The following is a 72,089-nucleotide window of genomic DNA, read 5'->3' as shown; positions in this document are numbered from 1 at the left end:
ATCTGTATACAAGCTCACGGATGTCACGTCTTTGATAATATCCATACACGGGGTATCTGTCGCTGACGACTTTCTCCCAGCATACACTAGGGCTGCATGGGCACGCTGATATTCTAAGCTTAACTTACCCTACTAACGCAACGCCTAAGATTTCGACAGGGCGTGTTGAGGAAGCTACAGACGCAAGGCGGAGCCCCAGGTGCAGCACTGGATTCAACGGTATCACGGAAATCTTTGACGTAGATCCATATACTACACTCCAGTAATCGAAGCGCAACCACTCTAGAGAGTTAAAAAGGCACAGCCGCTGCTTTATCTTGACAACAAGGTGGGCGGGGTAAGGCATTCCGGTTGTTCATTTTTTTGCATTTCATTGAGAGTTCTTTAGTGTGGGGAATAAGTATGAGCTTTGCATCAACCGGAACACTCAACATTTTACCCCCGTTTTTAGGGAGAAAGGGGGGGGGGGGATGCAGACTCTGGATAAATGCCACGCATTTTGGAGAATACAATACCAGCGTTGTTTCAAGGATTTTCCGTAAAACCATTCCTGCTTGTACACTTTGGAAGTTTTCAAATTCATAATTGTATTCGCCATTCACAGACAAATAGGTTATAGGATTTAAAATTGATGGGTACGTTGTATACGTAGTTTGAGTGGAAACATTGCGAGTGGCAGTGCCTTTTCTATCATATTAACAATCAAATGTGTGCAGTTGAATACGCCATTCTAGGCTTCACCCGTTTCGGGTGTATATATGTTGGATAGTGCTTCCCCGACTTTTTTTTTACCAGGACAGTCTCTCTGAAATAGAAATTCTATGCCCTGGGGGCGCGTTCAGAAAACAACATTTCATTAAACCGAACGAGAAAGGTGTTCAAGTCGTCTGCATGTAGGTGCTGAATAATGGTGCATGTTATTGTGTTCAAGAGAGTGAATTGCTGGGCTAGTTGGTTCATAATGTTCAGAAAAGGGGAAACCAGCGAGCAGAACGCAGGACAGCGGTGTTGTGTGTGTGCCTCCTCTCCTTGTCCTGCGTTCTGCTCGCTGGTTTCCCCTTTTCTAAATGTTACTGTGTCTGCACCTTGTGCTCAAGTATCACATATGCACAAGGGAAAATAGTTCAGAACTTGTAGGAGTGATTCAAGGGTATCTTGTAACGTATCGACTTTTGCGTATAGCGCTTTCTACACTGCTTGAATGCTAATAATCTGCGTAGTGGTCAGAGTTACACAGTTCAGTGTTGTGCAACGCGATTGTCTCGTTCTCCAGGCTGTCGTCAGTGGTGGTATGAAGAAAAACGCTACCACCTGGTCCATTGAATTTCAGTATTCTATTACACACATCATGGGTTTCAGTGTGTGAACTTATGGACGACACAAAAGATCTCCAAAGTTACACTTTACCCTACTGCAAACGCTTCATTCGATTGCAGCAGCCTGTCTGAGAGCAATGTGGTTGTCTGCAGTTGGGTACCTCAAAAGAGCACTCCAGGTCTTGTTTCAGGAATCTCGTGCATTTCTAGATTCTTCATTCCAATAGCATGTAACGTTAGGCGTCGCACCAGAGGTCAGGGAATAGACCTTTTCGCAGCGTCAATAATAGGAGCACAAATATTTCTACAAGCTTCATCAATATCTAAACGAGTATTTATAGTTCAAAGAGCTTTCCTTTTCATTTGAACTTCATTGGATCAGCGTACGCTTCTATGGACCTAATGTGAGAAATGGGATCCATAAGGCAGTTATCTGAACAATTTGAAACAGCTTAAAAGTGACCTGTTGCGCATGGTTTTCGCGCCAACCCTCGAATGAAAGGACAAAGAAAAGCAGAACCAACCGCCAAATATGTGTGTGAATAGGTGTCGTGTTCGATATTGCAGGGTGCTGGCTGCTTTTTGGTAAATAGGGCTGCTACGGACAAAGGTTGATTACGCGAGTTCAAAAACCGAATTGTGTTGCTCAGTCGTCATATGCAGGATTACCTTAGTAATAAAACTAGTTTATGTGAACCGAAGGTGCCAAAACTGCGTAAAAAAGAATGAGTTTTGATGAACAATATGCAGCCTATTATCAAAGTTAACTAGCTCACCAACGTGTTCCATCCAAGATTCCGCGTCTGGTAGAGCGATGATGGTGTATAGGGCACCTCTGAAGAGATCCCGGTCCTCTACGCTGCTCGCGTACAGCAGCACATTGAACGCGTCTGCAGGCATGACTACAAAAAAGGAAGGAAGGCAAAAGTACACCAGCTCTTCATACAAAGCCTAGAACAGCCTGAGGTGGGTAAAACATAGCTAAAGATGCCCTTAACTTTAGTTTCACGGGCTGGATATCGGCGGGAACCTAGCTCTTTAAGTTCGGGAAAGTTGTGTGCTACCAAAAAAAAAGACGCAGCCTCGGTAAACTTTCTGACAAAAAAATCGGGATCATTGGGTGAAGTCTGCGCCATAACTGGGTAAAAGCGCGGGTGAATAACAACAACAACAACAACAACAACAACAACAACAAAGAAATGCTGGAAGATACCTGCACAACCATAAAGGCACATGCACGTTCGGGCACTGTTTAGGTTCTGATATTCTTCGGCCTCTTCGTGCAGAAAATACTGACTGCTTCGTGCTTAAGACCCTGATGACAATACGCATTGAATGTGCTTTAACTTCTGTGAATTCAATTCTGGAGCTGGTGGTGGTAGTTACGTGTGGGGAGGACGTCTGCGTAAGTTTTGCTAATTTTTATTGCTCTCGGTGGGAAAGCGCTTGCCTCACCATTTGCCCAAAGGTGGTGAATCAGCTTGCTGGAGAGGTCTACACCGGCTTGGTATTTGCCATCTTGATCTATGTCCGCCGTTTTTAAGTCCAGAAACAGGAAAGATAATTTTTCCGTGAACTTCGCTCCATCTTTGGTGAGTTTTATTTGAAAAAGAAAGAAGAATGCATTCACCCCAACAAAATAACACTGTAGTAATATAAATGAATGAAAAATGTATAGTCTTTTTGCGGCTAGTGGTAAGGCTACAAATATATTTTGACGCTGGTTCAAACTTGTGCCTAGCGGTGAAACTAAGTCTAGAAGCGCTAACAAGACTTGAGGTGATTTTGTCGACAGCGAGCATGGGCGTAGTTTAAATGCATCTAGGTTAAGCAACGTTATATGGCTAGGGTAACGGCATTCATACTCTCATGCCTGTAGCGATGATGCAAGCCGCAGGAACACGGACGCCCATCACGTATAGATGAAGCGCAAGTAACCCGGTCATGCAGTTTTAGTTACCGTGTTATAGAAGCTAATAATACAAGGAAGTGTTGTTTCGATAACAAAACGGCATTGGGTTATTTGTAGAATTTTAATATTGGAGCCGTTGCTACAGAGAAACCTGTGTCACAAGAAGTGACGGTGCATTTGTTAAGCATTCAAAGAAGCAGCAACAGACTCACTTGTGTGATTTAAACAGTTCACGCATGCAGATCGTGGCTTTGCTCATGCACTTAGTCCTGTTTTAACAATGACACTGTGGCCGCATTGTTTTCTCCGTTATCAGTTACGTATGTTTGCGGACACAAAAGCATGGACAAAATGGGGTGAAGTATTTACAAGAAAAAGGTGCATTGCGGCGCTTCCACGCCTTTTAGTATGTAATAAAGTGCCAGCTAACAAAAGCGCATGCAAGGCAACTTGCGTGAAAGCGAGTACCAGTTGTATTGCGGAGGCGGTGGCACTAATACGACTGCTCGAAGTTGTGCCACTGACGCTTGATCGATTTAAACGGAGCGGTGGTGGCGGGAAGATGGGGCTGCAAAAATTAGATACCGCTGGTGCACCGCAGTTACGGTGGAGAAAGCTGATCATGGCCGAGCACGTGGTCAGTGAAATTGGCGTCGTGGTGCCTGAAGACCACCATGCCTGCATAGCGCCTTGAATGGGTTCGGTATTAAGAAAAGACTTGCACTGCAGAGAATGGGAAAGGAGACCTATCTTTGCTTCTCGCACTCTGTTTTTTGGAACGTGGCTGAACTCGCCCAGTGAGTTAGCTTGTGGTGAGGACATACATTCGGGACGGCCCTTGCCTAGGAGTCTTGAAACCTTGAAACACCTCGGTAGTTGAATTCAAAGTGCACGTCAGATAGAGCTGTTAGAATATAAAGTGATATTGTAAAAAATGTCAAAGGTGCACTTCGGACTGAACACTTATGGGACACTTTATTTCAAGTTTTGCGATGCTATATGTTTATTTTCTAGTGTGGGGATTGTCATTTTCTGCTCCGACAATATCTTATACCAATATACCAATATGCGACAATATCTTATAACAATATACCAGAAGATGTTATGTTTGGAGTGTAAGCTTCCCGGGGTAATGGTTGCGGCGGAGTCGACTGGCAGCAGTTTTATGTAATTTAATTCATGTAATTTTTGTTCTCCCTTTTGTCTTCTTCTGAGCCGTACTTCTATAAGCAACCCTGCGTCACAGCTCCCGCTGAGAGGAAGAGAACAACTTTACTGTGCTAAGGACTTAGGTCCAGGTCCTAGTTACGGCCTTCAGCCCACAACGTCCACGTACTGTTGAAGTATGTTTGTGCGGATCTGCTGCACGTGTTCACACAAAGATTCCTGACAGCCTGCAAGTTCACTGCCCGAGAGGGAGAGAGGCAGAGCTCACAGGAATATGTTACCCAGGTGAGTGATTAGGCACGAGAGGGTGGTGCGAATTCCCAATAAGAATGAGGCATAGACTGGTAGAAAAAACAGGTGGGCCAGGAGGGACAGCCAGGGCGCCGATAGATGCGGTGAAGATTGCGATGTGAGGGGAGTGAAGAGGTTTGAGCCTGCCGAACGAGTCACGCAGCCTCACGAGTGAGACGGGAACTGGGGTGTTGGTTCAGAGTGCGTGTTAGGCGCTGGCTTGGCATGAGAGGGCGGCGGCAAGCGAGGTGCTGAGTTCTAATCGGCAGTGTGTCGTATATTGGCGAGGACATGGGTGGACCCGGTAAATAACTGGGGCTTGCACACTTGCTCAGGAATGGCCGCCCATGACAGCGTGGCCAGAAACCAATACCCGTTTGAAATGTGGAACAGGATTAGGAGCTATGGAAGTAACGAAGCCAGTAGAGTGTAAGTGGGCCTCATGATGAGCCAAGTTACGAAGAGATGTTCAGCGGTCGAAGAAAAGGTACACTGGCGTAGTGGTAGGGACATTAAGAGAAGTGTGCTCTGTTGCGAGGGCAATGACGTATTCTTCGAGTGAGGTCTAATCTGGCGGGGAAATGAAGAAAACCATTGAAGAGAGGAGTCCAGAAAACGAAAGGCGCCTGTTGAGTTTGAGGTGATGCTGCTGGCTTCAGTAAAGTAAACGACTGAACCGCGAGAAAGTAGAAAATCAACTCGTTTTGAAAGTGTCTGAACACGCAGGGCGCAGCGAACAGGATATCGAACAGGGTTCGTATTGTGCGGCGGATACGTAACCTACCAATTAGAGAAAGTGGTTTAGGGTGGCAGTTCAGGTGGTATGGGGGGCAGTGCCTCAATGGGGCAGTTAAGTGTAATGGGAACACCTCGACCTTGAGAGTTGAGCCTGGCGATGACACGTGATGTACTCTTCGAGGGTGTTATAGATTCTGAGTTCCAGGAGGGTAGCGCTGTCTGCTCGGGAATCGGCTTCCAGATATAAATTGCTAGATGGATTAATGAAGGGAGGCCATCTGACACCGAACCTTGCCCTCCCAAGCACGCGTAACATGTACCGATGACCTTGATTTTCACCGTTCAAGAATTGACACCTTTGTGACGTAGAGTACGGAATATCGTCCTTGGAGAACCATCACAGTCTCAAAACTGCAAGTCAGCAACTAACGCTGTAGGTCGTGCATCCCTGTAGAGGTCATATGTGCATTCCTTTGCCTACGCTTTTGAAGGATGTTTGGGAAAACGCGCTAGATGCTATACATTGATTGTATGGTTGAGGTATTACATAATCATTATAACCTTGGACAACCTTTCGAAGCTGTCCGCTCCGTACTATGCACCGCACGCCGGTGGCAGAAATAAGGTGATTTGTTTTATTTTTACACACTTTTCATGAACCGAATCTGATGCGCACATTCCTTTCACTTTAACAGTGAAGTACCTTGGGCAAGTGAAGTACCTTGGCAATTTCGGAGGGTGCCTAAAACTTTCTAAGAATGTGAAAGCGAAATCCTAGTTGAGCCGTTTGTTGACCTACTGCCGAATTTTGTGTTACGCTTTGCGGCCACGCCTATCAACACATGCTCAGTCCCTTGGTCAGCACGCTCCGAAGTTCGTTTAACTTGCCAGCCATCGCCATTTCCCGACGAGCTTTGCGTCGCTCTTTTAGAGCCCTCCTCCTACCCTTCTCACGCTCTGCTCTTTCCCTTTCCTGGCATGCAATCCTCGGCTCAGGTTCCCTGTCTCTGCTTAAATTATTTTTGAACTGAATATTTTCTAAACCTCGCAATGCACATGCTTAAAACAGAAATATAAGGCATTCTTTTAAACGTGGAAAAACTCTTTTATTCGGTTTATTAGTTAACGCTTCTCTATCACGGCAAATGTTCAGATATTTTATTGGCACCCTTGCACAGCTTCTAGAGGACAAGCCACGGTTCCTTGATGAAGGTCTGTGGTCACTAGTAGAGCATCATGAACATCAAGAGCACTTGCAATTCGAGGTTTTCGGGATCGAATTCATTGCGATCCTTGCGGCTATTCAAGCAGGCATCCTTGGTAATATCTCTGCTGCTTCTGCTGCCTGGTATCGCATAAAACGGGAAAAAGACGACTAAAAACGTAATATTGCGACTTGTGATGAATCTGGCCCAGATCCGGTTCGGATGGAGGCAGCGCTATACGGGTCTGCAGCCCGCATACCGGGTGCATAGAGGTCCCGGACCTAGCCGATAACACGGCGCAAGAGGATGTTGGTCAAGGCTCGTACTATTGAAAATGAAAGCGCTATCAGGTCAACCACCGATCAACACGGAGTTTTCAGCGAAAGCAAGCCGCATTACTGGCACAGTCGCGACTATCAGAGGTCGACATGACATGCGGCCTGCGCACTCCCGCGTTATTGCTAACAAATCGGCGCTCTGGGCTCGTGCACCTACCAGTGCTGGTCACACTCCGCAAGTATTCCAGGTATTCCGTGAATTCCGTCTCACGTAAACAATCCCGGAAACAGTCGCATGGGAAGCCGTGGTGTACACGTGTCACCGTCCCATTTTTGGTGAAACGAACGTCCGTTTCCAGAACATTGGCACCTTTCTCCACAAAGCTGTCCACTTCATCCAGGGAGTTCACCATGTGGCCGATTAGGAATAAAGGCCGCTGTTCCGCAGTCACTGTCTGTTAAATCATGGAGGGGCATTGGGTTATCTAGAGGTTTGAACACAGTCTTTGCAGCTGCTTAGGAAAATGCGTTTGTTTTTAACTATGATGTATTTTATGATAGCGCCGTAAACGGCAACAGCAATTACCGTAGCAGAAGCCCTATAAATTACCACTTGCTTATTGTTTGATTCGTACATTTATCTGCGACGCTCAATGTCGGCTTTAATGCATAATAAAAATATAATGAAATGGAAGCTTAGAAACAGTGACGAAACACCTAAAGCATAAAAACTAATAACGAGGTGCAAACTACACTGACATCATACAAAAAGTACGGCTGCTTTAGTTAGGCGTCGATTATAGGAACTGTTAGTAGAACGTGAGATACCGTTGAAACCGCAGTGATGTTTGAGGACAGAATAACATAAACAATAAGCAGCGAACAAGCAAAGAATTACAGTGACCGACCTAATGCCCATGGTCGTGCGGCAGAAGAAAAAGGAAGAGACAGATGTGGCGACACCCGAACCTGTTCAGCATTTGTGCATTTTTGCCGAAAATAATATATAACCGTATAATTTAGTTGTATCCTTACACTTTAGAACGATGGCTTGGCGGGGATACATAGGTCTGCTCGATTTAGTGCGTTTCCGTTCAAGCACCTTTGCAAAAATTCAAATATTTAGAGATAGGCGTACCGATATATCATTGTGTTGTCGCAGCAAGCCAACCTATTTTGTCAGGAAAAACAGCGGATGTGTGACTAAAGTCGTGAATTCGTTTTAGTTCTTCAATACGTGCATTAGTGTAACTACTGCCAGCTGTGGCATACATCGAAATGCAACAGAGGTTTCGCTTTTTTCTGCTTTATTTACGGCATATCCGTTTTCTTTATTTAAAATTACGTCTGGGACAAGAAATGCACAGCTGGCCTCGCAACATCTGAGACTTCTGTGGACATTTCGTAACAGAATCCTTAATAAAGCAACACCTATGCTTTCGCATGTGGCTGAAACCAGGGAGCTTCTAACTACTAGAAAATATTAAGCACTAAATGTTTCCTTTTGTTAGTCGTATGAACCAAGTTTCATTTGAAATGCATGTATTAGGTGCGACACTAGAATAAGATATTGAATAGCCGAGATTGCAGAAATTTTATATCGCCTACAGAAAATAAGGCATGCAGACCACGTGCACATTCCCGTGAGCATAAAGGCTGCAGCTCGAGATCAAAGGCTGTAGAGACGCGCAGACCTCGAGCGTTTCACGTGAGTCCTACAAAAAAGAATTGTTCACGTTTCCAAAGCGTTGATGCTGGAACGCACCCTTAAATCAATGTGCAAAAGAGAGAGAAATAAACGTTTATTTATCTTAAATGGAACGGAGTAAGAGTGGAAGCGGTCAGCCTCCCACTATTTACTAAAGAATAATGAGAAAAGGCCGCAAAAACCCAGGTTTCAATCCTGGTCACGGCAGATTCTTTTTTTCACACGAAAGTGTTTTATGCCGGAGTGCACCAAGACCCCACCGGCGTCATATCCGTCACGGCAATGACATCGCCAGAAAATGCTACCGCTACTTTGGAGCTCCCGATTCTATTTTTAGCGCTGTACCATCCTGTGGGGCAGCCGTGATCGTATAGTGGTTAGTACCATGCGTTGTGGCCGCAAAAACCCAGGTTGAAATCCTGGCCACGGCTGGTTCTTTTTTTAACACGAAAGTGTTTTATGCCGTAGTACACCAAGACCTTACCGGCGTCATATTTGTCGCGGAAATGACATCGCCAGAAAAAGGGTCGACTGGCGCAGCCGCGCTAGGAATCGAGCCCACGATCTCTCTCGCCGCAACGGGAGGTGAGAAACGCTCTGCCAACCAGCTGTCGGCGCTCATTAGCGTCATGATCCACTACTTTGCTTCACCTCACCTTTACGGCAGCACCATTTGGATGGAGACGGTTATAGGGAATGATATATGGCGCCTTCGTACAGCTATTTACGCTTGAGTTCATAGCCCAGCAAATAGAAGAGGTGAAGCGAAGTGCATCATGACACTAATGAGCGCGGACAGCTGGCGCCTAGACAGGACAGCGTATAGCAGCGTAAGCTGCGGCGTTTCTCCGCCCCCTACTGCTGCGAGTGTGGTGGCCTCATGTAAGAAAATTGTAACATCAAGCGCGGCAGAAAGGCAGCGACGCCGACTGGCGATTGTGGCTCTTGTGACTGCTTTGGTGCACCTAGAGACACGCCAGCGGGAAGCGGAACGCGTTCACGCATTCGCGGTCCAAGGTACGAACTCTGCTTCTCGCGTTCCACAAGCTGAGCTCGTCGCAACGCAACCGTCTGCTGTACACGGCACGCCACGGAACAGGACCGAAGCTGCCGCATCTGTGCCGAACCGACCATCTAGCAGGGCGTCGCTCGCCAAGCACACCCACAAAGCTGATGACCCGCAAGTCATGCTCCTTCCGGTGTAGCGGACCGTGTGTTCACCAAGCGATTCCCTGACAATCCCTTCGTATGGTTTGCGAGCGCTAGTGGTTTCAATCGGATTTACGCAGTGCTACGGTGCGTGTAATCTAGTGTCTAATGTTGATGCGTCTAACTTTGCCATACCGACGAAATATAAATAGCGATGTGCAAGTTCATATCGATGCACAACTGACATTCAAACGCTCTTGTAAAGGCACATTTCATTTTCGTGTTTTACCGATTCCCATGAAAAAGGAATCAACCACATTTTTTACGTAATATTGTACCCCTCTGTTATCACTGTTTTATATGGGTTATGTGTTCTCACATTTTTGTGCTTCTTGTTTTTTTGTCTGTTTTTTATTGCCTTCCAGTTAGGTTGAATCTGCGGCGTGTTTTTCTTTGTTTGGGCAAGATATAGCACTCGCTATCTTTGGGTTTTGCGTTTGTCTAGTTATGTATTTACGGCCAGTTTCTTATCTTATTTTGTCTTGGATTGTGTACCTTGTTCATGCCCTTTTTAAATCTTGCTAATTTGCGCTTTTCATATGTAACCCCGCTTAGACAATGCCCTGCCAGGGCATGTAAGGTACTTCAAACAAACAAACAAACAAACAAACAAACAAACAAACAAACAAACAAACAAACAAACAAACAAACAAACAAACAAACAAACAAACAAACAAACAAACAAACAAACAAACAAACAAACAAACAAACAAACAAACAAACAAACAAACAAACAAGTAAATAAATAAATAAATAAATAAATAAATAAATAAATAAATAAATAAATAAATAAATAAATAAATAAATAAATAAATAAATAAATAAATAAATAAATAAATAAACAAATAAATAAATAAATAAATAAATAATGCTGGTTTCAGTGAAAGCAGCCATTATGAATTTGGTTTTGGATAGAATGCCGAAGACTGTTGATCGCCTCGAGTAAACTTACGCTGTTGGCTTCAAGGCGTAGAACAGTAGTGAAAATTAAGTTGTGTTGTTTTCTTCTTGAGATAAGAAAGCAGCTTCGAGATAAGAAAACAGCAGTGTGGGTTACGGAAAAAACTCGCGAATGAGAGATTGAGCGAAGGAGTGGGCTTGGTGAGGACATGTCTTGCGTATAAGGGACACCAATAGAACATCGCTTAAAAGAGTGCGACCCAACGGACCGTAAATGAAATTGGGGCAGACGAAACACCCTCAACCCTTAACTGTACCTCGTCCCACCACCGCCACCTCAAACTTTAACGAGCGACGGAGGATGTTGCTGTCCAGCCCCACCCTGGAGGATCAGCTGCGGCTGATCTCCGGGAGGCGTGAACAGCATATAGATTCCGGTGAAGACAGAACCACCTCCGCCAAGTGTGGAGTCCACAATTAAGAAAACAAGAATAAAGTATACTCTATCTCTCTCTCACTCTCACCTCAGACTAAATTCAGGGTGGCGGGGTGAAAAATTCAAATTCGGGGAGGAGCGGGGAGAATGGTCTCGGCTTGCTTACGATAGACTTGGATAGAGATCGTTCAGAGAGGTCTTCGTCCTACAGTGGAGACGGGAAGGCTGGTGATGATAGTGATGAATGGAATCAGGGGATAGGGAGGGCTAAGAGTGCAGCAAAAGAAGGAACAGAAGGAGGGAGAAAGTGATGGAAACGGGAAGAGAGCAGTGAGAAGAAGTTGCAAAGCGCAGAAGGAGGGAAATTGGGTCGAGGGGGTGGGGAAACGATGATGTCGGCGAGACGGAGAAGGAACGAGTCAATGAAAAATATAAAGAGGAGGGGAGGGAGAGTGGCAGCGGTGAACAGAATTACGGATGGAAAGGGATATAAACAGGCTAGAGATGCGAGGAGGATTAAGAGAAGGGAGATAGGCGGATGGCGTAGGTGGGGTGGTGAAGGAGGCTTTGCAATAGATGAGGCCGTAGAGTGAAGTAGATCACGAGGGGAAACCCAAAAGGAAAAGAAAGGCCTTGGGGGAGAAAGATGAAAAAGCCAGATGATATGAGGGAAGGATATATAGGGGCAGGGTGAACATAGAAGTGCGATAGGATTGGAAACAGGGGAGAACCCAGAGGGGAGGGGAATACGAGCTATCAGAGGGGAAATGTAGGGGCGCGTCAAGGGCAGGGGCTTTGGATGGATGTGGGTATGGAGAGGGGGAGAGTAGGCGGAGGAAGATGGGAGATGAAAGAATGAGAAGAAACCGGAAAAGTAGGACTGAGTCGGTGGTGCTAAAGGGAGATAAAGAGGGTTGAGAAGGAAGAACAATTGTGGAGGCATGGGGAACCGAAAGCACGGGGACGCGGAGGAGCGTCACGCCGCAGGAGGGGGGGAGGGGCAAAGCGCTATCACCGTTTAGCGCTCATTGCAGCAAAGCAAGCAGGTTAATGGTCAATTTTACCGCGATTCGGCCGAAGACACCAATTTCGCCTGCCTATCTATATTAGGGCAAATTAAATCAATACGAAGAAAGCAGTTATAACGTAGAACAGCGAGTATAGAGCTAAAAAGAACCTGGTGAAGTTCTGTGCTGTTTCGGAGACATCTAAACATCGCTACGCGAATACGCTCCATGAGAGTGGCCCCACACTTCCGCGTTACTTCACAGCCATTATAGAGTACAGTTCTCAAGCGAGCAATGCATTGAACGTGCGTTTTGCCACCCCACTCACCCCTGCAACATGAGAGGTGACTCCGTGGAGCACCGGGTACTCCGATCAGGTGCTTGCCCCATCCCGGGCTTTGAGGTCGCAGAAGCTCCCTGGGCAACGCCATCACCTGAGAGAACCTGGCTTCTTTCCGAAATAAAGGTACTCCCCCTCCTTCTCCACCTGACGATTGATGGCCGGCCAGGTATCTGGCAGTTGCACGAAAAGCGACTAAGCACGACTGCCTGTTTCCCGCTATTCCATCGTCAAGGAGATGCTGTTTCGGCGCCCACGCATCTCTTTTCTTAAATACGACAAACACAGGAACATCAGCCTCGACGGCTGGTCCAGAAGCCTAGGATTGGTTTTCGCTATTAAAAGTATAGTTTAGTTTTACGTGTTTATTTAGAGTTTAGCGCCAGAGTGGGATTTTGCCTCTTGGCAATTCTTGGTTGTTTGGTGCTCCTGCTTTATGCAAGCCCCCACTAACAGCAGTACACATTACACATGACGAAAGTCTCCCAACGCGCCGACTATGCTCTTGCACACGGCGCGCTTCTCCCCATGCCCGCGCGCCGGCGATCTGCCGCTGACGCATGTGTATGCTCTCCCGCTGCGCAGGCGCGCTACAGAGGCTTCAGGCTTCGGGAGGGGAAGGCTTGGCCGATCGAAACCTCCTGTGCTTAGCCACAAGAAAATGCACGCAGAAGCGGCCGTGGTAGTACTTTTAGTTGCGGGAAGAGAAAACCATGCTTCTGCTATACGGGTGGGCGAATAGGAAAGGGGAATAAGTATAAAAATAGACAAAAAGGTATAGGCAAGGAAGTAAAAGTAGGCAAAAACTAAGTGCCTGCACGGTAACTGCGAGGAGGTCTTTTTTTAGTTATGGCTCCTTGTCAAAAGTAACGAATGATGAGATGTACACCCAGCATTTACAGTAATTGTGCTAGTTTGCTTTCAACCGAATAAATGGCTATTATACGAAGTCTGCCGGTATACAGTTGGGGGCCTATGTATGAAGGGACAGAGTGTTCATTAGAGAGAGGGGTACTTTTGAAAAAGGGCAAATCTAGCACGAGTCCGGGTGAGAGAGTGGAGAGTGGCAGGTGTAGAGGTATGACAGGCTGAGCGACGCGGAGGGAGATTGGGTGCAAGCCGTCTGCGAAGGGTTTCTGGTCTGTGGGAGGCTGCGTTGGAGTATAATATACTGATGGATATTTTACCGGACTGAGGAATTGGAGGTGGGGCCGCGAGGTGTTTTGGGGGGTATACTGCGTTCAGGCCAGTTTTATCGTTCTTTTTGTAATTCCAATGTTACACAATTGGGATAATGCGAACGTGGGGGACATCATGGCTACATAATTCAGCGGAGGGAGCAATTTGGCACTTCCCTGGGCGATCGTGTGGGCCGCCTGATTTACTACGTAGGGAGGGTTTCTTAACGTAGAACTCAGCCAACTCGGACGTGGGTGCCGTTGCGTTTGAGGATATCTATACGTGGAAAAGTATTTCAGCAGTCAATAGGTCCGTGGAAGCCTTGGCTCGCAGCTTGCCGTGATATTTCCGCTCTCTCTTGATACCATGCGCTACACAATAACCATCTCACCCCCCGTGATGCCAAACTCCCCGCCATCCTCCACGCTCACAACTCCTTAGGCCGCTACAATTACAAATTCATGCCGGATCACATTCGCATCCTTCCTAGCTCACTTAAAGTTACGTAAAAGCAACGCGCATAATATGAAGTGAAGCTCACCATTACAACGGCCGTTTGTAGTATAGCCAGACGTGTTAAATTATTCAAGAGACGTTTTTTCCTCGATGACATGTCAGCCATCTCTGCAAGAAGTTTTTGCGGTGAATACAGTGCTGAAAGAGCCAAGTGCTTGCAGTGTATATGCCACACAGGCCGCGTGAAAATGTTTCCCACCAGGAACACCTGTGAAGTGGACGAAAAGTAATATATCCATGACAAAAAAGTCACAGAACGGCTCCGCTTTCATGTTATCGTCGGTATTAAGGCAAGCACAACGTCCGAAATCATCCGTCTGTTTCTTTATTTCTTTCTTCTATGCACGCAGGGTCGTTTACGCCTACCCTTGACACAAAACTGCTAGCGAATTTGAGTCGAATGCGCGCCGGTTTCTTTTGAACACACACACACACACACACACACACACACACACACACACACACACACACACACACACACACACACACACACACACACGCACGCACGCACGCACGCACGCACGCACGCACGCACGCACGCACGCACGCATGCACGCACACACACACACACACACACACACACACACACACACACACACACACGCACACGCACACGCACACGCACGCACGCACGCACACACACACACACACACACACACACACACACACACACACACACACACACACACACACACACACACACACACACACACGCGCGCGCGCGCACGCACGCACGCACGCACGAAAGAAAGGACGAGAATTAACAAAATACAACCTTTCCGCGGTCGCAGTGCCAGTTTGTAGCTCTTGCCCAGAATTAAGTTGGGTGTTTTAACAAATGCAACTATTAATTTATTAGGGGTAGTACATGGCCACTAATGTATTTCTACGCAGGAAAATGATCTCGCAAAATATAATTACCAAATCTAACTAACTACAGAAAAAACATATTTTATGAAAGCGGAAACTATTATGGGCCAAGCCAGTCGTACGATCCATTTTAGCGCTAACCATATGGAGCGATTTTGCAAGCGATTTGGGGAGCGACGAGACTAGCGACGAACTACTTTTTGCGGCGGACCAAGTCGATCATTGAATCGCTCGATTCTGGTTCGCTAGAACAAGTCGCTCACCTCCCGGAAGTGGCCTCAGTGACTAGCCAATAGGGGAGGGGTAAGAGGGGCAACTTCTGGCTTAGAGAGAGAACGAGGGGAACTACGCAAAAACCTTCTCGTGCCTGTACGTCTTTGCTTTCTCTATGTATGTCGGTATTGTTCCTGTATTACTGTCTGTATTCTTCTAATGTGTGTACAATTATTTTGCCCCCCCCCCTTATGTAATACCTCGCAAGGCGCCTTTAAGGGTACAAATAATGATGATTATGATGATGATGAAGGGGCGAGCGGCGGCACAGTGCATCCTAGAAATGTACGATCCTCTGCTGACTAAAATACGTTTATTTCCAGTTTTTGTGACAAATACACACACAAAAAAACTTTGCGGCCGTGTGTACTTCGATAATTGCATTGGGCGCTGTGCAGCAATATTGGGACCGCTGGTCGCATCGCTCGCACGGTCGCTTTCATGTGGCTGCCTCAGTGAGCGATTGGAACGAGCGATTGCGCATCCCTGTCGCATCGCTCGTCACAGCGCTCGCAAAAATCGCTGCATGTGGTTACTGCTTTGATGTGTGGCTAACGGTCACTTTATATGCAAATGTCTGTAAAAAAATGGCCATTGAAGTCTAAAGCTGAAATTTTTGCTTGGAGGAAACGGTTCGCGCACATTTTTCACCCAGGCGTTAAGAACGCGTACCCCAAGCTGTATTTTCTGCGTGTACTTTTTACAGATCATACATAGGCGGGCACGCAGTACGTGGAAAAGCAAAACCAAACAATTAAATAGTTATCCGTTTATAATAAAGACCTTTAGCATATCGTTACCGTGTTTGCGTCACCATTTACCGGGTTACCTGGAGCAGGAGTTTCCGCTTGCGCTGCAAAAGGTGTGTTTTGCGTAATCCCGCCGCTGCGGCGCAAGTAGCGGCATCTGATGAATTAGTCTCAAAACAAATCACGCATAATTTTGTTGCTCATATCCATTTGCTTTCGTTTAAAGTAGCTTGAATATTTCACTTTTCGGGTGAAGTGATCACAATAACTGTAGTTCTTTTAAGAATACGGTAGCCATTACATGTGGATCCCAAAAAAGAAAACATGTGGTGGCGCCATCTACCGAGTAGAGTTAGAGTCAAAATAAAATTGAATTTGCCCCTGCGCTAATTATTTAGGCAAGAAATTAGTAAAATATGTTGTAGCAATTACTCAGTAACAGCTACCTTGCCCAACACAATTCTGGAGGCTCAAAGCGCACTGCGATCTCAGAAACGTATCTGAACTATTTGAGGCGGGCGTTTTGGGAGCGGGTTGAAATGAGAAGGGCGTTTCGGGAATGGGTTCAAGCGGGGCGGGTATAAACGGGAATGGGTTGTTTCGGGCTACACCCACGACGCAAATGGTTGCCCAGGCTTTCGTGGACGCCGGGGCATACGACTGCATCGTCACCACGGCCTTGACGTGTCCGTCTTACCCTGCCTTGAACCAAAGCTGCGCGTACGAGACCCCCCGTGCTCTACCTAGCCTGCTAGCAGTACTTACTGCCTTTCGGGATGGTCTGCAGGCGCTTGCATCGACAGTGACTAGTGGGGTGAAGCTATTTTGAGACTCAACGGCAGCGATTCGGGATTGTCGTCGCGTTGCGCGGTGTCCAAGCCTGGCTGCATGCATTCACGAGATTATGGACACCTACTCATACCCTGTCCGTGTGTTGTGTATTCGCCGGGACATGCTTCCTGCCCATGCTGCCGCAGATCACGCCTGCCACCGAAGAGACCTTCACGGCCACTACCACTTCTTCCAGTATCTACCCTAGAAGAACTGTTGGTGGAAAAAGAGAACCTCCGCCGCGCCACGCGTGCTTTACTTCCACCGCGTAGAACTGACCTCCCTAGTGGGCTCGCTCGCTGGGAGGAGGTCTTGCTGCGGAGGCTTCGAGTTGGGTTGGCGTTGTCCCCAGCAGTTACTCACGCTTGGGCTGCCTCATATCACGCCCCGTTTGCAGACACCTGCCCTTCTGTGTGACTCCGGCGCCAGAAGATTACGTTGAACACCCGTTGTGGACTTGCTCAGGTACCAGAAACGCCCGAATTCAATACCTTCGAGGTACAGGGCTCCATCTTGGGAGACCCCCAGATATTAAGCGTTCGATATGGTGACCCCAGTACCGGCCTCTTCGATATTTGCGTGAAGCTGGTACAATGTTGTACCTTTAAAGCTTCCTAGCTGTTATGCCGTAGGACAAGCTACCCTCGTCTCCAGGGCCCAACAGGTCGCGGAGACCCTCTTGGCCCCCGCCACCTCCTCCCCCTGACCCAGCCGTAAAATAAAGTCTCTCTCTCTCTCTCTCTCTCTCTCTCTCTCTCTCTCTCTCTCTCTCTCTCTCTCAATAAAAAAAAAAAAGATGTAAATGGGACGTCGGGGTCTGTCAACATCGCGGGACGTTCACGCTCTTGGAGCAGCGAGTCTGCATTACCAGGGAGGACTTCGACTGCGGTACTAGACCCTTTTCTTTCATTTTGAAAAAAAAAAAAAAAGAATCCTTTGAGAACGTAAGTGCTCGTATAGACGGGCTAGGTTTCTTCATGATGTGGGAAGCTTCTATAGTCTGTCCAGACTTGATTTATGAGGTACACTGGGTTGAATGTTATTAGTCGATTCACGGTTTAAAAAATAATGGTCAAAATTTAATGCTGCTTAGCGGTTCAAACTGCAATACACTAACTTTTGAACATCTGTCCCCCTGCCTACTCCTCCCCCCCCACCCCCTAAAAGAAAAACAAAGACTCCTTTGCCACGTTTTAAGAATCGAACTCGCTACGTTGCGATTGACTGCAGAACACTATAAACACTATGGCAAGATGAGAAATAAGCGTTCCAGAAGGGTGATGTGCGGTGGAGGGCGAGCCAAACAAGACGGAGCTCGCTTATATTAATTACGTATAAATGGCTGAATGGTTGGATCACAGCGTAAACCTCTAAAACATACAAGTGTAAGACAGAGGGGACAAGGCCATCGCACGTTCCCCTTGAATATTGTTCTTTATGTCTCATACAGGGAGGTTTCAGTTGCTGCTTCGTGATGATTTGGGCGCCTCTCTTTTCTGCCTCAGTGTGCGCGTGTGTACGCGGTAAAGGGAGGTGTGGTTGCAAATGGAAACACAAAGTATGCTTTCAGCGACACGACTGTGAGCTTCACGCTCAGCGAACGTGTTTTGCCATCAAGCTTTAGAGTCCAGTGACTGTGCGCACCATCGCGCTGGTTCGACTGTTTTTTTTTGTTTTAATTGCTCTTTCTAAGTACTTTTCCGGTGAAATTTGGGAACGCAGCTGTGAGCATAGGCAGCTTACCGTCAGTTTTCTCAGTCGACGCCCTTTGATGTACAGGCGTTTATGGCCGGATGCGGGGTTGAGTGATATAGCCGCCTATGATAGGCCCCATCCTGTGTAAACAAGCTGCAACCTTGCATTCGTCGGACCCGCAGAATCGACATTAAGCCTTCGCAAGCTCGATCCAGAGTGCAAGTTCTGGGTCAGTCATGCACCTCGTCTTCGCCGAAGTCAAGAGACATTGCTACACAGGCTGCGTCTTGGAGTAGCACTAACTCGCAAGTATCTTCACACAATCGGACGAGAGGACAGCCCAGACTGCCTTCTGTGCGGTTGTCTTGAGACTATCGAACATTTGCTTAGCGCTTGTCCAAAGTACTCTAGTGAGCGAAAGAACCTTGAGACAGCTTTACTACACTTGGACACTCGCCCTCTGTCCAAACGAAAGATTTTGGGCACGTGGGCTGACAACAGGAAACAAAACCTAGACGGTAAAGCCCTGCTTACATTTCTTGGTGACTCCTCTCTGGATTTTCGGCTCTAGGTTGCGACAAAATGGAACAGACTGCGAAATAATGTCTGAGTAGTTTTTTTTTTCATGGACAGTAGTCATGTGCTGAAAAGTGAACTGTAGTCATCTGATTCAGCGCCCCATTGAATGTGAGATGTTTATTGGTTTTGCTGCGTGTACATAGTTCATTTGTCGCTTTCATTGTCATTTCCCATACCTCCCATATTCATCGCTTTCTCTTTCTGTCCCCAGTACCCTCCCCCCAGAAGGAAGTAGCAGGCCCAAGATCAATTTCTCAGGCCGACCTCCTCTACTTTTCAATAAACGTTTACTCTCCTTTCTCCCTCTGTCAGCTAGGAAAGGGTTAGTAAACAATCTTCCAGTAATATCTTCCAAAAGAATTATTTCCAGGAAATGCTCAGACGAAAAGCACTTGCAAAAAATTTAATTGTATTACTAATTGCTTGCCTTCGAATAGCTAAAACTATTTAATTATACTACGAGCTACTGTCCTCTTAACATGTTTGCATTGCAATAATAGTTACATTCGAAAAGCAATGGCATTTTGTGGGCTCCAGATCCAGGAAATACATATCCAGATTACCGGACATGAGTTCTTCGAGGGAAACAGGCAGCAGACGCCGGTGCCCGCGTTCTTGTCCACAGGGCCGTAAATAAAGGGAAAACATCCGCAGGCCTCTTGCTCACTCAAACTGATTCTTACAGCATTCAAGGGTGCCCCAGCCCAATACCGCCACAAAGGATGATGGTTACCGCCACCGTACTTCCACGTTTATAAAGCCAAGGCAACCACCTATCGCCGGTTTCAGACAAACTCCTATTCCCACGGCACTCCCCTGCATGCCATGCACCCAACCTTTTACTACTCTATTCCTAATTTCTGTCCCCAATGAGGCCCCCGGCACCATATGGCATGGGAGGGCCAGAAAACCCCATCCCTTACTCCACTCCTCTCCCCACGCACGACCAGTGGGCGGGCCCAGCGTAGCTCGGTGGAGAGGGCCTGGGCAGCCAACGCGGACCAGTGCTTCCCGGACCAGAGGAGGTCTCTTACCGGAAGGCCACCCAACCATCAGCGTCGGAAGCTCGTCCAAATAAAGTTTGGTCATTCGCTCACTTTCAATTTCTCTCCCGTTATACAAGAAAAAAAATACGGGGTTCAATTTGGGCTTTCTAAGAATGTGAAGGCGAAAACCTAATTGGTCGTGGTCTGCTAATGAACTTTCCATTTAACTTCCACGTCGCTTTCGTCAGGTCGCTGGCGCAGCTTTAACCACAGCCCTCGGCGCCGGTTACGATGAGTGACATTTCGAGCTGCTCAGGCCTCTTCCGCCATGGCGTACTTTCTCAGTCTTGCCCGACCCATAGCGCTGTCGAATGGAGCTCTGAGCGCACGGCGGTGAATGCAAGGTGAGTTTATAATAGAACGTTCTATAATCCGTTGGGACTGTTTAGAAGAATCCTCTGGCGGTGATCTTTCTGTTTCCCGGCGCGCGCTTCGTCGCCATTTCTAAGGACCCTTCCTTACCGCAGCTGTTTTCTTTTACTGGCGCACTTACCACTGGCGCTCCAATGTTCTGTACCACTCTTTCTTGTGCTCTTTTCTGTACGTCGCAGCATGTTCTATAAAATACAAAAATGCTTTTACCCTGAAGTCAACCACGCTCTTTTCAGAGTCTGTGACGCACGCGTATTTTATTATTGCGAAGCAGAAACTGTGCTTATTGTTTGGTCTCGAAAACCACCACTCGCCACAAATCTGAGGCATTCCACTCTGTGGAGTTGGATGACCAGGGAAGCTGAAATGACACAAAATATAGAAGAAATTTAAGAACTCTTGACAGTGGTTGTGCTGAGAGGAGCCGTTTAATATCGGCAGGTGGTCTGGAATCACTCGGTAGGGGGTAAGTTATCGGGGGATACCCGTTTGCGGGAGGAATCGAGGCACGGCACCTTTGAACATTCTTTAAACGTCGCGCCCGCCGGAGGCAGTTAAAACGTACAAGAAATGAAGAAATTTTAAGCAGGCTATGGCTTAGTGTGCTATTCCAAGGGTGGGAAAAGGAAAAAAAATGGGAGAAAAAGCAGAAAGCAGAAAACGGAAGGGTAATGTAGGGTAGAATGGCTCTAGTCTGTGCGAGTTGGTACATAACCGGATGGGAATGAGGTTGAATTTAAACAAACGCTAGAAACACAGGGAGTACACCTAGAAAGACAGAATTCTCTCTAAATGCGGGGAAAGAGTTTATGCAGCTGTGACCAGTGGTTGGACACTAGACGCTAGATTTGAGTGAGTGTACCTAGAGTCTTTTATTCTGCAGTTTTTTGTGCAAGTCTGTCGCCAACAGGAATGGCGTGAGCGCTCTATCGTCTTATACATTCATTACAGAGACGGTGGGTAACCCGGGATTTTCCCCCCAGAGAACGGCCGCCGAGAGTGTCGCTTCCACACAGCAAGAAGAGCCTCGTTTTTGTCCGAAGAAAAACGAGAACACTCGCATAAAACATGCATATGGTCTCCGGTGTGTTCCAGGCCTCACACGCCTCACTGGCTGCAGTTCCTATCAAATTGGAGTACACATTTTTGAACGCTACTCCCAGCCAGAGACGACGAAGAAGGGTTGCGTCAAACTCCGGGAGGTTTAACGGAACGGGTCGCTGAAGGTGCCTGTCAAAGGCACCAAGACGTGCTTTCGTGAATCCTACGACAGTGGTTCTCAAATGGGGCTCCGCGGACCCCAGGGGGTCCGCGATAGCATTTCAGGGGTCCACGAAGCTTCCCGCCAAACGTTTCACCCGCCATTTTTCTCTCGATTTTGCCAGCATTTGCTTGCAAAGCAAAAAGGTGGATCCGCCGGATTAAATGTACATTTAGCTTCTCCGCTTGGCACATATTTTAACATCTGCATTTTGTCCAACACGCCAGCTGTGAAAGACAAAGAAACGAAACCCACACAAGGCAGCATATAGGTGTCTAGAAGACTTACAGACTCAAGTACAAATTGTTTGACATTATGGCACAGATCAACATACGCTCCATCGCGGGGTCCCCCATCACTATCGCAAGCCCAAAAGGGGTCCCCGGGGCAGTCATGGCTGAGAACCACTGCCCTACGACATAAGAAAAAGTTTTCATAGGTGCACCACTGCACCCGTGGCGCGCAAAAATCTAAGAAGAGACCGTGCTGGGGCCCCCATATCCCGCGCTCGAGATTTTTGGGTCTTCCAGGATGAAGCCGTGTGCTTAGGAAGTATTGTGTTTCCGAAGAGGAGCAGAATCAACAACGTCAAGTCAGCGCTTGTCGCGTGTGCCCGTACTTTTGACATGCCGTAGAGTTACAAGATGTTTCAACGTATTAGGCAAGTTTTCCAACTCACCATGCTTATTCAGGGCACGCTTTCGTCCATGCGTCTCCAAAAACACGTCCACACACTCGCAGATTACCGGCATGTGGACACCAGCAATACCCGGCCCCCACCTGCTCCTATATCTAAAACCGAAGGTACCCTCTTAAACGACTCCAGACAAACCATTAGGCCCACAACACTCAACGCAATGCCATATTCCACATCCTCTACCCCGCCTCTTGTAAATACTGCCCCCGCCCTCAAAACCCTATACCACCTGGTATGGTAGGGTCAACTAGCCCACTTCACGCCTTCTACTCCTACCCACAAAAAAGCAGTGGCCGGCAAAGCTTCGAAACTATATTTTCGACCTCTCTTTGCACCGTAGCCTGGTGGAGAAGGCCCAGGTGGCCAAAGTGGACCCAGCTGGTATTCTGGTCGAGGAAACCGCTCTCCCGGTGGGTGCCCAGACATTAAAACCGAAGGCTCACCTGAATAAAGTTCATTCCTCCGACCACACATATCTGCTGCCCACGACCGCACCTTGTTCTCCCTGATGAGGAATTAAGCCTGGTTGGTTTCGAAATTTGTCTTGTCTTTATTGAACACAATGGTTGGAGTTTTTTATTGTCATCTTTACGTAAATCGCCTCCGTTGTGAGCTTCTCCACCTTTATCACAGGCTGCCTTTCCCTTGCGGTAATTCCCCCGCAGCTTTAGGCACCAAAGCTCCTCCTTGATGACGAGGCGTGCCTGCCGCAGTGGAGGGCTGCGGTTTAATTCTGACCTTCTGCATCACTTCAGCGTGCGTTCAAATGTCGTCATACCGGCGTTTCAACTTTTAGCCTTCATAAAAAAAAAAGGCCGCCGTGGCCTGAAATCGAACAGACACACCCTCGTGCTATGTGCAACGCCCAAGCCCCTAAGTCACCGCGGCGGGTATTCTATCCACGTGTTATCCTTAAGCAACCTTTAGAGCGAATTAATAGGAAGAAACGAAGGCACTCAGTCTGTTCAGTTGTTTTATTATCAGTGTTTTTTTTTGTTTCCACAATTTATATTTTCTACATTTATACTACCCACATCTCCTTGATACAGTTGGAGGGTGATTGATGTCAATTAGTAGACAGTGATGACCCGGACCCAAGGGCTGTCGGATGGGCCAGCGCACCTCGCTTTGTCTGCGACATTGTCCTGTTCGATCACCTGGATCACGTGCTCAGGATGGTTCGTGATAATCCCGTCGACTCCAAGTCTGCCGAAGAAAGAGTAAGAAAGAGCTCAGAATACTTTAGTGTGTTTGGCATGTTGAAGTTATTTTTTCGGAAGGCTATAAAGGACGCTACGCGTCTATCTTTAAAAATGGACGCGTAGATGTAAGTCTCCACTGACGGGTGCATAGAAGAAAATTTCCAGTAGCCGCAATTTTCTTATAAGTTTAAGGAACTGGGGAAACGGCAAGAGACTTTGCTACGGTCAGAACGTGCATTAAGTTTGGTAATTAAAAATAATGGGAGCAGAGGCGGTGACGCACAAAAAAATTTACCGCACTTGTCTAATGGCCTAGCGTCACTGTTGCGGCCAGCACAGATTGGCTGATGCCGGCAAACATGCACAAAATACGAGGGTACCAAACAAACGATTTAAGCGAACTGTGGTTCGATAAAACTGGCAGGTCTTACTTTTAATTTTAGTAGCGGCAGAGAAGCGAACAACAATTCGATATGAGATCTTCCTCGACATCAACGATGATCTGCAACAACGAACGTGGCTCAATGGGATTGTGGCGCACAATTGTAACACCATGGTGGCACCACCGAAAATGCTACAACTCCGGCCTCCTGCTTAAAAGTTGGTGTGAGCCGTCCGGCGTCGTGTGCTGTTTGTAAGACTTTTGTGGGCCATTCGTTTGCCCCGGCAGAGCAGTGTCCGCGCAACGAATTAGCTGATTTTTCCGCCTTACTGTTTTGAATGGCGTTCGGATTATTATGTTAATCAAGAGGACAAAGACAGACTCTGGGGAGACTCAACTTACCCAACGTATCAATGTATTTATTGCGATTGCCGGAATAAAATAACAGTTATGATAGAGTATTAACAGGATGAAGTGGCCTTAGTTCCTACGAATCAGGTATGAGTCAGAAACAAAAACTGGGGTCGAAGAGGAGCAGAGTGCCATCGTCTATCAATCACTTCCAGAATTCTTACTCTACGTTGGCTCTGTTCAGCAATTGACCTAACAGGCGACCATTCTAATGCACAATATTAAAATCATGTGGCTGTCCTTGGACGGCCAAAGTACGGCCATTTTAGATCGAAGTGGGCTCACTTGATCATTCTTTCGATGGTAAGTGGCGTGTCGATATTCCAGGCGTAGGCCTTGTCAACGTAGCCGCATTCGGGGTTCTTGCCGTCCCGGCCAGCGACAATCTCCGGTAGCCGAAAGTCACCCCCGAGATCCGCAAAGCAGTTCGAGTCGCCGTCTCCTTGCCACCTCTGACCATAGATGCCGAGGTCAGAGAAAGCTTCGTGGATTGCAGCAGGCGATTCGAAAGCCCCGAAGTCAAATCCTGTACGCGCGCGAGAAAGATTGGGGAGTTTAAGGCAGATGTAAAATGCTACTTTCTCAATTGGGGGTTTCGTGAGATATACATTTAAATTTCGAAATGTCGAGTACTAATATGCAAACAATACATTGCTCCGCAGGCCCGGCCCGGGCAAACCTCAATAAGTTTAGCTTCTCCATGGTTATGGCCAGCATTCTTGCAATAGAATGACCACATTTAAGAATTTTGAAAGTAATAAACCGGAAAAAAATGTGTTAGGTTTAGGCACGGGCGCATGGCCTATTATTTAAACTGGCCAACTCACCGACTCGTTCCTTCCAAGATTCCGACCTTGGTAGAGAGTTGATGCTGTCCAAAACTCCTCTCAAGAGAGCCCGGTCCTCAACACTGTTCACGTAAAGTAGCACGTTTAGGGCGTCATCGATCGCGACTGCAAAAAATAGAAGAAAAGAAAACGATAATAACGTAAAGCATACACTAGCTGGAAGCAGTTCACGTAAAGAGCAACGAATACATAACCATACTAATGTGGGATAATGAATAATTATCATCGTTGTGTTTGATTTATTAACCTGTTCTTCTAACACGGCTCGTTACGATTGGAAAAAAGGGCGAGTTTTAAAAAAGTCGCCGTGCCAGAAACTGCTTACTGAGAAATTAAGAAATAGTTTCTGGAATGGTTCCTCACTGCATAAGTGCCGAAGGGAAGGATGAATTCCTGATGCCCGTGTAACTGTAATGGTGCATGCGTTTTCGCAGGCGCACCACAAATAGAGGAAGAATATATTGCGCTCAAATTTTCAAAATGGTAACTAGTGACGCGCCGAGAAAGCTTTGGAGGACATTTTCTGAATAGGCGTCTAATCCGTCGCCGTGCACTTTCTATGGCCCTTATACGCTATATTTACTCTGGTAACGGCCCTCCCGTCAGGCAACAGTGAATGTATAATTTTTGCAAATCTTATCTCGTCCCAGCTAAAAGTGCTTGGCTCACCATCTTTCCAAAGATGCAGAATCAACTTGGTGGCGAGGTCTAAGCCGGCGTCGTATTTGTACTCGTGAAGTATATCCTCCGTTCTCAAGTCCAGAAGCAGGAACGACACCTTGTCCTTGTACTTAGCTTGTTCTTTTAAAGATAAAATAAAAGAAAACAAACAAAAAATGCATGAACTTACAATGCAAGAGTAAGAGTAGCTTAAAAACCCAAACTAATTTCAACACAATTACGAAACCTATGCATCTTGAGGATGTTCTTGAGTCTTCACGCTTGCGGCACATTCAGCACGTGGTTTGCCACAGCAATGAACCAGGGTCGTTCGCAAGGCTTGGGTGATTGTGTTGGCTGACGGCTTGCTTGCACGTATAATGTTCAAATAGAGTGTGAATGCGAGAACGAGGTCACCATGAATTGTCAAAGTAGCGACACTCCTGCGCTCATGAGTGGAAATGAGGGAAACTGGAGGTGTGAACACGCAGACCATGAAAAGGCTTTTCCATGAGTGTAGTTTCAGTTACTACGTAACACAAGTTTATCGTAGCAAGCAGTAAGCAGTTGATTACGTTATGCTTTCAACCAACTTCTCAAACAGAAAAGTGAGGATAGTATGGGTGCTTGCACATTCCTCCATGGAGACCAGCGAATGTGCTTACCAAAAGGCCCGAGAACTTGCCGATCAGGCCTCGGAAAATGTGCAGAAGTCAATGCCGCTTGAAACGTACCAATAAATAACGCAACATTGCATGCCTAATCGACGGACTTTCCCACTGCCTTCCCTAAACCTGGCGAGGTATCAAGAAATAACAATGAGAATTTCCCGCATCCAATTAGGCTACACCGGATACACCCCACCCAATATCCAGCGGAATGCAAATACTGCTAACAGCCAGGTGTACCCAGACATTCTGTCATAGAATGCAAGAAAAACCTGCACCTACTACCCCTTCCCCGCACCACCAACCCTCAAGAGCAGTGGGAGACTGCAGTCCAGCCCCTGCCTCTCGGACCAGCTCTTCTCTTCACGGGAGGAGCCGATGCAAAGACGGCTCATGTATTCCTGTGAAGAGGTGTCCGCTCCTACAAGAACATCATCAATGCTCTCAACAAACATGTTTCTGTCGCTTTCTCTCTCTCCCTGTTACACGAGTGTATGATAGCAAGCAGTAGATTCAAAGAGTAAGAAAATAAAGTTCCCTGTAGGATTAAAATGTAATAGCCCGATGTGCCAGGACCTCTGAAGCTTGCCCCATTCGGTATGCACCGGAAACACTGAATGCTATTTAAGTTGTTCCCCTGTCCATTCACCTGTCCACTAACTCGGTGCTAGGAAAGGCTACTCAAGACCTGACCTCGCGAAATTAGAAGCGCACACGCTTTCACCCCTGCCAATAATAGAGTTTTCTGCGTTTGTGCACGTACGGGTCGTCTTCGTTTACCACTGGGTGGTCTGCAACAAGTTAGGGACCGGCTGTGGTACCTACCTCCACTGGTGATGCTCCGCATGTAATCCAAGTATTCCGTGAACTCAGTCTCCTGTAAGCAGTCCCGGAAACAGTCGCATAACAAGCCGTGGTGGCAGCGTGTCGCCGTTCCATGTTGGGTAAAGCGGACGTCCGTTTGGAGGGCGTTCGCGCCCTTTTCAAGAAAACTGTTCACTTCGGGCAGCGAGTTCGCCATGTGGCCGATGATAAAAATAGGTCGCTGCTTTGAGGCCACGGTCTGTAGAAGCAGAAGGAAGCGTGTTAACCTACACGTTTCCACCCAGTCGACAACACTACATTAATCTCCGTAGAAACTGTACTTCTACCTTGTGATGATTCATCCTACGTAACAACATGGCGCCCATAAAAAAAACAACTGAAACTCCGAATAGCAGACGCTTGAAACTCTGCTACCGGTTGAGTCTTGTTATACATTCGCTTACCACTTCCAGTTAGGGCATAATTGCAGAAAAAAAGACAATAGCATCCATAAAAAAGTGCAATCAAATACACTGAAGAATTTGCAAACGGATGTATATCGAAAGATTTAGATCGGCAGCTTTACCAGTCCAAATGCCAGTTCAGAAAACGCCTCGTTCGGTAAATCTGACATTTAAACCCAGCTAAGGTTAAACGTAGAGGCAGCGAGTGCCTCGGCGGGTACGCAGTGAAAACGCACAGCGGCTCAAGGGCATTTCTTTTTTCACGGCGCTGCCTGAGGCGCTGGTTGAATCTACGTTCACTGCGTGCTTGTGCCGAGAGCGCCCACGCCGCCCAGCTTCCTATGTATCGTGTGTGGTTCAATTGTAGGTGCCATAGTTACTGCTACAAAGGTGGCACTCTGCTAAACAAAAGTCTGGTGTCTGCTTGAACCAAGACATGCAATAAAGTTAAACTTCTGCAAACCAATGGTCGTATTCATTCCCAGAGCCAGAAAAACCACGCTGCCGCTCGACAAACTGATTGACTGTGGTTAATGACGGCAATTCTGGTGTCTGCCTGAAGCAAGACATGCAATAAAGCTAATCCTCTGCAAACCAATAGTTGTATTCTTTCGCAAAGCCAGAAAAACCGCGCTATCGCTCGACAAAAAGATTAACTGCGTTCATTGACGGCAATTTTTACGGTGCAAATAAGTTGCCCTGCTTTAAAAAATCGTCAATGTGCGGTAAATAAGTAGGGTGGTACGATGTTCTGCGTCGTGTCTTTTTTTCGCGACAGTTTAAAAGTCTACCCACAAGGAGCAAATATTCAGAAGGATTTACGCCTCGTTGCAAGCAGTGTTCAGTTACTTCTTCGTTACCTCGCGAAACCACGTATCTGCGCCTGGAAGCAGAATCAACCAGGACAAAGCAATCTTCCATTTTTAAATTCGGTTCGAGTTCCTTAACCGTTACCGCTCTTTAACCATTTATTCCGACAGAAGCTTACTCCATAGCTTTTATAGTTTTTCTTTTTTGCGTAGCGGGTGCTTTTTTTATAATTGCCTAGTAGTAGACCGCATATGGCTGGTTGATCAGGTTATATATGAAACTTGCGGGTTCTCCCAGACGGCAGGGGTGTAAAGTCTCCCAAGTAATCCTATTTAGATACAAACAAAGCGCAGACTGAGTAATAATTTACATCCACTAAACGTCCGTTCAATGTCAAGTTTGGATATTAACTATCCATCTTTTTTATATAAAAATAACAAATTTATGACGTAAATCACAGTTCGAGTATATTCATAAATTTCCAGGAATTCCGAGAAAGTCCGCTCATAGAAAAGAAGAAACCTGCGCATGATAGAAATTTGCTTTAGAGTAGCCCTTTGAAATCAGCTCAGCGGCCCGAGTGGCATTTTATCGCTGAGCGTAAAAGCAATCAGCAGTAAGCAAGCTAGCGATATCAAGCTTTGCAATGTTGTCTTTTTCTTTTTCTTATGCTTTGTGTTTTTTCTTTAATTATAGGTTGTCCTTTTGCCTTTATGTTCGCAGAAGAAGCAAATACCTATTCCTGTTCCGGCAATTCACCCCACATGGGCTTATGTAAATGTTTCATTTACCTCAGACAGAGTCGCGTGAACTGGCTTGTTAAAAGCAATATGCTGTTATGTAGTTAAATTCACAACGTGTCCTTCTTTTTTTGTGCCCATTGCACGGGATGAGGTTCGACATTCAACGTTTCTACATACATCCACGCGCACGGGAAAAATGATTAAGAATCCAAAAAAAAAAAAAATCAAATCTGGTACCTTTGTACCACTGTCTAACTTTCCATAGACATCTTCACAATTTTAGGAGATACACGATGTCTATGCTAATATCTTTCTAAGAGACCGAATATATTTTTAGTCATTCAAGACGTGCCTGTTAGAGCATAATCAGCAATTAATGTTTTCATCTCTTAGTTGATAAAGCTAAATTTTATTTTACAAAATTTATATTTCTTATCCTATGTGCAGCACCAAAATAAAAAGAAGCCTAGGCCACTTGCAAGCAATATATGACGACCTGTAGAAAACAGACCCCATTTCGGTGCAGTGACACACTGCACAGAAGACCAAAAAGAGTACCTCGTGCTGTTTTAGAAACAAGAGTGGCATTTTTTAAGGAAACAAGCGTTTAACACAGCGCAGTTTTTAATTCATGACATAGAGATCCAAACAGAGCGGTAGTGAAGGTATACAAGTCGGCCAACTCCCAGAATTTAAAAAAAGCATTTATGCTTAACTTTTAGGCATCGAACTAAGGATGTTGAAGTAGGCATTTATGGAAGTCCTGAAATATTCGCGTTTCTTACCTTTTTACCGCTGTCCAACTTGTCGAGGCCTTCCAGTGTACATTTTGCGTTGCCGGCAGATGAAAGAAAAACTTCCTTCGGTTGCTTGAATTGTGCCTCCTATAAAATAATCAGCAGTAGATTTCTTTGTAGTATAAACAATACAAGTTATTTTTTATCGATTTTCTATGCGTTACCCTAGGATCGAACGCGGTGTAGACCACCTAGCAGCCATTTTACATAACCAATAGCAACATGCAACAACCATTGGGGCATGCTCTTTAATGGCTGCATCCCCGGTCATCAAGGTGTTGGTTCGGGTGGTAAACCGACAAGACCGGAAAGAGGCCCCTGTGATGCTCTCGAAGTAACACTTGTATTTAAGGACGTAACCCAATACAAAACCACGGACTTTACAAGCAATGAGAAAATATTATAAACAAAAAATTATCGCAAATTCGTTATTGGGATTGAAAATTCTCAAGAATAGTGCGTAGTTACAACAAAAAACAATTTACTCAAACCCCGAATTTCATAATTAGCCAGGCTGTCATAATCCTGCTTAGCTCCAACGCTACATTGAACCAGTGCCAGGATGGGTCTTCTATGATAAATTGCCGACTTGATTATAGGCACAGCCCAGATGTAGCAACTACCTTCAGACTAATAATTTTGAAATTTCAAATTACGCGACTGCAAGTGAATTGCGCGAACGTCGCTATCAATATGTAGTAGTGCCGCTTTTCATTTATGTTATAGCTTTGTTAAACTATGCTAACCTAAATAGTATGAATGAAAAAATACTGGATACAAAGCTACAACATCAGGTATCTTCGGCTCCCTATGTGCTCTCCGGCCAACGAAGCACATGTAAAAAACAAAGGCTACATTAACGCTGGCACTTAACAGGGAACGCTTCTTAACATTATTCTCACTCAAAGGGACGCTGCTGCTACGAGCTTGGCGTACAGCCTGCAGGTCATGCCGCGAGTGCGATGTACCCGTATGCATGATTTTATTTTTGCATGAATGCATGGATGTTTTGTAAAGGGCATTGAAAAACACTTTGAATATTGAGATTACGACGGATACCAATAGAACATGCACTGTTCGCCCTTAATTTACTGCTTGAAAATTAGAAAAATTACATCGGCAGAATTCATGAATGGCACTCGTTTTCAATTGACGCAGTCTTGACCATGAAAAAAGTAGTTCCAGTAGTGCGTCCGTGTGCGTGTGCGTGTGTGTCGGGCTGCATACGCTCACGATACCGGTTATGACACGTTAGAGGAACTTGTGATATAAAGCCATAAACCAAAAATGCATGACGTTAAATGCCGGGCTAGTAATAAATGCTTCCCGGAAAAATTAGGCCAGTTTGATAATGTGGACTTAGACCGCGACGCAAATATTATGCTGATTAGGTTAACCACAGTGAACAATGCTAAAGAGTGTGGCATAAAGAGTAGCAGTTGCGCCATTGACCCCGAAGCACCAGGGCGTTAGCTGCACGGCTTCACACTCTTGCGCGCTAAGCGTTCCTATTCTTACTTTTTATGTCACGTGAGCCTTGTCGGATGCGCTGCTCTTTCCTATAACGTAAGTTCCCGCTCTGTGTTGCGGGCAATTACCTTGCACCTTGCTGTTGCAGTGATGCTGTTTTTTCGCGTCAAACTCGCTATATACTTGAAAGTGAAATAACGCTGATAGGCTCTGCTGCAAATTGGCTCAAGGTTTCGATGATATGAGCCGCGGCACAGTGCTGGCAGCCAGTAAACGCGCATTCATAGGCAAACGTGTGAGAAGACAACAGAAAACCACATAATGAAAAAAATGTTTAGCGAGTATAATAGCAAGAACATGGTCCGCAGTAAAAGTTATTAGAAGATCTGATGCAGACACCCTCTAGTTGCACGAGCAAGCCTCATTTAGTTCATATGCGTCGTTCAGACGGTTCAGGTGAATCCTGATCATTCTCTCTAACTTGCGTACACCGGACTCTGCATACATTCTTGCTCAGAAAGCATTGCTCAAAACACCTGTGCGAACATATGGTAGCGGTACGCTGTGCCGTGTTTAACACTTTGCTAGGCTGCAGAGTACTCGCCAGAATTTTTATGTCGGACCTATCAGTGCTTGGGAACAAATGCATTATGTGATTGACTGAGTGCTTGATTGAAATTGTTACTCACTTAAAAAAAATAAGTGAAATAGTGATCTTACAAAGCGTTGTCCAATGCGCATGTACAGCGATGTGGCACTCTGCGGGAGTATAGCACTGTGCTAAGCTTGCGAGCACACGCGGATGCTAAACTGTACACGCGCGTATTTCTTGTCGTGCGTCCAAGTAGTGCTCTGTCTCTCAAAATGCCGCGTCTGTACATGTTAGTACTGGCCTGGCGCACATGCAGATTTAGATCACCTGAAAAGTTATTGTCCTTGCCGTCTTCAGTGAATGATTCCTAATGATATGTGTCGTGAGAGCTTTCCCTGATGGTGTAGTAGAAACGGTTTCTAATTTGGGGCGTATGTGTGTCCGGGTGCATTAAAAAAATTCAAACCCTTTCGCTGAATGACGATGATGGGTAAAACCCGAAGCTTTCTTGCGTACGAAAATCAAATGACGAAGTGCCAAGTTCAAAGCCGCTGCAGTTAAAGTCAAAGCGTCAACGATCAAAGTGCACACCACTTGAAAGTCAAAATCCAAGTCTCAACAATCAAAGTACGAACTGCGTTTGAGTCAAATTACAAACTCAGACGACAGCAAACGAATCCTGAGAACCGCTCCCCCCTCCCCCATGCAACCTCGTTGTTCAAGGTGAAGTGTTGAAATTCGCTTTAGAATCCAAACTGCTTCGACCGTGTCCGAATGGCGCATCTTATAGACACTGGCTTCATAACGCGACGGACCGAGGTTCTATTCTGACGACGGGAAACGTTTTTTTCTTATAATAAAAAATCATCATCATCATCACAATGTGTGTCCCTCATGGTGTAAAGTTGGCTTTGCTACAGCTGGTTTAGGGAACGACTTTGCCATCAGCAAGAACAATGAAAGCTTCGCATTATCACTTAAGCCAAGAATAATTAGTTTGTTCCTCCTCTCGGACGTTAATATCAGAAACCGTGGATAGAACACCAATACCTATAACTTGTAAGTGAAAGCTGGCGGCATAAAGGGTTATGATTTATGCTCTTTAAGTGAGAGGTCACGGGTTGGATTCATGTAATTTTCGACTGGCGCCATTATTTCGCTTTTTAGGCCTGTTCTCGCCGGCGAAAGCAACGAACAGATGTCGACAGAATTACCACCATTACGAAGTACTTACAGCTGCCGCTTGTTACAGTTACAGCTGCCGCAATGTAACCTACCAGCAGACAGTTTCGACCACCATTTACAGGACTGCCCAATATCAAGCAAACACAGAGAATAACTTCTTAATATCCATACAAATTATCTCGCAAGAAGGAAACCGGAGCTAACAAAACATACAAAAACATTGAAAATTTTAGAAGAAATGACAATAATAATTAACGCTAATATTCAACAATACTATCCCCTCAGATATTTTGTCACAATTTCACACACACGCAGAAACAAAGCCAGCGGCAAATAACGCGATAACAACTTTTAGATCTTTTGTATTTATCTGCACTCTGTAGGGAGTCATTTTCTGCGTAATTATCTTGTGTAATTACCTTTTTAATTTTTTTTTTAAATCCAAACATCCGTTTTCAATGTATGTAATTTACCCGTTATACCTCGGTGGAACGGGAACGTTTTAAGTTCATGAGCCCGTTTAATAAAGAAGCTGCCGCTTTGCAAGGACGAAATAGGCTGACAATTATTCCTTTAGGGCAGCAAAAAAGGGCCATACAGTGTGAAAGAAACCTAATAGTTGATGATCAGCGCAACAAAAACAAAACGTAATCCTAAACTTAATCTTAAATATAACTCGATCTGTGAGTCATCTGTTCCGCTCACAACGGCTTACAGGAATAAATATTTTTCAACGTCTTCACAGTTCAATTTAATTGTCCTGTTTTAAAAGTTCTCAGTAGAGATTTTTTTGTTATCAAAATAGTTTTTAGACTATTTAAAGATGTTCGAGACTTTACATAAGGTACCAGCGGGCGTGGGTGATGCATTTCACTAGTTATAAAATGATTACCTCTAAAGAATCAAATAAATGCGAACCCTAGTTGCGCATTGAGTAATTATTCGATTAAACAATATGTATTGGGTAGACGTACATAGAAATGTGCGAAAGTGAAAGATTCCTTAGAAATGAGAGAAGAAAATGTTGGGAACCTTGTCAGATTGATACACAGGGACAGACTATTAATGACTGATTTGGCACAAGGATATTTTTTACATGGGGAAAGATGGACGATCTTCAAAGTACTGTACATGGTTCGCACGAAAAACGGCACGCATCACCTCGTTCCTACTGTTTAATTTGCACTTTTTTGTTTGCTTCCCTCCCGCTTTATTAATGACCACCAACAGCACTGAAATAATCATTGCGACAATAGCACGGCTATTTTACACGTGAGCATTTACAAGTGCAGCGCCAACATTTAACAGGTTTATCCATTATTATAATTTATCCATTATAATTTTACGCATCCTCTGCTATCTATGGTATTTCTAAAGCTACGACGAAAAATTATACTTAACAGCTACAAGAACAGTACCGCAACTTTACATTAAAATGCTTTTCGTGAAAATGGAAATGTGATTGCGTTTAAAATTCATAGGCATGTTAAAAATCAGATTTACCAGTCTTTTGCGAATTGCTAGCTGCTCAACATAGTCACTGGGGATGCTTCTTGCTTGTCATAAAACTACAATTAGCAATGAGTGAGCTGGCTAATGTAAGTTTGCCCGTGTTCTCTGTGTGTTATATTATCTGTGTTTAGAATTTAGTTTTGTACCAGGTCATGTCTTTGCGTATGTGCTCGTAAGAGAAATATGTGCATTCTATAGCAATCGGAATGCAAGCCTTATGGGCACACGTATATGTTCACTTAACACGAAAAATATACCTCATGATTCTCGACGCGATTTCTTCTCTCTTAGAAAGCTGAAATTTGTCTTGCACGGACTGGGGTATAAAACTTGTACGCTAGGATTTGAACTGACAACTTCGTTCACAGCAATATTCAATTATGAGTGCCGTAAGTAAGTTGGAACACCATACCTTTGTAGCGATATTGTACTTCGCGTGGACGTTTTTAGTAGTCTTAGGAGCGACCCATTGGGGTACTAATATCCATTCTAAATGTCCGCTGCTTAAATCATGTAGCTCATTCACTTCCTTGAGTAGATGTGCCTCCTGTAACAATCAACAACGAATGGTTCTTTTGTTACCTAAAGAACTCAAATTGCAGTTCACCAAGGTATAAATCATTATTACATATGCGACGTAAAAGCATAAAGACGATTGGGTAACAATGAATTATTTACGCCAGCTGTAGAATATAGCAACCATTGCTGTGCAGTCTTCGAGTATACAAAAGCCATAATAAAGGCGGTTTATTCCTGTACAGCAAAAAGCAGACAAAAAAGGACCCCAGAGCTACTGTTGAAACCACACTAACATTTGGCGAAGAAACACCACTCGAAAGAAAACAGCGTTGTGGATATACAACATAAGAGTCGAAACAAAGTGGTAATAAATGTGGATAATTTAGAACTAACATTTTTGACAACTGGTGCTTCAACAAACCCTATGCTCTGCAAATGTCTGAAAGAATATACGATTTTCCCGGTTGCAGATATCATTTTGACGAAAACATGAAATTTCGCCTGTGTTAGGATGGGAATTTCAGGATGAAAATCACGTGCAGTTATGAATGTTTATTTAGGCGTGCGGTAATTTATTCTGGCTATTCATTTGCGTAGTCGTTTTACCCTTGTCGCGAACGCGACAGAGAGGCAAGCCGAGACACGTCTGAACGCTATGCCGTGCACCCAGAAACTGGGGCCCCGTTCTACTCCACGCTCGTGGCGTTTGTGGCTGCTTGCGCACCGGCGCCGCTAGGCCCGCACTCATTGGTTGTCACTCAGCCCCAGCGCCATCGCCACTGGAGCGACGCCACACCCTAATTGCGAGTGAATCGCACTGGCCTTACAATCACTGTATTTTACTTCTACTTGTGCTGAGTTTACATCCTTACTGGCGCTTAAATCAGCTGTACTAATCACAGCCACCGGAATAAAATGTACCAGATACACAGCAAAACTTGGTATGCCTAGTGTAAGACAGAATATTTTCGTCTTCAGAACTTCATTGACACGGCTGCTCATACTTCTATTACTCAAAAGGGCAATAGCTAAAATGAGTTTGATAAATTGAGCCAGTTTAACTTCAAACCCAGTTTGGCGGAATGTTTTGGATAAAACCGAGTTCTAGTTACGCCAAAAAAGGCCTTTCTGGCCCTGATACGTCTACATCAGATGGATATCCAAGATACATGGTTTTCATTTCATTTATTTCATTTATTTGCTCCTTAAAGGCCCGAAGGCATTACATAAGGGGGGGCTTGCGCCAAGGTATAAGAATACATACACCGAAAATAACAACAACAAAAACAAGACTACAATAAAAAGCAACATTACTTAGGAATAGCGAAACTATTGTAAACATAATTACTCGAGTGAGAGAGAGAGAGAGAAAAAAAAAGAGAGAACGTGACAACAGAATTTTCACAATCGATTCGGCAGGGGTATCACGTGAAGGCTGAAAGGATCGCCGTTTCAAGTTTTTTGCGAAATAATTTTCGGTTAGGGCATGAAGCTATGTCATTGGGTAGGGAATTCCAAATTGCTATTGCGTGAGGAAAGAAAGAACTATTCATTGATAATGTACGGCACTTGATTCTAGAGATTGGTGACTGTGGTTAAGACGGGCAGAAGCTCTTGTTGGGGGCGTCAATAAAGCATGTCGTGATTGTGACGGGAAATAGAAGGTGTGTAGAAGGCACAAACGAGCGATAACGCGGCGTGTAGCGAGGGTGGGGAGGTTGATGGACTGTTTGAGTGACGTCACACTGACTGTGTGGGACTACTGCGATGTTATAAAACGGGTGGCACGGTTTTGTATCGATTTCAAATCGTGAGAAAGATATGATTGCGAGGGGTTCCAAATTGATGATGCATATTCTAGCCTTGGTCGAACGAACGTTAGATATGCAAGTTTTTTAACATCGGCGGATGCGGTTTTAAGGTTGCGACGGAGGTAGCCAAGTGTGCGTGAAGCGTCTGAGCAGATGGATTCGATATGGGACACCCATGACAACGATGACGTCAGATGAACACCAAGGTATTTGTACGTAGTGGCCGGGATTACTGGTACTGATTTAATTGTGTACAGGTGTTGAATAATAGTGTGTTTTCGGGAGAATGACAAGACTTTGCATTTTTTGAGGTTTAATGGCATGAGGTTTTTATCGCACCAAGTAGAAATTGTGTTGAGATCGTGTTGCAAGGAGTGGTTGTCAGAGGGAGAGCGGATGGGGTTATAGATGACGCAGCTATCAGTGAATAATCGTAATTTTGTTGTAATATTGGTCGGTAAATCGTTTATGTAGATGAGGAACAACAATGGTGATAGGCTTGCGCCTTGCGGGACTCCAGAAGTTACATTGGCGAGCGATGAGCGTTGGTTGTTAGCGGTAGTATATTGCATGCGGCCTTGTAGAAAGTGTTCGATCCAGCGTAGTATATTAATGGGAATTCCAAGAGAAGAGAGCTTAAGCAAGAGAAGATTATGGGGAACCCGGTCAAACTCGGTCAAATATGTGGCATCCAGAAATTGTTGCTTCCAAATCAGAAGAAAGACCGGGCCATCTCCACTAAAGTGCAACGTGGGGAGTGGCGAAGAATGCAGTGAATGAGTGTATTATGGGCGCCGTTGCATTTTTGCCCACGGAGATGAAACCATTGGGAGGTAGAGGTATACAACTTTTCTGTAAAAGTATTGAGTCTTTGAAGCACGAAGTATTCTAGCGCTAGGCGTTGGAAAACGAGTGTCTCGGTGTCTTAGTACCGTGACTACATGAAACGACGACGACGACAGGGGATGCCGATAGCCCGAGCCTCTACGGGGCTTCGCTCCTAAAGAACCTGCGGATGCGTGTGCGCTTGTGTCTTACGGCTTGTGCCAATACGCGTATATTTGCACAGGGCCCCTGCCCTTTTAAACACACAAGCATAACCTTTACTTCTAACTTTTGGGTACTTCTGGTAGTGCACATAGTGTTGTTATTCATAAAGTCATTACTGCCCAAAATAGAAGTACTGCTGAGTCCTCCTCAGCAATAGACCAAATTTATTGCAATTTTGGTTCACCCTAAAGCTGGTGGAATGTATGCGATATTGCCATTACGGATAATTTCCCCATAGTCATGTTGTTTCGAAGAAACATTTCTGTCTGCCGAGATGGTGGAAATCATAAAACAAAATAAATTTTCCTGTGCTGAGACACCGCGTAGAGCAAGTATTAAACACCTTCTCGCACCCCATCGGGAAAATTTAGGATATAACACATTTCAAAACCATTTCAGTAATGCCATTATTTATTCAACAGCAAAAACCGTTGCAATATGCCACAGCACTCCCATTTTCATTGGATGACTGGCGCAATATTCAAACTCATAAGGCATCTGGCCCACGAAACACTATATCTAAGCAAAACCGAGGAAATTCATATTATTATACTAAATTTCGCCCCTTTTGCAACAAAGCCACCTGAGCTTTACGAGAGCACAAGAAAGTGGATTACTTTGCTTAACCCTGAAAATTCTTAATCCTGAAAATTCTGTGACTTTGATCTTGCGGTTCTATTATTAGTCGTTTTTAGCACTTCTTATTTGATATGACATAAAAATGTGTATAAAGTTCAAGAGGACTGTGATTTGGGCGAGTTGGTGAAGGTTCATAATTGAAGCTGCGCTGTCCTGTCTACTCCTCGTCCTTTCATTCTTTTTTTTGTGCCATGTTTTTTCCGCGCTGTTTTTCAATCATGAAGTGTGTAAACTGGTTTGTATAGGTGACTGAATGAGTGTGTGAATATAGGTATGAATATATGTATAATTGATTGACTGTAGGGCTTAACGCGCCGACGCAACGCAGGCGATGAGGCGCGTCGTAGTGGAGGGCTCCTGTTTAATTTTGACCACCTGGGGATCTTTAACGTGCGCCGAAATCTCGCACACACGGGCGTTTTTTTTTGCTTTTCGCCTCCATCAGAAAAGCGGCTGCACTGGCCTGGAGTCGAACTCGCGACCTCGTGTTCTATCTATGTATACATGTATGCCTAGATATGCATATATTTGTACGCGTATATGTCGATGTATGTATATGTATTCTTGTCGATTCTAGTTATGCTGTCTTATACTCAGTTTTTAGGAACGCTGCTTGCTTTTTTTCATTTAGAAGTGTGTATGTACATTTATTTGTACTCCCCTGCTTCTTTTGCATGCATCTCAACTAGCCTTCAGGATAGGGATTCAGATGCCTTCCATTATCCCTCATGTAGGTCTCAACGCTTTAAATAAACCAACCATCTTTTCCTCTTTCGATTTCTCCGTGTTTGATGTGCGTGCGCAGAGTGACAGTGTATCTGCGCTAAAATATATAATCCATAAGGAATTTTCCCTGCATCTGAGGCCTTCAAATGCAACCGAACACAATGCGAATCTTACAGCTGTTACCAGCGAAGACTCATTGCAGAAGGATTTCGATCCTTGCTTTTAAATGGCAAGGACATTGGTGAGATCCATAGGGCTTAAGAACCAGCAATACATTGGTATTGTTTTGTCTAATCTTTCAGACAATTGACCGCGGAGACGACTATATCATTATGGCAAACGTTTCATGTTCGGATTGTTCACAGTAAGGTCACAAAAGTTGCAGAATTCTTGCGTACTGTAAGTACACAGATTTATATGGGAGGGAAACGGATATCCGCGTGTTTTTACGCCGAGATAACAATCTCGTCCTTGCAAGTTTCAGTTTTCACCACAAAGTCTGGTCACTACCACTTCAAAATGAATTGAAAAATAAACGCCCGTGCCTTCTCTAACCATGTGTGTGATGTGTATTTTATAAAGCTTCGCTTGCCATCAATGTTCACAGGGGAGAGTGGCTACCAATTTCAAATCCACTCGAAGGTTCTAACCTTTCCAATGCTGTATTTATTGGTCTTTTAGGGCGCAAGAAATATAAAAACTGAAATAATGCGTACAATGTGCCTTGTTTTGCGCATCGAGTACTTTTTAGAACGTATGACGGGGCAAAGACAGCATCTAGCTGACCCCGAAGGAGATGTGCCGAGACTACACACACAGGACGCTTGATGAAAAATGCTGAAACATATACAGTAGACTACAAAGGGAATGCATACTATTCAACCGTTGAAGTTCATTGAATGTCAAGACACTACCAAAACTGAACATCCCCCATATGTCAATGTCTGCACCTACATTCTCAGATAGATGAAGGACATCTAACAACGAATATCCGGAGTGGATTCTTTTCCGAACAAGCGAAAAAGCCAGTTCGTTGAAAGAATAAATAAATGGCGTATTTCGAACTAGAGTTAGAAGTATTTCTGAAATACACAGAAAAATACGTGCTTCGCTTCTCTTTTAAAGCAGGTTTTGTTTGTCAGCACGCTGATATGCATGGTTTTTTGTGTATAAAAAATTGCTTTACGTCTTTGCTTTTGCTGAAAACTGGCTGCCTCAACGTTACAACGTTACTGCTTTAACTTTACAACTTAATACAGAACTAACCACGTACAATGCCTCTTCGTGATCATTTTGTTATGTGGCAAAAATCAGCAGTTGTCATTTCTATATTATGTACAGTGCGCGGAGTGAGAAGCAAAGTATATGAACCCAATGTGATAATAGCTAATAAAGTTCACTAAAATGTTCCGTCATGCATGTCGTGCGGCAATTTAAATATGTTACCTTTGTGGCAGTTTCCACCTTTCCGTAGATGTTTTCCTTCGGGATGGCCCATGCGGGTGCTAATATCCATTCCAAGTGTCCAGTAGATGTGCCATAGTTTGGTAGCATGATATATTCCTCCTAAAATATAATCAAGTTATAACGGTTTTACATGGTTCCTAGTCAAGCCAAATTATATTTTAGATAAAGCTAAAGTTTTAATTATAAGCACGACCCCGAAATTGAAGAAAGCCAACGTCACTGTCTCGCTATTCTACATCATAGCTACATGAACTCAGCAACCATTTTTAAATGCTGCAAATAACTAATTACGATGGTTTGTGTCAGGACAAAATATAACGACAATAGAGGTCCCCATCTACTTTTGAAATCAAACAACATAACATAAGAGAACATTAAAAACAGTGGAAATGCATACGAGAGATTTAGAACCAAGATATCGAGAAATAAATGCTGCTGTCAGAAAAAGAAGTTATAAGAAAACCGGAAAATATTTATTGAACAGGCTGCGAGGATTTAAGGGTTTATTCTAGAAGTAGCATTTTAATGTTACATGCACAACTTAGTATCACGGATTGTTAACTGTGAATTTAATTTTGCCACATTCAATAGGTAAGTAAATCAAGCAAGTTATGTTTTAGGTGTATTGAAATCATTTTCGAATGAATTGCGCGAGCTCGGCGATTTCGGCAAATGACAGGTGTGGCTACCAAATCTTAATATCACGTAATCTAGCTGTTGTAACCCCGGAAGCATGGATAAACATAACGTCACTTCTGCAGAGTGTGCTGCTCAGCAAGAACTCGTGCAAATAGTACAACACATGGAATCATAACCACGCTAGCCGTGAACAGAGAGACATGTCGAACACAACATTACTGGAATCAAGAGTAATCGGAACAGGTTTGATATGTACCAAGCCAGTTCCGCTTCAAATTTATTTCAAGGTATGATTTTGATAAAGTTGTTCGTTTCAGTTACGCAAGGAGGGTTTGCGCCAATTACAGCTTTTAGTGTGAATGTTTTTTCAAAGCACATAATTAATAGAGATACCCCTAAAGCTGTATAGATGGTATTCGTTGAAAAGTTTAGCGGTCAATTGCTTCGCTTGGCAACACTGGAAACGGCCACAGACATGGCCGATGCACCACGGACATGGGCAAGTACCACCATCCCGCGGAACCCGACGTAACGAGTGACGGCGCACTCACACGGTTACATGGAGGAGAAGAGGGGTGCCTGATCTGGGGGCCGTGCGCACAACGTCGCCTAGCAACAGACGCTTGGCCACAGATATGGCGGCGCACTCGCATGGTTGCCTGCATGCATTCTACGCCACTGAATACCGGCCATACTTCGAACAAGAAAAGAGAAACCGAGTACGTGCTCCTCAAGCCTGCTAGATTTTCGGGCAGGATACCGGGAATATTAATTTTGAGTCAATCGTCTCTGTGCACTGGCGTAGAGAGCCGCGGCTTTCCAAAACCTTCTGAGATGCAGGTGATGCAATGATCCCTTCTAAATACGCTTAGCACGAAATAACTACTATGAATAAATAGTTTTGTAGCGCAAGCCATTTACCATGCTTTTATACTTTCGCGCCCTCGCACTCAATTCACGCCGACCTGAACAAAGTTTTAATTCCGGGGAAACAAACACAAAAACAACCTAAAAAACAATTGCAAGGCCCTGTACAATGCATCCATAGAATTGGGAAGTTGTTGCATTTACTCTTATTGATCGCTTCTTTGATTGTTGGTGTTGCTTTTCCACTGTTTTCACTTATTGCATGCTACGCTCGATATTTGTGGGAAAGGCCCGAACCCCAGTTTCCCGTAATCCTGCACGTGTCAGTGGCGTCATGCATGCTGGGTGTGGAGCCGAAGAAGAAATGATATGCAATTGTTGACTTGATATTTCCAGGTGCATTTAAACAGAAAAAAAAACCCTGAGATTTTTATAGTGTGAGCTGTGTTAGTCCAGGAAAAACCCGGAAAACGCCTCGTTCCCCGCAGTGTCATTCTGCCCTTAAAGTGATTTTATTTTTGAATTTATAAAACGTTTAGCGGCTGAAAGATATCCTTGCGAAATAATTAACCCCGGACAAGAGGTTGTTTTCATGCAGTCTTTTCAGAAAGAGTGCTGTCTTGCACAGTGTCCTGAAAACGGGTGAGTGGTACAATAAACTGGGTAACCAAGATCCCTACACCAAGACCCCAACAAACTGTAATGCGAGTTGCACACGCCGTACCTCGTGCAAGAAGCGTTGTAAATTGGCGAGACTGGTCTAAGATAAGGGCAAATGGAAACGTCATTGTAAGTGAAATATAAAGTGCGTGGAGTTGCTTGCATATGGCTGCAGACCCACTGAAAATTACGTTGACTCGTTCAGAAGAGCATGGCTTAGAGGGAACGAGATGCGTTTGCGCCTATTATATTCGCTGCCTGCTAGACGCGTTTACTCTTGAAGCGGCAGCAAGTGGTCGCGACTTACTTTTTAATGGATTCTCTTTTTCCATGTTTCTTGTCCAATTTCCTTGCGGTAGTCAAAGGCTATAATATATGCCTATCCTACAATATTATCGGCTTCCTGCAAGCAGGGTAGTCTGTTTTACGTCGTAGAACTAGGTATATACGAAGGTCTATGACGTTTACAATTTTTACAAGATGTGAAGGGAAAATTTTAATCGCGTAGCGTAAAGCTAATTGCCATTTTAACTTCCGTTTGAGGTCTGCAGCACTTTTGCTGCTTTACACATCTGTTGAGGCATCTGAAATGTCTTCTCCGCATTGCTCCTCCAACACATCCTTGCCGCCTGTCGGCGACGTTGGCTATGATGACAAATCGTTAACTTTGCACGGCTAGATTTAACAGGTTACTAGTACGTTTGGGAAGCCAAGCACGCTCGGTAACAACAAAAAGTCGATGTTGGGCGTACATTTATAAGGCTGAGATAAAAATGAAGCACATTAAAAACCACTGTGACGGAATCATAGTTGTTACAGATAACATAAACCCCCGGAATGCGCTAAACAGCAAAAGGACGGATTTTATTGCCTAAACTGCACAATAAAGCTACAAATAAGGCTTCGGCGAACTCAATTCAGCGTCCGTTAAAGAAAGTTTGCGCGGGCAGATACAATATATTGCTAACCCCGAGGATTTGTGCACAGCTCGTGCGTGTACACCAAGGCAGGATGGCTGTTAAAAGAAGTCCCGAACATCTGCCTTTACACACAATCGATATGTATCCAAAGCAACAATATACCTCCAATGAATGTCAAGTTAATGCCTGAATTGAACGTTCAGTGCATGGTCATTTCTGCGAATTCATCGACACAGGTATGGCAGACGTTCAACAGCGACTATTCGGAGCTCATAAATTTTTGGACGCCCGAAAGAAGTTCATTCGGAGACAAAACTAGTACCCAGTAGGCTTAAAAAACGAAAACTAAAAAGCGACGAGTAACATACAGCAATATAGAAACTTCGCTTTTTTCTGAAATCATATTGGCGTGCCAAAATGCTGGCTTTTTTGAGATTCATCGTCATATTATAGAAAGGCAAAAGTTTGTTGTCGTTGGAAAGTAGCTCTCCAACCTTAGTGGTCATCCTTTTTTGTTCTAGTGTAGAGGCCATGATTACTGAACAAGCAAGTTAAGGCTCACCGGCGTAGATTTTCTGTCCCTGTGTGCAGAACTTGCTTTTTGTTCACCTTAGTACCAGGTAGTGCAATTTTGTGTCATTGTGCCATATGGTTGCATGTATACTTTTACAGGACATAGACGCAAATCTCTGCAACTTCTTTTTCTTATATTTTTCCCGCTATGTTGCATAAACCGGCGTTGGCCGTTTTTTAATGCGCACTGAGTTCCTATTCAGTAATGCCAGTTATGCAGAACGTTTTGACATTCAACCACACCGTTTGAAGTGTCCAGTTATGAATGTCGTAGGGAGAATCAAATCTGTTACCTGTTTGCCGCTGCCTAACTTCCCGCTGGTGCCTTTATAGTCCTGTTTGCCGCTGCCGAACTTCCCGCTGGTGCCTTTATAGTCCTGTTTGCCGCTGCCGAACTTCCCGCTGGTGCTTTTATAGTCCTTCTTGGGGGCGCCAAATGTACTTGCATATTCTTTTTCCTTTTTTGCTTCGCTTTTTTTATCCGCTTCCTTCGGTTTGTCGAAGTTTGCGTCCTGGAATACAGTTAGCATGGAATGGTTTTATTGAATAATAAAAACAATCAACATTTATTTTTGTCATATTTAATTACATTTCTCGTTTCTGGCAACGCAGCAAGCACGAAGTCTTGATCATTTTGAAGCAGCTTTATATCGCTTACGGAATGACACACCCAGTCTTGGTGTATAGCCCTTACATACTAGAAACCCATACATCATGGTTGCTGATATATAGTGAAAGTAGAGACCGACTAAAGGGTGCTGGCTTGCCCATGAAGCCTACATAATACTGGAGTTGCAAGCACAATTAAGAAACAATGCAATGGTTACAATCAACAAGATAAGACTGAAAACGCAGCGACAGAGCATGTGGATGATTTTGGCTCAGCTCCTGCAGCCGCAAATGTTTGTGCAACAAACAAGTTTGCCTACTAAAGCTCGAAACTCGAAAATATATTACTAGCTAGGCATACGTTGTTTATGCGGCATGAACGTAATCCTGCATAAGTGTTAGGATGCGCGTTTTAATGGTACGTTGACTCGCAGTGATTAACATTAATCCTGGTGCCGCCAAGGTAAGGTGAGTTACATCGCTGTTTCATTTCACATTTCTTTTAACAGAACTTTGTTTGAATTGCCCCATTCATTTTTTCAGGCTCATTTTGGCTACTTGTGCTGCAATGAACACCTGCAGGCCGACTGAGGCATGTTTACTACAGTAACTTGAGCAGAACACCGTACACTCAGCGAGATCATGATGCCACTCCGACGGGTTATGCAGCAAACTCAACATGTACAAGACATCGACTTATAATAATGCTAGCAGTTGACAAGCCGACATATTGTGAATTTTCTTTTGCAGTTCTATTAACACAATTTAAAGCCAATTGTGCTAGGCTCAATAATGAGTTTTATTATTGCTGGTTGTGCTGCTACTGATCCTTTAAGGCCGAATACACCAGCGCTTTTAGCTCGACCAAATTGAATTAAGGACAGCGTATATACGGTGACTACCTGACGCCACGTCGGCAGTTTATGTGCAGTCCAGCAGCTTACAGTGGTACAAGACGCCACCGGAGAAAAACGATAGGAGTTAGCAAACACATCTGTAACATTACCGGAACATAAAGAAGAAATAGTGGGGGGAACATTTGGTATACAGCAAGTTTCGCAAACTATACAGACACGTTTTATAGTTTACAAATATCTATTTATAAGCATGCGTCCAAAGTTAACAGTGTCGCCAGTCATGTAACCGCACATTTGTTTCTATCACTCCGTCAACCAGTCACTGAAGGCAGGTAGAGTCGCAGCAAAAACGTAAGTACACGTGTCTTTGGAAACAAAACTCGCGGGCTTCGCATGCGGAATCTTCTGCTTTGTAACCGAAACTTGTTTTTGTCGCTGCAATCTTTTATAGAAGCAGTGGGCGACATAAAATAGAAGAACTTCCTTTGTAATATAGTGTATTATGCAAAGGCTCAGCTTATTGAATGCAAATGACAGGGCCGGTTCTCGGTATCCCGAGTGGGGCTGGTAGGGCTGCTCGAAAGTTAGGGACCATGTGTAGTTGTTAGGTACCTGCATATCCGCTGAACCCTCCCCCTTTCACCCCACCTTAGACAGCTCGCACTGGACCCCTTTCATGTAAGTAAACTGTAAATTCTGATAACTGTTGCGTGCTCGATTTGTTTAGAATCAGAGTGTAATTTTGGACACGTAAACGTGCGATACATAGCAAAGTATAAAGCTGAAAAGCTTGCAGCTAAAATACTGTAAAAAATGGCCGCGTATCAGCTCACTTCGCTGCAAATGTCAACAGACGACAGTATTCGGAAGCCTCTGCCATGTGATTGCCTTTATTCTCTCCTACGCCCATCTCTCATGCTCTTTCCTTCCCTTTTGTTCTTCCCACGATAAACGCGGAGGAGGTCTCCTAAAACCAACTCAATTTTCCCGTGTTCTACTGCTTGTTCCATCTACTGGAACCTGTTGTTACTGTTGAACTTAAATCACTGCCTCGAGGTCCAGTGTCGCGCGAGCTCTTTTCGTACCTTTGGGCCAAACTTTTGCTTTCAACTTGTATTTTTATTTGCTATGGCAAATATGAAGCATACATTTATTTTCAATCGAAAGAATACTGCGAGCACCGGTCGTGCATTGATGTTTCCCTGAAATATTTCTAATATATTTTTTTGCACATCAATGCTGACATGTATGAATTATGTGTCAAGACTTAGTTGTTCGGAAAGGTTTTGCCTTAACAAACTTCTCGTTCAAAAATTCATTTAAGTTTGGCCAAATTGCTGAATAGAGGGACAGACAGACAGACAGACAGACAGACAGACAGACAGACAGACAGACAGATTGACAGACCAAAATTTGCGTGTTTAAGTAGCCCGAGAATGACTATGGTATTCAAAGGCCTCTGAAGCTAAAGTAACATTTCCTCCGGAAAACAAGATCATCACGAAAGCCACATTCAGTTTTAAGGGAGTGATATTGATGATGAATATTCACGGCGTTACAATTACAAAAGAACATTTAGGTGTGCATTATATCACATTACGTCTGCTTTTTGTACTTTATGGAGATGCCGTGAACAAGATCGGTAAGTTAGGAGTTTTAGCATCCTCTGTGAGCGACAGTGAACTAGGAAACAGTACAAAAATCTTACCGTTAAAAGTGCCATTTGCAGTAGTGTCAGACAGGCCAAGGTTTTCCAAAGGCGCTTTCCGCCCATTGATAAGGCAACCATCGCTCCGAAAAGCTTACACACTGAGGAAGTACTAAAAGAGAGAAGTGGGTTCACTTTAAAAGGGCTGCGATGCACTGTATGGTCGAAGATACGACACGATAAGAAACAGCGGCAAGTTTGAAGACAAAGCATACCTATGGCAGAAAAGGTTACAGCGTTGCCACAACACAATTCTTTTGTGTATATTGAAAAAGAAAACACGTCGCCTGAAAGGGTCGTAGCTTTTTTCTCATAGGTTGAATACAATTCACCTTCCTCGGGGTCGCTGAAAAGGTCACGCGTGAGTTATATTTCAGTGCGATAACCTATGAGCTAACTATTTGCCCAAGTCCAGTACCCCGTCCCGTCTGTCAGGATTCCTTCAGTGACCCTTGTGATTCTTAACGAAAATAAAAATGTTAGGTGTTATCTAAATGTTGCCCCAAGAAGACTTCGGCACAGTATGGGCAACTTGATGAAGCCCTCCCGGGGCGTCCCAAGGGTTCATTTTAGATGCAACGCATCTCTTTAACTCGCCTTGTCCCACGTCGTTGTCCCGGCGTAGTCCGCATCCCTCCCCCATCCTCCTCGCCGCGGCAGCTGCGCGCTCCGCCGCTCTCACCGCAGCGCCATCTGTGCGTCAGCGGGGTCAGCGCGCAGCTTGCGCTCGGCTGCGCTCGCTCCCGTCGCCGTGCCAGCTGTGCGTTAGCGCGCAGCTTGCGCTCGGTTAAAAATTTACACCATCTTCCCGCGAGGGGAACCATGGGGTAGATGCGACGCATCGGGGGTGAACATGCTGCGTAAATAGGATACACAGCGAGAGCAATCCACGAGCTAACATCGCTAACATAACGGAAACGCAACGGCAACCCCCGATTTGTTGCATCTACCCCATGGTTCCCCTCGCGGGAAGATGGTGTAAATTTTTTCTTTGAGTTCCCATTTCCAGTGTATTTTTATATTTTCCTTCGCGCAACGATTTGATTTGAAATGCGGGAAGAAGAGATAATTATTGAGTAATGCATGCTGATCCAATTTTGCCACAATGTACAAAATATTTTTGACAGGAAGTTTTCTAGAATTCCGATGCCTCTCCGCAGGCACCACGTTGGCTTCCCAACAAAATGTTCTTTTAAGTTTTGCTGTTTTACTTTCATTTGTTGGTTGAAATGGCCTTGCAGCATCGGGAAATTTGAACACAGAGTATCAAGTAATCCCAACAACCTGGACTTCAAAATACATACAAAAGCGGAGAAGCGAATGCGTGCTAAAGATTGTAACAAACGTGGCAGTAAACCCGGAAAGAAGAAGAGGAGGTCAATGTCACCAGTAGTTTTTTACATACCTTCTCCAATACATGAACAGTTAGAAAATAAAGAAATGAACTGAATTTTTTTTAGAGTGCGCCCATGGGTTTCAATCGTCGGTTAGAAATTAGTGAACGTAACTAGGTTGCGAATTCCAGCATTCAACTGAATGCGGTAAAAAAGCTGTATTTGGAACCCGTACTTGGAGCGTAAAAAGGGTGATGTTTCTTAAAGAAAAAGCAATGTAATTTTGTACACAAGCTCGGCAACTTGACATAACAATAAAGTAAAGAGCTTTACTACTCTTCCCGTCGGCGTGCAGAACGCAATTAAAAATTAAATAAAGGTTTGGGAGATCGGTGGGAAAAGTAATAGTCATGCGACAACAGAAAAACTTCAAAGCCTTATTCTGAACCGATTTAGGCCTCAAGGTGTTCAACACGTCCGTCCACAGAATATTTTATTAGCCTTTTTGTACAGAATTAGGTCCCTAAATTTGCTAAATCTTTTATGGGTTGCACAAGGGCTAGCATATTCAAGAATATGAGGTTCAAGTTTTTATACAGTAGTAATAGGTTTTTTTCGGAAGGGTTCTGTACTACAACTTCCATGTAACCTAAGGTTTTTGGTTTTTTAGCCTAAAATAAATCGCTGTTTAGCTCGTGACAAATTGTGAGTGATGAGAGCACGAAAATGCTATCCTCTGAGCGATGGCGAATTATTTTACGAATAATTAAAACGCGAAGGCGATGAGCTGTAAGTGAATTACATAACAGGCGTATCTTTAATATTTACTCTCATACAACAGGCGGTAATGCAGTCGCAGAAGTAAGCAAAGAGCTAGCCCGGAAGGGGGTGGATTGGCGAGCATTTATTGCACGTTTCAAGGTACGGTGGTCGATTTACAAACAGATATTAGCGCTGATATCATTTGGCAATCCATGCAGGTAAAACATAAACAGCGCTGGTCGTTGTTCTGGTCCCTGTGGGTGTTGTGCCATTACGTTAAGAGCAGAATGTCTAGCAGAGGTAACACAAACATTCACAGTGCCCTGTTGTCATCAAAGCGAGCCGAAGTCAGGAATTCAATGAACTGATTAATAACATTTTAAAATGTATTATGCTTATTCAGCAATCGTGATCGACTGACTGAGTCGAAAGCCTAGAAACGATCAGTAATGTTGCGTTGGTTTGGTTTCCAGTATTTTAGTAAGACGACCGTATTTTCTAAATTGAATTACCATACCGAAACGCTTTTGTATTCATAATAAAAGGTGGATAAAATTTCTTTGAATTTAGGAAATGTTATTGCGTTCGCAACTGCCATATTAGAAAAATTCGAATGAATGCTTTTACTCTGAAAGGGTTAAAGATTTGGTAAAAGATTTTCGAGACAGGAAAAGACTTACTTTTGCTAATTTCATTACGAAAGGACTGTGCCACTTAATGGTGGTTTATGATATGCCGTTGAATATGCTGTCAGGGCCAACTGATTTTCTCGCATCCAGGCCATAAAAAGGTTTAAAGTGTCCTGAACTCTAATAAGAACCTGAAGGATCTAAATGCCTTGAGTACCATTTGTAGCGAAACATTGTTCTCAATATATTTGGTGTCCATCATTGCGTGAAGCAGGTATGTTACAATGCCGCTTTAAGCTTGCTGCTGCGACGTCTCAGGGGTAGGATTAAGGGGTACTTAGGCCTACGGACACAAGACCAAGGGTTCAATTTGCTACAACGTTGGCTGTTATTATGCAGCCCAATGTTTTCGTAGCTAGAACCAAGAATTCGCTTATATCTACGGTCTGAATTTACGTATTGCCATCTTCATAGCCTGGCAACTGACATCTTCACAGTTAACCACGCAGAGGATCTTCGCTAACAAAAATTAGCGGTGAAGAAGAGCATTTCCGGATTTTTTATCCCGTCATCATTTAATATTATATGCTGGTATTTTAGAAGTATTAGTAGGGTCGAGGTTTAGTGGAAAGATCAAGCCTTAAAGCCTACCGTGAAAGCTTCCAGCCACTCCTATTCCCCGGTAATCAAAGCTATTCCTTGTGCATGAATTATTGCACATTTTCTCTCTATATATGCCCACACCTACGTATTGTACCCCACTTCGACAGTTATTGCGTCAGTCAAACATGCAGATTGTTGTCAGTTTTCCTTATCGCATTTTCTTCTTAGACATAGCTCTTTATCTCAATTCGAGATTTGAAGTCTTCCACCGGAAATTTCGCCCTAGTCAACGATGCTCATTCGTGGCCATTTTGGCCTATTCCGCCCATCACGTTTTTCATGTGTGTTGGCTGACCAAGGGTTCATACCAAGGTGTTTAGTTAGCTTCCGTGTTCTTACTCTTTACCTCGTCATTGTATGAATCGATTATGGGCCATTTTTTTCATTGAGCGACATAGCCTGATTTCTGTCAGTTTAAACTGTTCGCTGACTGCACCCATGACCGTACTGATTTATGGTTTCTACTGGTTTCGGTTGGCACTACCAAATGGTTTCTTCATTCACTTAGGTTACACAACATTACTTTCGTTTTTGCTTATTATTTAATCATAGAACTGAGCTTTCTGTGCGCAGTTCCTAAAGTTCACTTGGCTGATCATCGCAGGACTCAGGGACCAGGACGAAATCCCGAATCTAGACAGGTTCGAATAGATTTACACGTATTCCCGATTTCTCCTAATCAAGCTGCTAAATTTACCACCAAGACAATCTAAATAATTTCGGGGAGACAATGTCTCGTTGTATAAAAGCCTTTCATTAAAAAGAACCTATAACTCCTGTCGTGAAGGACTATTTAACCTCGCTAAAACCAATAATATCGCTCTCAGTGCCTCAGAGCTCCTTTAAAAGAACACCCTAGCCTTCCCAGTGCGACAGAGTTTCATTTTCATTTATTTTAGTTTCAAATGCTACTGGCCCTTGGATCATGCATGGATAATCTTCTCTGTGCGGTTGACGTTTTCTGGGCGACCGATGTGAGATCGGTACTCATTGCGTCGCTCCCGAATGCAATAATTTCCCTTGAAATGTCCCCTTCGGAAGACAACTATAGTGTGAGTAAATACTGAAATACTAGTTACACAACCGAAACAATTTTCAAAATTTCCTTCTCCGCCCCCAAATAGGCCAAGCATTCACAGAAGACCACTACTGAAGGGGCGTACATACCTGTTCAGAGACTCGCTTGAAAGATGGATTATTTGCTACCCGGAAGAGACGTTCCTCACGACGAACTATGATTTCTGCATGACGACTGCTAGTTATATACCCGAAGAAAAGTGGTGCTCCGGATTCTTACGTCAATGCACCACGCGCTAAATTTTTTTAAGGTAAAGTTTTTTTATGTTCGTTTTACTCCCTTTGTGCTTCCGGCAGTTGGACAGATGAGATAGTATAATGTAGAGATTTGCGTTCGAAATAAATCGATAATTTTCCCGTGCATTGTTTAAAGTATGCGCACCATTTTGGCCGGATGAAGTGGTTTAGCGACGCATCTGCTGTGCGGACGTCCTGCCCACAGCTACGGAGAGGTAACGACCCCTGCAAAGTAGAGGAACCGCAATTATGTGTCCACAAATCTTTGTCGTTATTCATCTTTTCGCAGCTAAGGTCAATAGCGGCAATTTCCTCGGCATTCGCCAAAGGGAGTTGCAAGTTCTCTCCGCGTAAAACGTTGTGCGTCTCATAACGTCCTTACACCTAAATCCTGTTGGCTTGCCCGAACGGGTCCGGTCGTTATGCGGAATTATAGAGCAGGACCCGTTTAAGTGGAATGTTAGCGAGCGCTCCAGTGAGTGGATGTGAATTGCAGCTTTAAATTAATCATTTTTTTTTGTAGCTGACAGATATCCTATGAAGATGTTTGTGTTTAGAATACTCACACTATAGAAGCTTTGTAACGTCAAATACACAAACTGCATATTCGCTGTTTTTTTTCCGCATGTCGTGTCCTGCCACTCAGGAACACGATTGTGCCTGCGCTGGCAAAAATTGCGACCAAAAGCATCGCGTCACAGAGCACTTCATACTAGCTGAAGTTAGCTGAACCCTGGCAAAGCCCGCATCTATTCGCGCTGGATCTTCTGTTCCGCTTTCTCATCACGTGATATGCCTGCCCCCTTCCTCCCACAAGAACAACCGACCCTTTTTCGCCGGAACTGTTTTCGCGGTAGGCCTCACGTTGCACTATCTTCAAAAATTATTTGAAATATTACAGAAGAGAGGTGATGCTGTGGTGACTGATTAGACAATTCTTGGCCGGGTCCATTTGTCTTTGCAGGATCTGGTCGGTGCCATTGGTAGCCGCTGACTAAGCAACGTGACTCTGCGATTGTAGTGCTTCCTGTAACTGTGCTTGATCGTGACGTTTTTATGCAACGTGCACATTACACGCCGGAAAGCGTGAAATCAGTGTTTGTTCTATTGCGTCACTGGTGTCGTGCTGTAGGGCAAAATTTCAAAGTGCGTTTTTGTTTGTGATACTTGTTCCGTTAAAAAGGTTTTGTTGAGGCTGGAATGGAGTTGCGGGAGTTAACAAATACTATATCTGAAAAAAAAACAGGATAGTATTTTGTCTTTAAGGCTCTTTAAGCAAGAACCAAACATCCATATGACAACTGCAACACAGACTGCTGAGCCATATTTTCAAAACGTTTATACGACGGCACCATTTTTCGGTCTTTCCAGAAGAAATATTGTATCAGTGAAGACAGCAGAACCACTTGCTGTGACCGCCCGAGCACGGGCTACCTAGATACGTTATCGAATTTTAAGTAGAACGTACGGAAATAGAGTCTTTACACCCACGTCGTGGTCCCAGCGTTTCCGGACTTAAAGAGAACAGGGTTGCCTAACTTGTGCGCAGCCCCGTCGAAGGTCACTGTTGTTGGCGGAGCACACGATAAACAGTTTTTCTACTTATAATAGTGCTAAAAGGGTCAGGAAGGACTGACCCTTTTAGCACTATTTGAGAAGGAAGGACGCTAAGACACCTTCAGCGGCCTTTTGGCCAGAACAGCTTCAAACAACCCATTTTTTCATAACTATACGATTGAGCAGAGCAGTGGCTTACTTTTCCAATGGCCAGACGTCAGTAGATATATCATCCGCAAGCCAGCGTCTCAGCTTATCCCTTCAGAACCGCGCGTATAAAAAGCACAACTGAAAAACGCTGGCTCCGTATCACTGCAGGCTTGCGCGGAAACATTGACCGCGGGAAACTGCTCTCGCTCTCTCTGTCTTTTTCGTCTGGCTGTCTGAGCCCAACCCATGTAGGTATGGAGTGCCGCCTGCTCCAGAAGTAACCGTCATCCCGGATACCTAAGAGGTTACACAAGAAAGGTTCAACCATTCTAGAAAGGCTCTCAGGGACACCAACAACACTCCCTCACCAGAGAAAGATCTACCACCGTGGTGCAGTAGTAGTTGGGCGCCACCTCCCATGACTTACCAACTCAACTCCCGGCCTTCAGTCCCCAGCAGCTGTAGAGCACCTCACCACGGAGGCGGTCAGACCAGCGATACAGCTGAGGGTGCTAAGAATTTCAGGGTCAGTGCAGGCCGTCTTTGGAACTTGACTCTGCAACGTTCAGTGCACGCCCCCTATATGCGAGAGAAGCTCAGCTGTACTGCTAAAGGAGCTCCCGGGCGTTAAATGGATAATGTAGGGTTAAGCGAAGTTAGAAGAATAGGGGAAGGCTTCCTGGAGCTGACTAGAGGGCATATTCTGTGCTACAGTGAACCCCAAGAGAAGAAAGAACACGGGGTAGGATTTTTAATCCACAAAAAAAGCGGGGAACGTGGAGTAGTTTTTCAGCATTAGCGAAAGAGTCGCGGCTGATGTGATCAAGGTAAACAATCAGCACTTAAAGATAGTACACGCCTATGCGCCAACCACTGGATATGATGTTGAAGACGTAGACAGCCCCTACGAGGACGTCGAATCAGCAATAAATTAAGTAACAACACAGTTCACTGCTGTGATGATAGAATTGAACGCAAAAGTGGGTACGAAGCAAATTGGAGAAAGGTCAGTGGGAAGCTTTTGAATAGACAATAGCAACATTAAAGGAGATACATTGGTGGGATTCACTGACAAATAGCCTGAGGTTGATGAACACATTCTTCTGCAAATGAGAGAACGGGAAGTGGACATGAAAAGTCCCGATGGTACAACAAAAAATGAAATTGGCTTTATTTTATGTGACAACCCAGGCATTGTGCAAGACGTAGAGGTGCTAAGTAAGATTCAGAGCAGCGATCATAGGACGGTTAGATGCAAGCTAAGGCTGAATCTGGAAAGAGGAAAAGAAAACTTGTGAAAACTAAGAAACCCCGCATGGAGTCAATCCGAGCCAGACCGCAGGAGTTTAAACTAACTGCTCAAAACAACTTTGCGCGTTTAAGTGAGCAGAACAAGGTCAATGGATACAGGATAGAGGACAAGATAACAACGGCAATCAGAATTAGCAACAGCTGTGGGAGAAGCAACATGTAGGGAACAAAGTAAAAAGACGATAGTCGACTGGCTCACCTGCCAAGTAAAGGCGTCCCTTGTCTTTCCCGCTCACCTCTTACGGTGTTCCTCTCCCGTCTCGTTCCACCCAGGATAACACCCTACAGGTTTGCTCAAGTCCATTTAAATTTACCGCGTTCCACTGCTCCAGGCAGGGTGCCTCGATGCCGTACCTCGATGCCGGGTGCCGTACGGCGGAGACGCGCGTGAATCAACGTTTATCAACGCCGCAGATCAACGTTTATAGAACCATGTTGCCCTTCCTTACTTGAGTTTCAAGCGGAACGGGGAACCTATCTAGTAGAACCTTTCGCAACTGTTGCGGTTTGATTTCTTAAAATGCCGCCAGAAGCAACAGTGGCGCTGGTGACAGCAGGAGACGGAGTGAATGTTTTTTTCTGAAGTGGATGAAGTATCTCATTTGTTATGGCAAAATAAATCCGGGATTTTTTATAAAGGCGCGCTTCAAATATTCCTTATGTATTAGTTTCGGCCTCACATTTGCGTAATGTTTTATTCTTGTTCAACAATATTGACAACTATGATTATTGACACCGGACTTGGACGTTTACATTTGACTGTGGGTATACAAGACTATTGCGCAGCTCCAGTTTTACTTTGGCTGGGTTTCTGAATCGAGTCACAGACCGACGGACAGACCAAAATTTCTGCGTATAAGTAGCCCAAGAAAGACTATCGTCTTTGAAAACTACCTCAGAAAACGAAGTAACTAATTACCAAACTTAAGAACAAGAAAGTGTCAAGTACAGCACATCATACTGAATTACCCGAGCTGTCGAGACTGATTCACAGAAGCAAAACAAACGAAATTTGTGCATATAACATGGTAGTGAGCTTAGAAACGCTGCAAATAGGGGGAAGCTTGAAAGTAACTAAGAACAAGCTAGCCATCCGCAAAAGCACGATGCAGGCACTCACAGACGAGCGGAGTAACATTACGCACAACTTTGACGAGATAATAAATCTAGCAGAATGATTTTCCACCAGATTGTATGCCAGTGACGTTAGACCGGGGGAAACTACTGAGTGTAAAAGCTGAACTTAAGATGCCCCATTAATAACTAAAAAAGAAGTAGGAAAGGTTCTCAAAGGCATGAAAATAGAAAAATTTGCAGGTGGAGACGGCATATTCGCGGATGTTTTGAAGGAGGGAGAAAATATTGTACTAGAAAAGCTTGCTGTACTATTTTCGGAATGCTTGGACACTCAAAAAGTGGCCATAGCCTGGAAATACGCTAACAATATTCTAATTCATAGCGAGAGAGATACCAAGATCATCAAGAATTACAGTCCCATCAGCCTAATATCAGCTGTTTACAAGATGTTTACCAATGTTATAGTTAACCGCAGACGTGACAGACTGAATTTTCAACTGCCGACAGAGCAGGCTGGGATTAGGAATGGGTACGAATCATCAATCACATCCATGTCGTCAATTAAGAGATTGTAAAATCGGCAGAGTACACTAAACACCTTCACGCGGCTTTCATACATCATGAGAAAGCGTTTGATTTCGTACTCACTGCAGTCGTGCTAAAAGCATCAAAAGACCAGGGAATAGAAGAGACCTACCTAAGACTTCTAGAAGACATACATAAGGAATGCACGGGAGGGATAAACTTCCGCTAGCAAAGCGGTGAATTCCCGATCCGAAAGGGAGTAATACAGGGAGATGTCATCTCGCCAAAACAATTCGCAGCATTTATGGTGTGCGTATGTAGAAAGCTTGACTGAGAAAACGCAAGAAAACTGGGAATAATTAAGCTATTTGGGGTTTCGTGGACAGCATGTTCTTCCTGTGTGAGACTGGAGAACACCTGCAAATAAAGCTTGAGGAAATACAATGAGAAAACACGGCCGTGGTACTAAAACTAAATATGATTCCTTTGGTCGCTGAGTCGTCCTCAATTCAAGTTGAACCCGTTTAGTGAGCCTCGAAGGTTCTCCCCCGTAGGTGAGTACCGGAAAGATGCAGCAGTTATACACTTTCCTCCTTAGGGGCAATGTTAGGCTTCTTAATTGCTACTAATATGTCTTTAACAGTCGTTTGTTCCCTGAACCACTCCGCTCTCTTCTTCTCCCGTAATGTTACACCGATAAAATAGGCAAGATAACCGTTGGTCATCAAGGGTAACAGACCGGATCTCTAGAATACGCAAGTGTGGCAGGGGGCGGCAGATAGTTAGATGGGCAGATGCGGTCAAGAAGTTTGCGTGGATAAGTTGGTCGCCGTTAGCACAGGACAGGTATAATTGGGGATCTATGGGAGACGCCTTTGCCCTGCAGCGGGTGTAGATAGGCAGGTGGTGGTAGTAATGATCATGATGATGATGATGCCTTTAGTACGGGCCCTCCGCCCATATTACGTCACTGCAACGCAAAATTTGAATGTGTTTCCATATTTATTGTTTCCCTACTACAAAAGGCTAGTTCTTAGCCTACGGTACCCCGTCGCAGTATGTTAGCATGACCCATATAATCACCTCATACGCGGCTGGCGTGCTTTGCTTCGTATCTGCCCTTCGGATTTTTGTACAGTTAGTGTTGACACCGGGGTCAGTGAAGGTCACTTCGGAATCAGAGTTATAAGGTTTTTGCCTTAATAAAGATGTTAAACATCGAGTAAACCGCTCGTGAAAAAAAAAAAAAATGAACGCCACTTTCTTATGAGAAAGATGATTAAAACGCGAAACTCTCTCATGCAACCTGACTCAAAGGAGGAGCCCGAAATCCACTCCCCCAAAGTAAAAAATCTGAACTAAATCTAAAAAGTCCAAAACCAAAGTCCACTTCAACTCTGCCAAACTCCAAAGCCAACCTCCAACTCCACACCAGCAAAGCAGAATTCCAATCCTGCTTGAGGATGTTTTATCGTCATCATCATCATAACCGCTGCCTGTGTGTACTGCCAATCTATCGATGCATATTCCGAGAGGCCTGTTAGGGGTGCAAAGGCACCCATTGTTACGTTATGTGGTGTATAATTACTGTAGCCTTTGGGAAACCGACTGTGTAAAGTTGGCTTTCTTGCAGTGCATTTTGCTCCGTCATGGACGTCATCAGTAAGGCATGGAACGCTTCGCTTTAATAAACCAAGCGAATACCGAGCAAGATTTATTCGCTAATTACAGCGGCGTGATACTTCCCGCCGGTTGCACCCGCTGCGGTGGTAGTAGTAGTAGAAAACTTTATTATAAAGACAGACTAGCTCTCAGAGGGTGGTGCCCTTAGTACAGCGCCCCATTCGCTGCTGCGATCCGTCTTGCCCGGTCGCTCAGTGGCGATGGCGGTGTACTGCTGTGCCCAAGGACGGGGGTTGGATTCTCGGGCGCACCGGCTGCTCTTCTGATGGAGGCGAAAAGCAAAAAATCCCGTGTTTTCGAAATTTCGGCGCACGTTAAAGATCCCCAGGTGGTCAAAATAAATTCGGATCCCTCCACTATGGCTGGCCTCATCGCCTGTGTAGCGTCGGCACTTTAAACCTCACAATCAATCAATCAATCAATCAATCAATCAATCAATCAATCAATCAATCAATCAATCAATCAATCAATCAATCAATCAATCAATCAATCAATCAATCAATCAATCAATCAATCCCGCCGGTGGCACTTTTACGTTGAAGTTACAGCGATGAATGCCACGCACCTTCTGTCTTATCTGTAGCGAGCCCAAGAAAATACAAAGCCCAAATATATCAGGTAAACGACATTAGTAAGCTGAACGTAGGCCTCAATGCAACAAACCGCGATAAAGTATTGCCTGCCTTCAATGAAACATAATTTGGAGCTCTTCGATTGTTGGGTTTAACGCACCGACGCAACGCAGGCGATGAGGGGCGCCGTAGTGGAGGGCTCCGGATTAATTTGGACCACCTGGGGATCTCTAACGTGCGCCGAAATCTCGTACACACGGGCGTTTTTGCTTTTCGCCTTCATCAGAAAAGCGACCGCTGAGGCCGGGAATCGAACCCGTGACCTTGTGCTCAGCAGCGCTACGCCTTAGCCACTGAGCTGGAGCTCTTCCACTAGTGCGAAGATGGATGACCAGCAAAGCTGCTTATGTGGGTAACTACATTGAGGAATGCGTAGAGACTTGCTGCATTGATTGAATAAAGAGGTCGGCACATAACTTCCTTCAAGATAATTTTAAATGATTTTACATAATTTGTTTCGGCATAGTTTTGATGAAACGAGTTACAGCTGTTCTTGTAACCATAGCACCTCAGTAGGCAGCCATGTAGTAACAGTAGGCGGGAATTCTGTAACGTTTACAACGTCAGTTCGCACGAACCCGTCATCACAAGTAAAAGAAATATTCGTAAGGATAAAGTACTGTTAGAGGCGAATATCGGTATGATATTTTCCAAGATAGATTTAATAGATTGAGATATACATCTAGAGGCAGCGCGTACGCTTCGACCCGACCGACGCACGCAAGTTTGGTCAGAACCAAGCGCAACACCGTTTCGCTGCAATAATAGCTAAGCTTTCAACCGGTCACAGCTTATAGGTTACAGGTACGCTGCATTACAGTGGTTGAGTAATTGCTACGACCAGAAGACATGACATGATAAAATTGGGTTTATTGTAAAGTAAGAAAGCTTTGTGGAAACTATCGGTTCGAAGTTGCTCCGTTTTTATTAGATAGTGTAACTACACCTAACAAAAGTCAAAGCCCTCTTTTTAAGAGAAAACCGGTTAAAACGCGAAGCTTTCTTTCATGCAACCTCAGCCACAGTTCACAATCCCATCTGCTGGGACCATGTCGGAACGGCGCGATCGTATAGATATTGGTGTCAAAATACGAGGTAACCAGGTGTAATTCCTACCACCGGGAGCGTTTTTTTTCTTGCAATCCGTCCAGTTCTCAAGTACGCCCGACGACTTCTGAATACCATGTCCAACATGTCAGAAACAACCCCCAAATTTTACAAAAAATTACAGAATTCGGTCTCAAAACAGGTCTCTATAAAGTACTGCGATGGCGGATCGTTCACCCTAGATGGCCACTCTCTCTAGATGCCCCCCCCCCCAAAAAAAAAAAAAAAAAAAAACGCCCTTTGTGGCTCCTGAACGGCTCCTATTGCACACCCCGATCATGGTCGTGCATTAGAGTGTCCTCGCCACAACTTCCAATGTGCGTAACGTGCTAAGTGAACCGTCACAGTGTTGTGAAGACTTTATATGAACGAACCATCTTCCGCTACCCTCTTTCCCATGTCCCCCAACAGGGCCTATTGGCCTCCTCCTATAATGAAGTCATCCATTCCATTTCTTGCAATCATCGTTACGGAAACCCACTGCGCAAACTTGGCACTGTGCGTTCTGGCGCGACGTCAAACGGCATCGCCGAACCATAGGAAGCCTAGCTTTAATAAATCTGATTTTATGCCTTACTGATATACCAACATTTTCCAACAGCGTTGTTATTACTTATTTAGTGGGAACGTATTAGCTCACTAGGAGCAATATTGCTGTATCTGTAATAGTGCTGCAGGAGTGGAACCGGCTTGAGAATGTGGGTGCCAATTTACCCATCTGTCTGCATTCGCCCTATTCAGGGATAAGCCTACGTGTGTAATGTGCGCACTAGCCTTCCAGTAACCGACATTCCACCTAGCTGGCTATATTCGGCCAATCTACCGATACGGCCACGTGTGCGTTATGTACACGTGCCAACGAGTTGCTAAACGCTACAGAACATTTCCGGTTTTCTTCGCATACAGTGATGGGCCTCCACGTGGAGGCAGGATTTCCGGTTTGCAAGCTTTCGAGTGATGACACTACCCTAAACGTGCCTATTTTACCATTCATTCATGTTTAAAATTGACGTCTCGAATGCATGGCGCGTGCTTTTAGCTGCTTTGGTACGCCACCGTGAGACAGAAACAATTAGCCCGTCATTTTTATTTCATTTGCCCCAACTTTGTTCTCAGTGATAATTCTTCACTCAGTCACATTTACTTGTCAACTTTACGTCATGAATGACACTGAAGTGAGTTCTCAGCATATCTATTTATGGCACAAAAATGTCTGCAAAGTCTAGCCTATGTTTGTAGTGTTAATGGATCGATTTTTATGCAATTTAACGATAAAGTGCTGCCGAAATTGTTTTATTCTTCGCCTCCCAGGGATTTGGTGCTGCCGTCTACGGCGACATGGTGGCCATTCTTGGGAGTTCAATTTATTTATTTATTTATTTATTTATTTATTTATTTATTTATTTATGTATTTATTTATTTATTTATTTATTTATTCTTGAACCCTTCGGAGAGTGTTTAGGCGGTGGGTACAATTGTTAGATTAACGAGTAGCACAAGGCAACGCCATGAAAACAATCAATCATGTTTTGTAACCGGAAAAGCAAAACACTACACACATAAAATCAGTACAGACTATTTTCCTTCACTTAAATTCGCTGGAAATTATGATAAAGATTTTTTGGGTTATTGTTGGTTCTTCAAAGTATCCCAATCCAACACAGGTCTAGGGAAACGAATATTTAAAGCAAGTATTTCGGGTTTGAAGGCACTTATTGTATGACTAGCGGTAGTACCCAACGATGCCCGGGAGGACCACTATAGCAATGACACTAATGGATGCGACACTTGTTGAGTCATTTGTTCAGTATGTGCGAATGATACCTATCAGTAACAGTTTTTTAATAAATAACACCGGGTTCTACGGGAGCGTGGCCTCCGCGATCGGCTACCGGCGGAGCAACGGCGCGCCGCCGGCAGCAAATCGCGGAGGCCACGACGGGAGGCGTGTGGTTGCAGAAAGTCTCAGCAGATGGCCAGCTCTATGGAAACGAGTGAAAATTGAACGGATTTCTACTTCCCGAAGGGCGTAATTTAAAAATTTTTCGCTCGCCTCTTTATTCGCGTGTTAGGGCAAAATCCCTAAATAATGATTCTGACAATTGTATGCGAGGAAACGAAATTTCATGTCGACAGCTGGTGGGTGCAACAATGTTTGCCACATCAATGAATGATCCGGTGTGCCTACCATGAAACGTGCCATTGAGGCACACAGGCTGCGCACCGGTGCTGCCGCGTTTGTAGTGACGCTGACGATCACTGTGAATATCGATCGACGGTGCGGAAAAGGATCACTAAGGATCTTGGGTCGCGGTGTCAGTAAACCAACGTAAAGGTAAGGTCTCCACCGCGATACCCTTGGGTTCACCGGTACCTTCGCGTAGCATGGTGGGACCGTGGTCAGAGGACGTGTACGATGACGTCGGTTACCCGCCTTGCTGGTAAAGTTGCGGCTACCATTCTAGATGTGAAAGCGTCGGTGTTAGCAAGAAAGGCTGACGCCCTACAGGATGGAGCGGAGAGTACTGTGTGCAGCGGGATAGCGTGCACAGGGCGTGTGGTATCTTGTCATGCTGAAGGTAAAGCGGGTCGTCTTTAGAACAGTAGTGCGCAAGCTTAGCAGCGCCAAAGTCGTTGTGGGGGGGTTGCACTGGACGGTGGTATGTCGAGGACGTAGCGGAACTCAACCGAAAGCGTTTCCGAGAGGATCGAGGGCTTGAGGGGTCGTTTAAAGGTGTTGTAGAGCTATGAGACTGTTTAAAGCTGGAGAAGCTGCCCTGTGGGATAGCGTGGCTGATGCTCCGAAAATGGTGGGTACCAGGTAGCCATGACGGTAGTTACGATTCTGCCCACCGCCACCCTCTGCGCGCGTGCTGCAAGCTTTGTGTTGCGCAACTGCGCCTTGAGGAAAGCCCGCTTTCTTAAAAAAAAACTGGTTCATACTGGACCCGCCAGCGATGACTCGAGCTGCGGCAGTTGCAAAACACGAAACAAACGCTTTCGTGCACGGACGAAGCGGGCGCTGCAGCCGAGATCTCCTCTCCCCCTTCTCTGAGACAAAACGAGCGCCGCTACTACCGGTCCTCTCAAACCGGGAAGAGAGCGTTGTGTGCCTGCACTATTTTGGGGCCGCGTCCACAGAAGCACTAGGAAAGCCCCGCTGCCGTTACGGCTTCTGCGTATAAAACCCAACAAAACCCTCTCGGCGGATAGGGTGGGTTTTATACCTCTCAGAGGTTTGCACCAGAAAATCCACGTTGTAACTGTGCTCGAGTCCCGCTGTAAGCACGCCAAGCGCGCTGCCAGGCTGATTTCTCTTCACCATTAAAGGCATCCCTCCCCTCCTCGCTTGGAAGGCCATTGTTCCTGTATTGCTTTGGATCATCTTTCGCTATGCAGTACACCATCTAAGTTTGTCTTCGGCATCTTGTCATCACCAAGGTAGCAACGTTCGCTGGCCACTCGACCACCACGCTCCCACTTATGACTGAGGCGACGGAGTCCGGTTCAGGGACGCTTTCCCGAATGAAACATAGCGTACCTCTGGCCGCGCCACTTGGATACGCAGAACTTGGGATCACCCCTTGTAGAAACGGGAGTGTGGGATCGGGAATGGAAGGGCAGTGTGGGCTCATACATTTACTGAAGGTGCGTAACCCCGGCCGTAACTGGGAGGGCCGACGACATGAAACCACCGGGGCATGCAGCCGTGTTTCGTTCTGATGTGAGTGGCGTGCCTCATATTGGGGCCATGCACCACTGATGACATCAGAAGAGGAATGACTTCCCTGGTGTTAATGTCTCTCCACGGTGATTGTGCAGCGGCAAACGGTGATTTGGCCGGGGAAGACTGTGCGCAGGTCGTTCCGCAGCATCACCTATATGGAAGGCTGCTTTAACGAAAGGTAACGCAAGTTAAGCAAAAATTAACTCAACCTAACCTACCTTTAACATAAACTCAAAAGTAATATAAACCTAACCTAACCTAGTGTGACCGAGCTTAACCCAGATTTTTTCAAGATGCGACCGAACGACCCGCAAAAAGACTCTCAAATCGGCCCCGAAACTCTGATGGCTGTTATCATCGTCATTGGCCAATACCCCAGAGTGTGCAAGTGAGATTGTGCGCTGGTACGTCCATGTGGCAGTCAAATGCTGGTGTTGTTGTTCAAAAAACTTCATTTTGAGTGGAAAATAACGAACCGGCTGTAAGTTTACCAGGGCAGTTATCGTGATTCACCGATCCCCTTGAGTGGATATGTGAGAATTGTGAGTGGAGTTCTGAGATCATAGCCGAATGGGAAATGGTACGATATTCCGCTCCGAGTTAGGTGCGAGCCCGGAGCTACCGGGGCGTTGCAGACCTCGTGCGAATCGTGTTGATATGCTGCTCTCCAGCTTCAAAACGACCTAAAATATATCAAATAACCTTTATATACAATATATGCTTAGACGTTTGCTAAGAGAACATTTTACAGTAAAGAATAACGGGGTTTGAGAAAAAATGGCATAGCTGGGGCTCAAACTTAAAACGCCTGCTCCAAAACGCCCGAAACTTTACCCATGGTCTACGAAGCTGAACAGCGGCGTTACTTTAGCAGTTGCTTAAAGAAACGGAAGGAGTGTGCTAAGAGAACCTGCAGATGGCGCTGGGTGCGCAGGAGGTGCCCGGCTTTTACTCACAGCAAAACAGAGTTTCGTGGAGTTAGGTAGGTAGGTGAACTGGTTTATTCAGCGGGCTCCGATATGCCCGGGCTACTCTGCTGCACTGAATGAAAGGTCACTAACCCGGCTGAAAAAACTGGCCGTGTATCTGCTCCCCTCTTTGCAAATGTCGACAAAAGATGATAGTCGTCTGGCGCCCCTGCTATCTAAATGCCTCCCTTAGCTTTCCCGTTCGCCCGCCGCAGTGGTTCAGTGGCTAAGGCGTTGCGCTGCTGAGCACGAGGTCGCGGGTTTGATTTCTGGCAGCGGCGGCCGTTTTTCTGATGGAGGCGAAAAGCAAAAACGCCCGTGCGTACGAGATTTCGGCGCATGTTAAAGATATCCCCAGGTGGTCAAAATTAATCCGGAGGCCTCCACTACGGCGCGCCTCATTGCCTGCGTTGCGTCGGCACGTTAAACCTCACAATTAATCAATCAATCTCTTTCCCGTTCAACTAACATGCTCTTCCTCTCCCGTCTCGGTCCTCCCAAGATAAACACGCTAGAGGTTTGCTCAAGTCAATTTACACTTACCGCGTTCCGCTGCTCCTGGCCGGGTGCCTCGATGCAGCGCCGTCTCACGGAAGACACGCGCGTGAATCGAGACACCCTACTCCAACGTTTATAGAACCACGTTGCCCTACTCTACGTGAATTCCAAGCGGAACGCGGAACCTATCTAGTGGAACCTTTCGTTACTGTTGCTGTTTGATTGTTTGATTTCGTTACTGTTGCCGTTTGACGCTGAATCGAGTTGCACAGACAGACAGACAGACAGACAGACAGACAGACAGACAGACAGACAGACAGACAGACAGACAGACAGACAGACAGACAGACAGACAGACAGACAGACAGAGACAGACTAAAACTTCTGCGTTTAAGTAGCCTTAGGAAAAACTATCGTCTCTAAAATCAGATGGTCACGACAGAAATGTTCGTGATGTCCAGTTGATGTCCATGAAAGCCCTCCTAGGTTGGTATCATGGGTTCGCGGTAGAGTTCCCGTCTTGGCCAGGAGAACAATGGGCAGTTTACTAACACGTGAGAGACATCTTCCTCGGGCTTCCCGCATGCGCAGGATGGGGAGTTCGCACCATTAATTCTGAGCAGAGAAAATCAGAGCCCCTTTCTTAAGAGAAATATATTGAAACGGGAACCTTCGTCCCACGCAGCCTGAGTGAATGTCGGAGTTCAAAATCCGAACTTATTCGACGTTTCCGAATGGCGCAATTGGAGAGACGTCGGCTTAATAAAGGGGAAACCTATGTTCGATTGCAACCACTGGAAGCGGTTTTTTCTTGATGCACTTGACGTGCTTTCACTTATCATCATCATCTTTTTCTGAAACCCTTTGCGTCATGTTGGCTTTCCTGCAGGGCGTTCTGGCGTTACATCGTATGCCATCAGTGAGGCATAGCAAGCTGCGCTTTAAAGAAATTGTTATAAGCAACGCTGAGTTGCATACGATGGAACAGTTTCTCTCTTTTGCAGCAGCTTCATATTCCATCGAAACTGCAGGTCCAGGTCTATTGCGTACAGCAACGGGCGCTTCGTGGCCTCATCAAACTATCCTTCTGCCGACGTTTGCCCACAAAGAGTGCTGTGGGATTGTCTTCGTACATTCAGCGAGAAGCGGAAGGGCGAGTTGGTCGCCCTGGTCGTGTGCCTGTTTTGGAAGACGGTCTGCTCTCTCCTTTCCTATGAAGCAGCTATGGCTGCGCACCCACTGAACGTCTGCGACATGTCCACAATCATGTGGTGTTTGAAGATGTTTTACTTGCTCTCCCGGGTAAGTCGGCCCTCAACATCTCACGGTTGATGTAATAGTCACTAACCAGTCCGCTTTAGTAGGTATGTTGTTCTGCCTACATTTTGCCCTATCATTAGGCGACTTTAGCGCTGAGACTATTGACATGCTGGGCAACGTCAAAATAATTGCACCCGAAGGTGCGGCTACCGTTTGATCACGTTCGGCTCCAACGTTTACAACTAAGGCTAACACCGAGCCATCCCATACTCAAGTAAGACTAACACCGAGCTAACACCGAGCCAGAGCGCCGCATACCCCCGTTTGAAACCAATAGATACATCATGCGCATACTCCTGTTCGCAGCTGAAGCGGTATTTTGATAACAGGTGGCTGGTCACGCCGCCAATGCAAGCTTGGATGGCAGGTTTCTTGCTACCTGCAGTGAAGAAAAAATGTAATGGTAGGTTCTAGCCACGGGATCTGGGGATGCCACTTTGTTGGCAGACTGAGCCAAGGAAATTAATACCGAAAATTGGTAATGAATACCACAGATTGATAATTAAAAATATAAGAAACCTCAATGGTGTGCCGTTATGTAAATCATGGCTAGCGTCCAAAATCGGATTGCAGCGCGTGGCTAGTGCATTGTACTGTGGACTGTACTTGTTGAAGTTCTTCATCAGCGTTTGGTTCGCCGAATACCCACCTTGCATCAGCTGTTCCGCCTTCATGTTGCCTTGTCTTGTCATTTCTAAGCCGCAGATTTCAATTCCCAGCATAGCGATTGACAGAGACAAATAAGACTGTTTAATGTAGCCGGCTGCGGCATAATAAGTAATGTGCATGCCTTCAACTATGTGCGAACCTTCAGCGTCTGCGGCGAACGGAAATGTATCTTTTGGCAGCATATATCCACGTGCACCCAATGTGTAGGTTTCCCCGAAACGAAAAGGGTGCGGGAAATTTTCCTGAGAAATTTTTTGTAATTTTCCGATACTTCCTTGGAATGAAGCCCTTACTACGTCTTCTGGCTTCCCACTGCCAAAGTTAATGGCCACTGCATGTTAGCGGCAGGGTGCTGACGCCGTCAAATTATATTCCGCGTGAGTGGTGCAATGCTGAGCGACTACTTCGGAAAATATTCGGCTGCGCTACTATACCCTGCGGGGAAAATATTTCAAACACATTTCTGAAATCCCGCTTTTTCCTTTCCGTCACCCGAGTGCGAGGGCGAATAAGGAATGCTTTAAATGCAAAGACAAAGCCCGTCTTTTCCATACTACAGGGAACAGCCCTACAATTGGGAAACCACAAAACAACACACACTCCTCATTGGAAACTTGAGAAGCGGCTCAGGCCAGCGGAGCTCTGAAGGACCAATTAGAACTGATCCGTCCGCCCGTGTGTTCCAGATTTCGGCGCGCGTTACAGAACGCCAAGTGGTCAAAATTATTCCGGAGCCCTCCACTACGGCGCGCATTATAACCAGTGCCGTTTTGGCGCGTTAAACCCCATAAACAATCTATTAGAACTGATCCGTAGAGTAAAGGCGGGTGCTGTTGCCAGCAGCGTTCTGTTTATAGGACTCCGCTCATAGTTCCACCCCTCTATTAAAGCGAAGCTTCAGTGTCCTCTCTTACGGCGTTGTACGTCAATACACCTTGCAGGATAGCCAACTTTTTCTGACAATGATGATGAACGATGGTGGGTGAAGTAAAAGAAAAAAAAAATGTTAATCGAACCTGGGTACCTCACGTTATCAAGCCGGTGTCTATCCGATTGCGTTATTTCGACGTGGTCGAAGCGAACGCCAAGTAGCACCTACCGACCTGCGCCGTACGCATCAAACCGAAACGTTAGGCCTACGGAGTGCACACCCGAGAGTTTCTGTGGGTATTCTAGAAAAGGGATGCGTACCTCCAGAGGAGCACATACTCGCAGTGTGAAATTGGCGAAACAAAGAATCCACCACGAGGCAGCTTCGCGTTCTATTATCGTCGTCGTTGGATGGAGGGGTGCATGATTTTGTCTCTCCCCTCCTTTACAATGAAGTTTATAATGATGATGGTGATGATGATGAAATGTCGTTGAATTTGGCGTCGTATTGCAAAAGTAATGTGTGCACTTACGTTCCCCCAAAACGAGTTTTTTTATTTCTAATATCTGCGACCAAATTCATTAATCAGTGAGGCATCATTTCGTCCCAGATTCTCAAACAAAAGCACAATTTGGTAGCCGCGAAGCCGTTGTCGTCCATGCCAATATTCAACTACCCACCGCCTCAGAGTAAAAAAAAAACTTGGCGAGGACAGCCAGTCGAATCCAAACAACCCCCGTCAAGGGAAGCCTTTCGCGGGGTGATGCCCATGCCATCAGCCTCTACTCGACAAGTAAAGATTTATTGTTTCTCTCTTTCTCAAACTTTTGCAGACACTAGCAAGAGAGAGAGAAAGAGAGGGAAAATAGAGAGGGAAAACGCATTTGTTGGTTGCCAGGCGGAGGCATTTCGGTGGAAGGAGTTAAACGACGGGGTAATATGAAGTAGGCGCTGGAACTGAGAAGGTTTTGGTGATGATGATGAAGTTGAGGTTTAATGGCGCAGCAACCTTTAGGGAAGGTTTTGGTCTATTCGTGAGTCTTCTGCGAGTAGGAGGGGTGTTTCGGGTGTCGGTATAGGGAGGGGGTAGGAGACCCGTCGCTCTATACAACTCGAGCAAGACCGCTTCAGTGGGTGAAAAGTGGGAGGGACCAGGTGATAGGTATCGGGGTATGGGTGGTGGTGGGGGAGTAGTAGTAGTAGTAGTAGTAGTAGTAACTTGATTTTGCCCAAACGTTGTGGTGATTGCACCACTGAGCTGTTGACTCAGTCATCTAGACAGAGGGGCTCCCGGTGTTTTGGGGGCTTGGTGTCTTCAGCCAACTGGGCGATGGTTTCTTGCACGTGGGGAGCTGGGCTAGAGACGGCAGCCTCCCACTCTGTTAAGGATGACGTGTTATGAAGGATGGGGTGATTTCTTCTACGTGATGCGGGTAATAATAGACATGACCAAATGAAGTGGTGAAGTGATGCTCGTTCCACAGAACAGAAGGGGCAAGCGTCCTTATATTCCCCAAGATATATGATGGACATGAGATGGGGAGTGGGGAATGATAATGTTTGAAGCTGCCTGAGAAGGACAGCATGCCTTCGACTGAGCGATGGATGCGGTGTTGTAAAAACTGCCCAATCCTGGCGGAAATGGTCAAGGATGTCACCGAAAGTATGGAGGTGGTCCTTGTAACCGAAAGGTAGCGGGCTTTCTTCAGGGGTCCTATGAGGCTCTCGGCGAACCATTTCTCGAGCAGTCTCATTGGCTCTCTCATTTCCCATCAGGCCAGAAAGTGCCGGTGACCAGATGATGCGGAAGGTCCGGCTATAAGGTGTGGGCCCTTGCGACAGGGTTGCCAAGGTTCTAAATGATACCCTGCCGTTTAAAAAAGTTTAGTGTGGTCGATTTAGAATCGGTTATGATGTTCAGATGCAGAGACCGGCTGTGGGCTATGGCTAGACCGATTGCCATTTCCTCTGCCTCTGTGCAGGAAGTGCCGCTTACAGATGCTGTAGCGATGAGGCTCCCCTTGGAGTCGACCACCGCTACTACAAATGCGTTCCTGTCTTGATATGGGGCGGCATCGGTAAATTTCAATAGTTGGTTAATATGGCAAACACCAGATGAGATGGTACAGGTCTTCTTTGGTACATTGGCACAGCCGGCAGCGTGGTGTGGCGGTAGGCGCGTGCCATTTGCATAGTTTCGGGTGCATAGGTGTGACATATTTCCCACAAGGCGAGGTTGAGATGGTGCATGCCACCGCCAGATTCATTATATGATGACGATGATGGTGTTGTCCTCGATGTACTTGTCCCGTTGCCACATGACGAGATCGGACAGGATAAAACGTTACCCGCGTTCCGGTTGGAGCTTATAAAGATCAATTTTCCAGTGAAGAAAACAATTCCCCAAATGAAGTAAAATGCGCCCCAAGATGAAAACTGGAATCACTCGATAATTATGGCGTCCTTAGCGATTCAAGCGAGCTGTGACCGAAAGATAGGCTTGAATAAAACGACAAATCTCACTCTTTACGTGACCCAGATTCGCAGCCCCCCTCCTGTCCGCCCCCCCCCCCCCCCCCCCAAAAAAAAAATTACTCAATAACTGTAACTTTCTGAGTGATTCAAGCGTAGTGTGGCAGTACGATAGGCTGCATTAGAATGACAAATCTCGCTTTTTACGTAACCCAGATTCACAGCTTCCCCAAAACAAAATTAGTGGCATTCAGAGGGTCAGCCTCATACAGTTAATGGTTTCCTTCAAAAGCAACCGCATAGCTGCCCAGAAGTAGCAGAAATGACAAAAAACGTTCGACTGATTCCTGTACATGGCATAGTTCTGTAGCAGAAAGCCTCGATATGAGAAGGTGTAAATTAAGCCCCGGAATCCGGAGTTAAGTAGCGGCTACTTCGCATTGCCGCGAAGCAAAACTTTGTGTTTTCAAACCAAAATTTAAACACGTGTGGTCTTTGTTAAACACGCGCGTATCTGTACGAGTAGCGTCTATAGGTGGCAGAATATTGGCAGCATTGAGGATGGAAAAAGAGACAGATTTAGCATGCCCAGTTGTACTGTGGCTCTGATAGCGGGATCGGCGAGACAATCCGCCATTGCATTGACCGTGAG

The 72,089-nt window shown here is 45.2% G+C and overlaps 2 protein-coding genes across 2 annotated transcripts in view; both read right to left on the bottom strand.

Annotated features, from left to right (window-relative positions):
- Positions 1–2,216, bottom strand: part of LOC144146387 (dermonecrotic toxin SPH-like) — an 8,726-nt gene extending 6,510 nt beyond the window's left edge. Inside the window, exon 1 of the mRNA XM_077678342.1 lies at positions 2,150–2,216. Coding sequence (XP_077534468.1) covers positions 2,150–2,216 — 67 coding nt within the window. The remainder of the gene's footprint in view (positions 1–2,149) is intronic.
- Positions 2,217–23,534: 21,318 nt separating this feature from the next.
- Positions 23,535–52,854, bottom strand: LOC144144568 (dermonecrotic toxin SpeSicTox-betaIB2a-like). The gene is made up of 11 exons (XM_077676077.1): positions 52,724–52,854; positions 48,169–48,280; positions 45,288–45,506; positions 41,315–41,434; positions 35,536–35,670; positions 30,353–30,451; positions 27,572–27,809; positions 26,088–26,219; positions 25,398–25,523; positions 24,856–25,096; positions 23,535–23,781 (listed from the first exon to the last, which is right to left on the bottom strand). Exons 2-11 carry the CDS (start codon positions 48,247–48,249, stop codon positions 23,646–23,648), a joined length of 1,527 nt encoding a protein of 508 aa, XP_077532203.1. The 5' UTR covers positions 48,250–48,280; positions 52,724–52,854; the 3' UTR covers positions 23,535–23,645.
- Positions 52,855–72,089: the final 19,235 nt, after the last annotated feature.

Source organism: Haemaphysalis longicornis, unplaced genomic scaffold, assembly GCF_048455015.1.
Source record: "Haemaphysalis longicornis isolate Haplotype H1 unplaced genomic scaffold, Haemaphysalis longicornis Haplotype H1 scaffold_7, whole genome shotgun sequence".
Classification (NCBI taxonomy): Eukaryota; Metazoa; Arthropoda; class Arachnida; order Ixodida; family Ixodidae; genus Haemaphysalis; species Haemaphysalis longicornis.
The sequence above is the reverse complement of the archived record's forward strand: the minus strand, read 5'-3'. Positions and strand labels throughout refer to the sequence as shown.

What these genes read in the sequence shown, in the direction of transcription:
- LOC144144568 (XM_077676077.1), bottom strand. Translation starts at nt 48,249, where the DNA reads ATGGTTGCCTTATCAATGGGCGGAAAGCGCCTTTGGAAAACCTTGGCC. An exon ending in AGTTAGGCAGCGGCAAACAG is followed by an intron (nt 41,435 to 45,287) that starts GTAACAGATTTG and finishes ATTATATTTTAG; the next exon opens with GAGGAATATATCATGCTACC. An exon ending in ATCTTGGAAGGAACGAGTCG is followed by an intron (nt 25,097 to 25,397) that starts GTGAGTTGGCCA and finishes GCGCGCGTACAG; the next exon opens with GATTTGACTTCGGGGCTTTC.